The 72,089-nt window shown below is 35.8% G+C and overlaps 2 protein-coding genes and 1 pseudogene across 2 annotated transcripts; 1 reads left to right on the forward strand and 2 right to left on the reverse strand.

Moving 5' to 3' along the window:
• The first annotated feature begins 29,527 nt into the window (after positions 1-29,527).
• LOC131035411 (UDP-glycosyltransferase 74D1-like) lies at positions 29,528-32,506 on the forward strand (annotated as a pseudogene).
• Positions 32,507-34,612: 2,106 nt separating this feature from the next.
• On the reverse strand, positions 34,613-37,162 carry LOC131035421 (crocetin glucosyltransferase, chloroplastic-like). Its single transcript, XM_059207910.1, has 2 exons — positions 36,754-37,162; positions 34,613-35,547 (listed from the first exon to the last, which is right to left on the reverse strand). The coding sequence occupies exons 1-2, from the start codon at positions 37,160-37,162 to the stop codon at positions 34,613-34,615; spliced, it is 1,344 nt and encodes a 447-aa protein (XP_059063893.1).
• Positions 37,163-44,361: 7,199 nt separating this feature from the next.
• Positions 44,362-46,092, reverse strand: LOC131035415 (mogroside IE synthase-like). Its single transcript, XM_059207915.1, has 2 exons — positions 45,573-46,092; positions 44,362-45,323 (listed from the first exon to the last, which is right to left on the reverse strand). Exons 1-2 carry the CDS (start codon positions 46,051-46,053, stop codon positions 44,362-44,364), a joined length of 1,443 nt encoding a protein of 480 aa, XP_059063898.1. The 5' UTR covers positions 46,054-46,092.
• Between the last annotated feature and the right edge of the window lie 25,997 nt (positions 46,093-72,089).

Here is a 72,089-nt window from a genome sequence, read left to right on the forward strand (position 1 = left end):
CAAGGATATGAAGACCTTCACAATGGATGAGCTATTTGGAACTCTAACAGCCTATGAAATGAGAACAACCAGTGAAGCATCCTCAAGGAAAGATGCAGCGTTCAACTCCACCAAAAAGGGCAAGGAAGAGGTGGCTCATAAAGGATCTAGTGAAGACTCTGATGCAGAGGTAGCAAAATTTGTTAGAAAGCTCAAGATAGGATCCAACAAGTATAAAGGAAAGTTACCACTCAAATGATTCAACTATGGTAAAGTTGGACACTTTGTAGCAAAATGTCCTTATAATGAAACCGGTGGAGATGAGCAAAGAGGTTTTGGTAGATCTACCAGTAAAGACAAAGAAAGGAATATCTACTGGCAAGGAAGAAGAAGCTACCAGAAGAAGAATATCTTATATACTATTGTGGATGATGCCACATACGAAGAAAGTGCATCAGAAGATGACTGCCATGAAAATAAAAGAGAAATTAATCTCTTTATGGCTCTAGATGAACCGGTTGATGAAGATGGGGAAGAAGAAGACATTGAAGCCGAAGTGGATCTAGAAGGTGAGCTCATAACTTCTCTTGAGAAGTTAAGTAAAACAAGAAGAGAACTCAAGAAGTTCAAGCTTGTTGTAGTAGAAGAACAAGATCTCTTGAAACAATCCTTGGATGAGTCAAATCAAGTTATCTCTGATTTGAAACTCCAGTTGGAAGAAACCAAGAGGATATGTGAAGTTACATCCTCTGATCTGATAAAGAAGGAAAAGGAGCATCAAGATATGGAAGCGGAAATAATGAAGCTCAGAAAGGAGCCTGAAAAGAGTAAGGATGAATTGAAAGTGAGAAGCAAATATGAGGGTAGCACAAAAGCCTTGGACAAGATATTGAGCAAAGAGAAGCAATCTAAAGATATTGGTGGCTTAGGATTTGAAGAAGGACAAAGTTCAAACAACAAAGACACATCCGATAAGGAGATACGAGTCACCTCTTCAAGTGAAGGTGAAGAGAAGAAAACATTCACAGTAAAAAAGGATACCCGTAAGAACACTTATGCAGAAGCTGTTAGAAACCGTCACACAAACCGATATACACAATCAATGACCTGGAGACCACACTCAATGTACCAGAATGCAGATCTGAGGATAAATGCAAGGGTTGATTATGAATGATTCACTAGAGTTAGCAAAATGAAAGGTAGACCCCTGGTAAGGCAGATGTTTGTAGGACCAAGGCAACCTAACTGGTATGTTCCAAACTTTCATGGTTATTGTTACTGGTGTAACAAATTTGGACATAGGTTAGTTGATTGTAGATTAACCAATAAGCCCATTATGAGCTATGAAAGTAGAAATCTATTTAATGCACTCTAGGATATGAATGTTGTTTGTTATCAGTGCAATGGATTTGGTCATAAGAGTTTTGAATGTAGGAAGAGTAAGTCGATGTCCTACAATAGTTACAAAGATTCATCTTTCAATGTAAATGTGAAATGCTATAACTGTCAAGAATTTGGACATATAGCAAAGATGTGCAAGAACAGGAAAATCAAACAGAAGAGGACAAATCCTGATCAGGAACCAATAGCTAAATCGGAGCACAAAATTGCAGCTGATAAGAAGAAGGAAACTCAACCGGTTTGGGTTGAGAAAGAAAAGGACAAGGCAGAATCAAGTCTGATAGTGCAGACCGCCCTGCATGATGAAATAGGAAATTTATAGGTTGTAGATAGTGGCTTCTCAACCACATGACTAGTGATAAAAAGAAATTTATCAAGCTTGAAGATTGGAATGGTGGTTCAGTGAGATTTGGAGACAACTCATCCATCAAAATAAAAGGAAAAGGTACTCTAAACATTGATGGAAAACTGAAAGCACATGATGTGTATTATGTGGAAGGCCTGAAGCACAATTCATTGAGTGTAAGTTAGATATGTGACAAAGGTTATAAATTCACCTTTGATTCTACTGGCTACTAGATAAAGAAGGAGAGTACTGGTTAGATTGTAGCCAAAGGCAAGAGGACAGATGGTAATGTATACAATCTGGACAAATATTTTGAATCCCAATGCATGTTGGGACAAGTGGATGAAAGTTGGTTGTGGCACAGAAGTTTAGGCCACATAAATTTTGACAATATAGTTGCAGTAAGCAAAAAAGGGTATGTAAGAAATATACCACCAATTATCAAACCAGTAAGAACATTTTGTGATGAATGTGTGAAAGGGAAGTAGACTAAAGTGAGCTTCAAGACAAAAGAACACAACACCTCAAGACCACTTAAAATTATACATACAGATCTGTGTGGTCCAACTAGGACAAGAGCTCTTGCCGGTGAAAGATATTTTATGCTCTTCATTGATGACTATTCAAGAATGACATGGGTCACTTTCCTACAAGATAAACCACAAGCATTTGGCAAATTCAAGATCTTTCGGAAGATGGTAGAGAAGGAAAGTGGGTGCAAGCTGAAATGCCTAAGATCAGACCGAGGTGGAGAGTTCACATCAAATGAGTTTGAAGATTACTATGAAATACATGGAATGAGAAGGCAATACTTAGCCCCCAAGATACCACAACAAAAGGGTGTGGTAGAAAGGAAGAACAGGACAACCAAGGAGATGGCCAGAACCATGTTAAATGAGGCAAGTTTGTCAGACATGTATTGGAAGGAAGCGGTTCATACTGCTGCATATACCTTAAACCGGGTTCAACTAAGAACAAACAACATTATGACACCTTATGAGTTGTGGTATGCCCAGAAACCATCAGTCAAGTACTTCAAGATATTTGGAAGCAAGTTTTTTATCAAGAGGGATATGGATGGTTTAGGTAGTTTTGATTCCAGGAGTGATGAAGGGATCTTCCTTGGTTACTCAATTAACAACAAGGCCTATAAATACTACAACAAAAGGCCAAGAAGAGTCATTGAGAGTGTGCATGTAAGAGTTGATGAGGATATGCATAAAGGAAGACAAGCACAAGTGAATCGGTATGATGATTCCAGTGATGAAGGTGAAGAAGCTCAGTTAGATAGTGAACCGGAAGAAGCATCCAAAACGGTCTTTAACCGATATGTGCAGATAAATCACCTGGAAGAGAAAATTTAAGGTAAAGAATGATGGTGTGCATACTAGGAGAAGACTTTCCCGGAATGATGAACAAGTCAATTTTTGCCTTATGACTGAAGTAGAACCTAAAACATTCAATGAGGCCAACAAAAGTCAGAAATGGATGGATGTCATGGAAGAAGAGTTGCAGTAGATTGAGAAGAACAAGACTTGGGAATTAGTCCCTAGACCAGAAGACAAGAACATCATTGGCACCAAATGGGTCTACCGGAATAAGATGAATGAAGAAGGTAAAATTGTTAGGCATAAAACTAGACTTGTGTGCAAGGGCTACTCTCAAGTCGAGGGCATTGATTTTGAAGAAACATTTGCACCGGTAGCTAGATTAGAAGCAATTAGAATGTTTCTATCTTTTTCAGCCTATTAGGGTTATAAGGTATATCAGATGGATGTAAAATCTGCCTTCCTTAATAAAAATTTGGAAGAAGAAGTGTACATGGAGCAACCAGAAGGGTTTCTGTTACATGATGATGAAAATTTTGTGTGCCGGTTGAAGAAAGCCCTGTATAGTTTAAAGCAAGCTCCTAGAGCATGGTATTCAAGGCTAGATCAATATCTAAAGGAGCAAGGATTCAAAAAGGGGAGTGCTGATAGAAATCTATATACATTAAGGAAGATGGAAATCACATAATAATTGTGGTTGTGTATGTAGATGACACCATTTTTGGAGGCAATAAGGACACTCTTTGTAAAGACTTTGTCGATCAGATGCAGTCAGAATTTAAGATGTCAATGCTTGGAGAATTGACATACTTCCTTGGTTTGCAAATATCATAGCTAGATAAGGGAATCTTTATCTCACAAACCAAGTATGCAAAGGATATGTTAAAGAAGTTTCAAATGGAGGACTGCAAACCGATGAGTACCCCCATGGTGACCGGAAGCAAATTAAGAAAGAATGATGAATCACCGGTGGTGGATACATTGCATAGATCCATGATAGGTAGTTTATTGTATCTTACTGCTTCTAGACTGGATATAGTGCAGGTACTATGCATGGTGGCTATATTTCAAGTAGCACCTAAGCAGTCACATATGAATGTCGTAAGCAGAATTTTTAGGTACCCGCAAGAAGCACTCAATTATGGATTATGGTACCCCAAATAAGAGGAATTCATATTGGAAGCGTATATTGATGCTGATTGGGTAGGTTGCATTGATGATCGGAAGAGCACAAGTGGTGGTGCATTCTTCCTAGGTGACTGGTCGGTCTCATGACATAGCAAGAAGCAGGATCCAGTCTCCCTATCAACTGCTGAAGCAGAATACATTACTGCTGCCACTACATGCTTCTCTTAGGTGCTTTGGATAAAGCAAACCCTCAAGGACATATAGGTGGACATCTCTAATCCTATTCCCATCTGGGGTGATAATTCAAGTTCCATCAACATATCAAAGAACCCGATGATGCATTCAAGGACAAAGCATATAGCCATCAAGTATCATTTTCTCGGAGAGAAGGTTGAAGGATAGGAAGTAAAGATGGAATATGTCCCTACAGGAGAACAATTGGCAAACATCTTCACCAAACCTTTACCGATAAGAACTTTTGAGTACTTAAGACACAAGTTGGGAGTTGTGTCACCCGCCTCACGTACTTAAGTTTGTAAAGAGATATATGGTTCTGGGGGAGTTCGTAACAGCATCCATATCTCTTGAACCACATGCTGATCATAGGAATAGTTCAGGATTTTATGTCTTAGTACCAGTTGTAATCACTAAGAGAAGATTTGACTAAGGGGGAGATAAGTATGAATCAAAGGGGGAGAATGAAGTACCCTAACCCTTTGACATTGTGTCAAAGGGGTAGAAATCTACCAGTGTGAATACTTGCAGTGAGTTGACATCAATGCCAAAGGGGGAGATTGTTGGCATTATTGGAATTAGGTTGTCATTGATGTCAACTAGTTTGGCATGGTCACGGGTAAGTAAGTAGTAATGACCAGTATGGGTGAAGCAAGACATGATGATGTCAATCCATATGTGTGTAAGCATGCAGACAGATATGTTACATGTACATATGAAATGCATCATTGACCGGTAAAGCATAACCACCAACAAGGCAAAGCAAGCAAGCAAAAGAAGAATTGAAGGATGTGAACCAGTATAGACATAGAAGTTTAATGATGCCAGTAAATGGCCTTAGTAGAAGGACCAACATGTTTGATAGAAGGCCAAGTTAATCCATCGACAGAGAAGAAGTCAGTAGGTATGAAGGACCACTAGAGAAGTTAGGTTATACTGGTAAGGTGAGTTGAACCGATAGTCAATCTTGGTCAGCGGAGGATGTCGAACCGACAAAGCAAACCGAACAAGGTGGATGTCGACAAGGATGACAGGTGGAAACCAGGTGGCGATCATGCAGAGGTCAGTGAAGTATTCATTGATGTAACAGTCAACAAGCAGGTCAACTTTAATGAAGAACCCGCAAAGCATGGGAGGATGGCAGAATGTTGCGGCTCGAGGAAAACAAGGTGGCAAGATGATTGAACTGACCCTGCAAGAATATTTGATCTTTGTACCCACTTGTCTAAGGAAACAACCGAGCCATTAATGGCGTTTGACATAGAAATGTAGAAAAGCATGTCATAGACATCCTAAAATAGAAAACGCACATCAAAAAATGAGGTTATGGTGGTGCTATTTGGTGTGATGCAGATCACCATTCTAGAAAAGCAGATCAGATCAAATCTAATATGGATCGAGTTGGTGAAGGTTAAACCTAACACGATACCGTTTGAATGCTACTTTGGCGAGAACCCTAAAAGATAAAGATGTCAGTTCGAGACTGAAATGAGTGGATGCTTGATGCAAGGTTCGAGGGAGAAGAGAGCCAGAGCAAAAAAGATTATCTGCCTTAGAGTTTATTCTCAGAAAGTTACAATGTGTGTTAGCAGGCTGAACCGGTAGAGGTAGATTAACCATCAAACTATTGTAGTTCTAACAATCAAGCAAACTGATGAGGAGTGATTGGTTAAGAAGGCATCCAAAAGTGACACTGTGAAGTGTGAGGCTGAGAGAAAGAGAAGAAAAGTTGTACGTAATCGGTGAGTGATCAGAGAGAGTAATTTGATAACCGACAATGTGAGAACCAGTGAAGAAGAGGAAGTTGTTAACCGACATAAATCAATTGATTAGGTGTTGCAAAACTCATTTGCAACCAGATGCTACCACTGTATTAAAATTGCATTTCATCACATTACACCGAGTTAGTGCTTGGTGTAGGGGTTGGTGCCCTAAATAAACAGGGGTTGGTACTCCTTGGGTTGGTGCCCTAAATCATTGTAATTTGTTGTTTCATTGTGAGGTTGGATTGGAGCAGTAGACTCCAACAATATTTCTCACTGAGGTTTTTCCCATATTGAGTTTTCCTCGTACATCCGGTGTTGTGGGTTATGCATTTATGTGTTTGCCTATTTTGATATCCACTTTTATCTTATCGATTTGATTGTTTAGTATTTAGGTTGATATCTGGTATTGCAACCTTGGTTAAAAAGAGAAGATTTCAAGAACCACTGATTCATCCCCTCTCAGTGGTACATTGTGTTCAACATCCTCTTCCACCATATGCACAACACCATGAGAGGATGGGGGCTCGAATCCCCCCTCCTCTGTTTCAATGCCTCCCCTAATCCAATCTCCTGTGTCATCTACGATTCCTTTCTTCCCTGGGTCCCCAAAATTGCAGCCAAGCTCAGCGTTCCCCACACCTCCTTCTGGACGCAGTCGATCACAGTTTTCACGCTTTATTACCACTTCGAAACCAGTCAGAATCTCATTTGAACGAATTTCCCTTTGAAGATTTTTCCCGATTCATTAATTTCGTTTATTCGTGTTGTTTTTACAGTTGAGAGGTGGGATGGGGAAAGGAAGCTCCCGGAAACCATTGATGTTCCGTGTTTGGGCGAATTCAAAATTGGGGATTTACCTGGGCCTTTTCACCAGGACCAAGAACTCAAAGCCCGAAAAGTGCTCGATTACTTCAGAGATCTTGAATCGGTAATTGACGCTTCCTGGGTTCTCGTCAATTCCTTCGAGGAGCTCTAAACAGAGGCGATGGAGTACATGAAGAGATTAGTGAGAGCGCCTGTTATAACAGTTGGTCCCTCTATACCCTCATCTTTTCTGGACCAGCGTAATCCAGAGGACACTCGGGTTGCAGCGGGCTCAGACCCTTGGGAAGGATCGAAGGGAACAATCAGATGGCTCGATAGTAAACCACCTCTTTCGGTTCATTACGTTTCATTCGGGAGCATAACTTCTGTCAGTCCTGTTCAGATCCGGGACTTGGCAGCAGGGCTTGATAGAAGCCAGCAAAGCGTCTTGTGGGTCATTAGGCCTCCCCAGGGCCACCATGACATCAGTGCATTGATTCCTCCTGGATTTATAGAGAGGATCGAAGAAAGGGGTTTGGTGGTGGAGTGGTGAGATCAGCTTGAAGTGATGTCGCATCCGTCTGTGGGGGCTTTTATGAGCCACTGCGGTTGGAATTCTACCCTGGATGCTCTCTACTCGGGCGTTCCTATGCTCACCGCGGAGGTTTGGATGGATCAGTTCACAAATGCCAAATGCGTGGCGGACATTTGCAAAACAAACAGGGTGTAGAATGAAGAAGGGCGAAGATGTGGTTGTGCCAATGCAGGAGATTGAGAGATGCGTCAGATCGGCAATGGAGGACGGGGGGAATTTGCATAGGTGAGGAAGAATAGCCTGAAATGGAAAGAAAGCGCGAAGAGGGATATGATGCCAGATGGTTTCTCCGATGCAAGCCTTTCTCACTTTACTCAGGAGCTTGTGGCCATGCACATAAATTAGGGAGAGGATCTAATAGTTGCATATTTAGTTTCTAATTCTTAGGGTAGTTTATTTTGTGTCTTGTGGCTATAACTAAGTTTTCAGGGTCATATCATAAAATATAATGTCACCTCAACATGTCATGTTGAGGTATCTAATAAGACCCATCAATTAATTCAACAATTCATGTTTTATATATCATTAAGTATAATGTCTCATCAACATGTTTTTAGTTGAAGTGTCTAATAAGACCAACAAATAAAGTTAAATATGTGATTATGCACTAAGTCATGTTTTATTGATGTGATGACGTAACATCAGATGGTTTGTTGCTTTTCGATCTAAGAAATCTATTTCTTTCAATTATGAGTACTCATGATCAACACTAACAAATTTATAGTCACAACTAGGGGAAATGATCCAGTAGTTGAGCACGTTCCAATTCTTGTGATAGAAGTTGTTGATTTAATACCCCCATACTTGTTGATTTAATGTCCAACTTTTGTACAACATTGCACCAATAGTTGTATGATAAGTACCAATAATTGAATGAACTATACCATTTGTTGTGAAAAGTAATCAATCACGTGATGCCACATCAGTTGCACAAGTATTGGGGCCCTTTTGCACACCTATTGGTCTCACTTTTTTTGGGGCTATTTTGGACACCTTGGCAAAAAGCATGTTGATGTGGCATCATATTTGATGATGTGGCCTTGAAACCTTAGTTATAAGCGGGGGACTTGCCAAGTAAGCTACTGTAAAAAATTCAGTGATTTGGAATTTCCACGTAGGATTTTGAGAAGCGCGAAGTTAGGATGCACAACTACTGGGTCCTCTCCCCTGTTAGTTCTATATACATAAAGTACTAGTAGTCGAATCAACAAGTACTATGAGAATTGGAACATGTTCAACTATTAGAGTCTTTTTTTCCTATTTATCTCTCTTAAGAGCATTTTTTTACACAAGCTTTACAACCTAATGGAATCAATAACATAAGTATGTGTATATGCCCATGTCTATTTGTTGTGGAGAATAAATTTGCATAGCCCCAAAAGTCTTAAAAAAATTGGCAAATCAAAAGTATAGTATTTTTTTTAAATTGAAAAAAGAAAAAAAAAAGATTCTAAAAAATAGAAAAGGGACAAACCCCCCCCTCCCTCTTTTTTAATTGAAATTTAAAGGTTTTCAATAGCATAGAGATATAGGGAGCAAATAAAACTATGAATTTAGTTTATGAATTGCAGAATATAATTTTTTGTTGATTTCATTTTCGTCGCTGATTACATTGCATTGCACAATGTGTAGTTCATGATAAGTGTAATTGTTTCTTTTGGGTAAGCAATATTGATAACAATCCTATCACATAAGAAGAATACACATATGGAATTATTTTTTAAATATCTTTTGAAATTAATGTAGAATATGGATACTTTTACTACAAATATTCGATATCACTCCCAATCCAAGCTGATGTTGATCTAAATTGTGATGAATTGAATATATATTTAGAATATATCTTGAAATTGATCTCACTTACAGCTAATCTCTTATCTAATTCTTCACTATATGAACATAGAAAAAAAAGTTAAAATTTTAAAATGTATTAAAAAATAGAAAAAGAACACAAGACAATCCACTTTCAATACTCACTTGAATTGTAGATGTTTTCTTATAATTTAAAATTATCAATTTTTTTGAAAAATATAATAACTTACCCAATATATTATAATTTTTCTCCAAAATATTAAAAAAATATAATTAACACTCCAAATATAGTGAGCATGAAATCTCATTTATTGTGTTTCATTAAAAAAAATACATTCTTCTTTAAAGTTAAACTATTTGACTCATCTAAATCTCATCATATAGAAATAATTATGATTATTTGCTTGAAGAAATGATAATTTTTTCATTTTTAGAACATCTTCAATTTTCGACAATGAACATCTCAAATGACATGCTTAAGAAATTATTTCCCCCTAAAAAGGTGCTTAACTTCACATTTTTTTATTCCCTGTTATATGGGAAATGACAAAATAAGATTTCATTACACTAAGTTTTTTTTTCTTAAAAGAACCTTTTTCCCTTGGTTAATAATCATTATTGTTTCCACAATGTATCCATTACTTAAAAATTTAGCTTTAACACACACAACTCTTATGTAATAATTAACATGATGGATCTTCTATAGATACACAATTTGGACAAATAGATTCAATCTTGATAATTGATTGATAGAGATTTTTATAAATATTAAAAGCAGAACTTCATAAACAAAAATAGACAGGTACAAATTAGAAAGGTACAAATAATGTCAATATTTTATTTTGTGAATATTTTCAAGATAAAAAAATAGACAATTGTTTTACCTTATAATCATTGTGTTTGTATAAATTTTATTTGAATAGATGATTTGGTGGAGGCTTCTTTAATTGTTCATGCAGGATGGTATGAGATTGTTACTAACATTATTATCAATTATGTTCTAAATAACAATATTAATATGTATGGTCAAAATGAGATATAATAATAGATGTATCAATAATTTTCTCACATTTCATTTATCATATTATTTATTCATGTATTAAGATTCATTATTAAGAGCTTGTTTTATTTTACATTAGAAATATTTTATCAATTATTGATTTTTTAATGTCTCTAGCTTCTACATAATATTATCTAATAAGAATATGAAGAAAACTTTAATAGTAATAGTCAAACTAAACCGTCTTATATCCCTTATAGAATATGAAGAACTTAAACATATATTTTCTAATCATATTTTTTTAAAATAAAAATTGTATCATATCTTATTCATAGGGTGAGTGCACCAAGATGGGGGACCAAAAGGTGCCAATTTTTTTTGGCTCCCATCAAGCCCTTTGGCACACACCAAATAAGGTGTGTGCTGCATGCCAAATAGGCTTGGTGTGTTGAACCTAAGGTTTGGGCATGCCAAATCTATTTGGCATTCACCAAATAGGGCGCACGCCAAATAAGGAGAGTGACAAATAAGGTGAGCGCCAAATAAGGCGAGTGCCAAATTTGGCATGCACCAAATGCATTTTCAATTTGGAAATTGCAATTTATCCTTCTCTTCCAACTTCTTTCTCTCTAAATATATACATTAAACATAAAATGTAAGTATAAGTCACATTTCTATTTGTCTTTTTCAAGGTATATTCTATGTATATATTGTCAGGATGTTTGAGAGTGGTTCCAGATCTCTAGGAGTTATAATGAAGATTCTAGTTTTTAGAGCATTCATATAAATTCCAGACAGTCAAATTTCAGTAGTCAACATTCTCTCTCTCTTGTCTCTTCTTCTCTTTCCCTATATTCCTCCCTCTCTCTCTCTCTTAGGTATCTACCTCTCTTTCCCTCCCTCCCTCCCTCTCTCGCGATTGGGATTTCTCTCCCTCTAGTCTCTCCCTCAACCCCTACCTCCCTCCCTCCCTCTCTCTCTCTCTCACTATCTCCCTCCATCCCTCTCTTCACCTCTCTCTCTCTATCTCCCTCTCTGTGGTTGATGGAAATAAAGGAAAATACTAGGGAGAGAGAGAGAGAGAGTTTTAGGGGAGGGAGAGAATGGTAGAGAGAGACACATGAGAGAAGGGGAGAGAGAGATATATAGATAGAGGGTGAGAGGGAGAGATAATTGACACACAAAGAGAAAGTGAGTGGGAGGGAGAGAGGGAAAGAGAGAGAGAGAGAGATAGCTGAGAAAACAAGAAAGGGAGGGGCAAGGAGATAATGGAAGAGAGAGACACCTGAGAGAGAGAGAGAGAGAGAGAGAGAGAGAGAGAGAGAGGACTAAGAGAGAGAGGGAAAGAGAGGGAAAGAGAGAGAGACTTCAGAGAGAAAGAGAGTTAAAGGGAAAGAGGGAGAGACTTGAGAGAGAAAGAGAAAGGGAGGGGAGGGGAGGGAGAGAATGGACAGAATGGGAAAAAGACACTTGAGAGAGAGAGAGAGAGAGGAATAATGTGTGTGTGTGTGGTAGATATATAGATAGAGAGAGAGAGGGAGTGGGGGAGATATAGAGACACCCAAGAGGTGGATGGAGGGATTGTCTGAGAGAGAGAGACTTGAGAGAGAGAAAGGGAGAGGGAGGGAGAGAATGGATAGAATGGGACATAGACACCTGAGAGAGAGAGGGGGGAAGGGGATGGAGAGAGGGAAAGAGTGAAAGAGAGACATAGAGAGAGAGAGAAATGAGAGGGAAAGGGGGAAGGAGAGAGGGAGAGAGGGAAAGAGAGATACTTGAGAGAGAGAGAGTTAGAGGCAGAGAGAGAGAGAGAGAGAGAGAGAGAGAGAGAGAGAGAGAGGGAAAGAGAGATACTTGAGAGAGAGAGAGAGTTAGAGGCAGAGAGAGAGAGAGAGAGAGAGAGAGAGAGAGAGAGAGAGAGACCTAAGAGAGGGGGAGAGAAAAAGAGGGAGTGGGGGAGATATCTGAGAGACCTGAGAGGTGGATGGAGGAATTGTGTGTGAGAGAGAGAGAGGGAGAGGGAGAGGGGGAGGGAGAGAGAGAGAGAGAGAGAGAGAGGAGGGAGACAGAGAAAGAGATAAAGAGAGACATAGGGAGAGACTTGAGAGGGAACGAGAGAGGGAGAGAGGGAAGGAGAGAAATAATTTAGAGAGAAAGAGAGTTAGAGGCAAAGAGAGAGATAGAGATGTGAGAGAGAAGGAGAAAGGGAGGGGGAGGGAGAATGGACATAATGGGATAGAGACACTTAAGAGAGAGAGAGAGAGGCAAAGGGAGGGGGAGGGGGAGGGAGAGAGGGAAAGAGAGAAAGAGAGACATAGGGAGATACTTGAGAGGGAAAGAGAGAGGGAGAGAGGGGCAAAGGGAGGGGGAAGGGGAGGGAGAGAGCGAAAGAGAGAAAGAGAGATAGAGAGATGGTGAGAGGGAAAAAGGGAGAGAGAGGGAGAGAGAGATGTAGAGGGAAAGAGAGAGAGACTTGATAGATAAATAGAAAGGGATGGGGAGGGAGAGAGGGAAAGAATGGGATACAAATACTTGAGAGAGGGGGACAGTGGTGCAGGAGTACCTAGTTTTGAGTGCAATTTATTCATTTTGGTGTGTTTGTTCTTAGTTTGGTTTTGTATGATGAATACAAGACTTCTCATAGGTCCTCATGTGTTTTTGCTATGCATTGGTAGGATGCATGTCAATAGGATCATACATTTTCTAAGTTTTGGCTTATAAGCCCTTGTAAGCCTAAAATGGTATAATCATGCATTTTGGTGTAAAACATCTTGAAAAGCATTATTTGGAATTGAGACATGTCATGGTAGTGTTTTTTAGTCATCCTAGATGGTTTAGAAAAGGAAACAAAGCATGAAATGAAAAAATGCACTTTTTGGCAAAAGTTGTCAAAGTTGCTTGACAATATTTTGCAACGTTGAGCAACTTTTTGCAAACTTTGAGCAAAGGGTTGGTTAAGCAACTGATGGAAAGTTAGTTAGGCCCAAAATGGTATATAAATGTACTTAGTATGAATGTAATGAGGTTGGTGAATGCTTGGAGCAGATCTTAATACATCTTGAAAACCATTTTCGAAGTTTTGCTTTGTGTTTTCTCTAATTTGGAGTAGCAGTCCGTACTTAATGGATTGATTGCATTGATGTTCTCTAATAATTGCTTTGTATATTTTCTTTTATTTCTCAGGAAGCAATTAAGTTAGTCTTTGTTGCAGGTTTGAATTGAGTTTTTGATTTTGTAAGCTCTCGGCCCAAGCAAGGGTTTGAGAGGCCCAAACGTGGTTCCAGCTCGAAGTCCTTTGATTTATTCTCAATAACCCTTGGGAATCAAGCCATGGAACCTTTGTATAGTGTATATAGTCTTTTTTTTGGTTTGGAGGTCATTGAAAGGTCATTAGACATCATTTCCTAGGCGAGCTCAGTCATAGCCCAGTTAGGAAGTGATTGAAATTATGCAAGTGCTTGCAGGGATGAGAAGGTTTGGAGTTTCCAAGTGTTTCGCATGAGAAATTAGGGTGTGACAGAGCCTATGTGAGAGTTTGGAGGTGTGGCAGATCAGGGAAGTCATTAAACCCTTGAAGAAGACCAAAACCCTTCAAAACAAGCCATTTTTGGGTTTCGTACTTGTACGGTTAGACTGAGTTTTCTCACTTCATGAATCTTGAATCTCTTCCAAAAGGGTACTCAGATCACAAATGAGTTTGTCTGGGTCTTTGGGAAAATTTTGAATAAATCCACAAAAACTGGCTAGGCAGGGCTAATTGGGGCTCTAGGGCTACTAGGACTAGAAAATAGGAAAATGAAAGAGCGATGGAGAAATGGAGGAAACCCAAACACAAAACCAGTTGATTGGCCTTGTAAAACCTTATGACATCTACTATAACCCCTGCAAGCATATGTTAGGTGTTTGATAGTGTAAGGTTGGATTTACCCTTGTGAGTCTCAACCACGCCTAAGCAACCAATGAGCACATACTAATTGGGAGCACTCCTAGAGAGTTTCAAAGTTTAGCTTGGTTAATAAACCATAGAATAATGAAGGGATCCCACTAAGACATCACTTGTCTACCTTTTGAAAAAGGATTTGACTCTCTTTGAGTACCCCTCCCCATCAGACAAAGAGAGAGAGAGAGGGAGTGGGGGAGATATAGAGAGATCTGAGAGGTGGAGAGAGAGAGAGAGAGAATGGGAAAAATGGGATAGAGACACCTAAGACAGAGAGAGGTTGAGGGAGGGATGGTGAGAGAGAGATACCTAAGAGGTAGATGGAGGGATGGTGAGAGAGAGAGTGAGAGATAAAGAGAGCTTGAGTGAGAGGGAGGAAGGGATGGAAGGATAGTAAGAGACTAGAGAGAGAGGTGGAGAGAGGGAGAGAGGGAGAAAGAGAGATGATGATGAGAAAGGGAGAGAGGGAGGGGGAGGAGAGAGGGGGAAAATGGTAGAGAGATACACCTGAGAGAGGAGGAGAGTGAGATAGAGAGATAGAGGCTAAGAGGGAGAGATAAAGAATGGGAGATAAAGAGAGATGGAAATAGAGTTAGAGAGAGAATGTGAGAGAGAGAGGGAAATAGAGTTAGAAGGACAGGGAGAGACTTAGAGAAAAAGAGAAAGTTCTAGGGGGAGGGAGAGAGGGAGGGAGAGGGAGAGGGAGAGAATGGGAGAAAGGTACGCTTGAGAGAGGAGAGTGAGATAGAGAGATATAGGTTGAGAGGGAGGGAGACTTAAAAGAGAGAGAGAGAGAGAGAGAGAGAGAGAGAGAGAGAGAGAGAGAGAGAGAGAGAGAGAGAGGGAGAGAGATGAATACAGGGAATTTAAATTTAGAGGGAAAGAGATAAATAATGGAAGATAGAAACACTTGAGAGAGGAGAGAGAGATGGAGAGATAAAGGCTGAGGGAGAGAGACTTGAGAGAGAGGGAGATAGACTTGAGAAAAAGAGAGGGTGCGTGAGGGAGAAAAAGAAAGAGAGAAAGAAAGAGAGACTTGAGAGAGGAAGAGAAGGGGAGGCGGAGGAAGAGGGAGATAATGGGAGAGAAAGAGAGACCCAAGAGAGGGTGAGAGAGTCAGAGATATAGATACTTGAGAGAGGGAGAGAAAGAGAGATATCAAGTGAAAGAGGGAAAGAAAGGGATAGACCATAGAGAGAGACTGGGTGAGGGAGATGGGAAAGAGAGGGAGAGATACCTCAGAGGGAAGGAAGTAGAGAGGGAGAGACCTAAGAGATAGAGAGGCAAGGGTTAGGAAGAGAGAGAGGGAATGCAGGGAAGAGACCAAAGAGATAATGCTGATACGAGCATGAGCTGATTACTGAAATTTGACTAAGTCTGAAATTTATATGAATACTCTAAAAACTAGAATCTGCATTATAGCTCTTAGAGATCTGGAACCACTCTCAAACATCCTGACAACATATACATAAAATATAACTTAAAGTATAAGAAAGGAAAAAGACAAATAGAAATGCGACTTATACTTAAATGTTATATTTTATGTATATAGTCAGAGAGAGAAAACTTTGTGCTTTCAAAGATGAAAAAATTGCATGAAATACATTTGGTGCGCGCCAAATATGGCGCACGTCAAATAAGGCATGTGCCAAATATGGCACACACCAAATAAGGCGTGCGCCAAATGATTTTTTGAATTGTTTTTCATTTGAGGAATGCCAAATGTGTTGCCTTGGAAAACACCAAGCCAAAGGCTTGGACGCCCTTCTCAGGCCTGATACGTGTTTTCCAAGAAATATTGAAATTTTTTAAACTTTTTTCTTCGTGCTCTCCATCAAGTTTGCTTATTCTTCGTGCAACTAACACCACCAAATTCTTCCCGGGGCATTGCTTATTGTGCACGGTTGGATCATCGGTCTCGAAGCCGTTAGACCACAGAACATACTTGATAACCTTCTTATTCTCGATAAACCTCGTAGCAACAAATTCATCAGGATTCTCAAACACCTTGGGGTCCCTCGTAGCAATCGGCTGAAACCTCCGAGGAGTCGAGGTAGGGAGCACCCGGTACCCGCCGTTGAAACGGACGCTGGGCATGAATCTACCCGTGAAAACGTTTCTCTTCTCCACGGTCTTATTGTCGAAGAGCACGGCAAAGCTCTTGGCGTCCAGCAGCATTACGACCCGCGGGTCGTTGCAGAAACCTGGCGGACCCGGCGGCATGTTTGTCCGGAAGACCGTGCTCTTGTGCTCGTCCATCCGGGCCGTGAAGAATTTTGCTGGTCCCTGGAACCAGAAATAATTGAGCCTGTCAATCAACGGGCCAAGTATAGGAGGGCCGTAGGAGCCAGGTACGGGCCTCAGAGGCAATTTGGAACTGGTAACTCCGGCGCCACTCATCTTGCAAAAGGAATTATGTCTGATAATAATCTGGAGGGGAATTGAAATAAGTATGCTGGAGAGTAAATGCTTCTCTTATAGTATTAACATTTTATCTTAGATGATGGGTTTCGTTATCTTCCTTGTCAGCATGCATAGACGTTACGTCCGGATCTCTTGTTTGCATTTTGCTTTTAAGAATGAATTCTTCCATGCCGCTGTAGCAAAGCATTACATTACTCAAGAATCAGATCACAGTTTTACATTAGATAGTATTACAGAGTTTAATGTTCTGGAGTGGGTAGATCTGTGAGCCGCCCATTGACTTGAGAGATGTCGAAGAAGTCTCCTCCGCAGCAATCAAACTTGGTCAAGCTGATGCTTCCTACGTATTCTATTATGTCATTTAGTTTCACACTATGGATTTTAAATTTGATAAGAGCTTGGATGCATCTGGTCCCACTGCATTCACAGCTAATCTTTTTCAAAGTTTAATGCAGTCAAAGCAGATTAGGTATTTCGAAATTAGAATTACCCAGGCAGGATTCACCCATTGCCAAGTAAATTATGTTTATCCAAAAGCTAGTGGAAGAAAGCCGTATGTTAACGAACACAACTTACTCGTAGAAGAAAGCCAAAGGTATACAAACACGACTCATCTTCCTCGTTGTAAAAATGTTTACTACTTCTAGTTTAATGGGCCCATGCTTCTCTGCTGCAAGATCAAAATAGTTTGACCAAATTTTATAATATATATATATATTTATTTTTTAAAATATCAAAATTAATTTAATTATTATTTTATTAGATAAAAATTGTGAACAAGTCTAATTAGTGTGACATAAATTATGGGATCTAATATCATTCAATTTATTAGACACTAAAATTCATTGCAACCAAGAGATATTTTTATTTATGGATGTTAACAACATATATTATACTATTTAATAATATTTCTTACTAATATTTATTTCACCAAGTTCGTCTAGGGCATGATCCCAATCTCATCCCTTTTTGAAGTCAGAGCCTTGCACTTAGCAAGATTTAATCTTTGGTGGGTTCGTTAAGAACCTTTCAACTTCAACAGTGGACAAAAGGCCCATTGACTATTTAAATTTTAAACTTCCTATCATTATTCAAAAAAATCATTAAAAAAATATTAAATATATTTTTTAATTGAAATAATTATTCTCTACTAATAATTTAAAAAAATATTTGCTATACATTGTAATTATGAAACGTGGATTAATTTTTTAAAATAGTTTTTATTTTTATTTTATATTTATACATCTATCTAAAACTTATAATTTTGATGAGGACATATTATTTTGAAAATATTATGTTTATTTAATTAATATTAATACTTTGAGATGTGAATGGTTGTCAAATTTAATTAAAAGGTAAGAGTTTTTTTAACATTAACTCATTCATGTCATTACACTCCACCTCTTTCTGTAGAATTCCTATCATCATATTTATCAAACATATCAAAACGATTAATAATAACAATAACTATTGTTTGAAAATTATATAATAATAAAGAAAACTATTGATCTCCAAATGAATATTTTTAAGAGTAGACATAAGTAATATATTCAAGAAAACTTTACCATTTACAAATTGAAAGAAGAATGCTTATATTCACACAATAAACAACCAAAATGTTAGTAATGTATTTGTGCATGTAGGTTTTACTAATGTTTTAATATTATTTATGGCTATAATTTTATTTAATAAACATAATTTTAGAGGATATTTTTTGATGTACATGGATTTATTATGTTTCATTCATATAGATAAGAAAGTTTTTCTCATTACAAATTGAAACGTTCCAAACAATATTCACAATCACAAAAATTTCATGAATTACAAAATTAGAAGTTTTTCTCATTACAAATTGAAACGTTCCAAACAATATTCACAATCACAAAAATTTCCTGAATTACAAAATTAGAAGAATCTTGACCATGTGGATGGTAGGAATATAATAATTGTGGCCCATTTTAAGAAAACAATGTAGGATATATGCTTGAGATTCTAGATCATCATTTTGTAAGGTATGCATATAATTTACATTATAGAAAATTAATTTAGAAAAGTTGAGGATTTAATAGGGGTGGTGGCAAAGCATGGAGTTGTGTCACACTTTGGGTCAATTGAGGGCAGTCCGGTCGGACTAAGTCCGATTGGACTACCCTCGGGCCATGTGGTGCTGGGAGTCCGACCAGACTTAGTTCGGTCGAACTCAGTTCAACCGGACTCCCCTTCGTTCAAATGCTCCCATTAAAAAGAAAAAAACAATTAATTTTTTTTTTTTTATAACTAATGTTAGTCCGATCAAACTGAGTTCGATCGGACTAGCCTATATGTCATGTGATGTGGCACAAAAATGGTGAAAAAATCTGTATTTCTCAAACTTTTCACTTCTGCTCAATTTTTCTTCAAGCAGAATATTTTTTTACAAAAATCTAAAAATACCTTTTTGTAGAGCTCGAAGTCACAAATCCAGTCATATAATTTTTTTACTATTTTTATAATTTTTAATATTTTTTATTAATTAAACATTGTGAGTAGCTTTTTAATGTTAAAAAGAGGCTGATTAGAAAAAATAAATATTAAATGAAATTAAAAAAAATTAAAAAATATTTTACACTAGATGAGAGAATCTTCTCGAAAAGGGTATTTTTTTTTGGATAATGATAAATTTAGTTGTCAAAAGGTGACACCGAACGAAAACTGTCAAATTTAGCTATGTTGGACTTCAAAATATTATAATGAGAAAAATATACATCAAAATTTAATTTTTTTTTAACACTGCATATATATGTTCTCTATTTGGAAAAAAAATAAGTCCATTTTCAATTTTTTTGGTGGCCCCGACTAGAACCCTTGATTTTTTCAGGATTTTTCAGCAATGAAAAATTTGTCAAATTTTTTTTAAAAATATCAATTTTTTTCCTAAAAAATTTAAAAAATAACAGATATAAATTTCATTAATAATTCTAAATTTGATCAGTTTACATCATTTCAAAATTCAATTTAGAAATGTCACTTTATGTGATCAAAGTTAAAGGTTTGTGCTTTTACCCATACTTGTTATTTTATTTGTTCTCTAATTGCGATTCAAAAATTTCTTTTTACAAATTGTATAAGGAAAAATTCAATTCAATTGATAGATGCATTATGTTAGTATTTTGATGAAGTTTTATTGATTCATTTATAATCTTCAAATATTTAATCAAAATGAATAGATGGTAGAGATGAGATGGTAAAAAATGGTTGTGGCTAGGGTAGTTTAAGCATAGAAGTTGTTAAATGAAGTAGATGAAAATACATAGAAACTATGTCAAAGCTTAGGATTTAGTGCTTAAGACATGTTGTTATCAATTTTAACTATGGGCATGGGTTGTTATAGGACCCACATCTAAGCTATAAAAATAATCTAAATTTTCACTTCAAATGCCATAAACATAAGAAATTAAAAAATTAAACATCCCTAGAAATTACTTAATTTTTTTCTTGGTCATAATATCTTAGCTTGTCAATAAAATTTGCAAACAAATAATCAAATTTAGTTATCAATTATAATTTTCATAGAGAAATCTAATTTTCCCTTATCTAACATGAGATCAATAAAACTCATTCATAATTTCATGGTCCTTGGCCTTGTAGCACTAGCACAACACCCAACCTAATTTTAACTTGTTACTTTGTCAAAAAAAAAAGAAAAAAGAAAAAAACATTAACTATTTATTAACTCTATCACAAAGCTTAATAATTGAATCTAAGGAATTCTAGATCATAGTAATTTAATCTAAAAAAACTTGCTTTTAAGATGAATAATTTAATTTTTGTTTTCTTAAGATAGTGCATTTAATCCTCTACTTACCACTATAAGTTTCTTCTTTCACTTTAAGTTTTAAAACATATTTATTGAAAATGACATTTTGTATAATCTCTCGAAAAATTTGCATTACATTTTTTCCACCTCAAATCTTGAAGGGGCAAGTAGTCTAACATAATTTTTCCACCTTTATGAAAGATAAGGTAGTTTTTCTCACAATCTAGTCAAGTTTATTAGACACACCAAGTACCTAATATTTAATTTGTGTCATAATTTTTAATATTTCATCTCGACCAATGTATGGCATTTTTTGTAATAGACTAAGAAGCTAGATTCTTCCACTATGTATCAAACTAGCATCTCAATTGTTACGACTCTAGGAGATCCAAATATATAAGAAGTTATCTTGTGGTGGTTGTCCCCATTAATTTTACACCAAAATCACTAACCAATCTAGTATTTACAAAAAGAATATAAAAAGTTTCTATATTACATAGTTCTTAGAGTTATTGGCCTTCCTTATTGCAAAAAATAGTTCCCCCATTTTTAGCTCCAAATTCTAACTTGACATGTCCTTTAGTTAAAGAATTCTTTTTTGAGTTTTTATGGCATTCTTTCTCAAAATTGTATTTGATGAATTGATAAAATTGTTTGCATGAAATTGTGGTCAATATTTGAGTGATCTAGCTAGCTAAACCAAACAAAAACAAAATTCAAACAACCACTCAAGATAAGACAAAAGAGGTCAAACAAGTATATGAATTAAAAAAATTAAACTGCATTAAACCTCTCATTGAGTAGATTTGCCTATGATAACTTATTGGATGTGTGCTCACTCATAATTTAAGTAGTATAATAGAACTCCAATGGAAAATGGGTGAGATAGAGATAAAATTTATTGTATGGTTGAGATTAAGTGATGAGGATGGGTTGGTCCTTTCACCTCATTGGATGGAGCTAAGTGGCACTGTGAGGTGAGAGGAGAAGATGGAGGGTACTTTGAGGGGACACATGAGAATTACAAATTTTCATTTATGCAAAAGAGGAGGATTGGAAGGTGATAAAGGAATTAAAAATTCCTTTTGGGTACTTAAGGAAGAAAGACCCATTTGCCTAAGTACATGGGGTATTCTCCAAAAGGAGGTGAATTTAAGGTTGAGTGTGAAGGATGATATTGTGTGGGGATTCGAAGTGGGTCTACTCCACTTAATTAGGTTAAGGGGATATTCAATTTTAGATCTCTATATTTTTCCCATCTTTGAGATTGTGTTACAAAGTAACATCATTTTAGAGAAGAGTAAAACATGACGCTTGGAAGAAGATGGTTGAATTAGGGAGGATGACGTGCAAAAATTTGAAAAGGAGGGACTCTAGGAAGAAAGATTATGTGAGATGAGGATGAAGATGTCCTCTCAAAATAACATGAGTGTGCTCTTGAAATGGAAGAGATGATGCATGTATGATGTATGAATGATTATGATAGAGGTGTTGTGGATTTATCCAATGATTATGATGTTGATGCATATGCCTAATTATAGTGTAAGGATAAAAATGATAATGGTTTGACTAACGAATCTACAATATGCAAAGTGATACTAGGTGACAAGTAAAAGAATAGATTTATAATAATGGATAGACTAATAAGTCTATATTATGCAAGATGAAACTAGATGAAAATGCAATGATATGATAGATGAGATGTAAGAACAAAAGAAATGAAAAATAGAGATATGGAAGGATGAATGAGGGATCAATAAAATGGTGAGGAGATTAAATAAGCAAGATGGAAAATGACACATTTGCAGAGGAAATCCATGATTAAGTGGGAATGATGAAAATAGATGGGATAGGTGATGGCAGATAGAAATATAGGATGAAAGGATGAGAACATGTAGGATAATGGATGGGAGGAACATTGAACATCATGTGATAACTACCATATAGTGAGCACTTATTTTGATTTAACATGAGACACTATGCACCAGGGTATGAACCAAGATGACTACATATCAAATGAATAAGATAGACTCAACAAACAAAAAAGGTTAGTCCAACATCTCACAAAGTTGTAGGAAAGTTTTGTAGGTATGATGTTGTAAAACCATAAATAGAAGATATGCCCTAGCATAACATGAGATGACAAGGATCTATATGGGAACAATGCAAGGCAGATCAAGAAGACAAAGCACATGAAATTATGACCATGCCCCTAGTTTTACCATTCACAACACACCATAATATAATAGATCATGACGACCATGAATAGGTAAAAATTAGGAAGCTAAAGATAAATATAAACAAAATCGAAAATCACCAAAGAATAACAAGTATGTCAAGTACTTTTTTCCATATGGAAGATAATGGATGGGTTGATGTGGTTTGATATGAGGAAAGATACATTCCGCTAAGACCAAAGATGGATACTTAACTAGGATTCCCATGACAGGAGACAAGTGAGACACCTAAAACCTCAAAGGGACTAGTAGATTTTGTTGAAACACCAATTAGATAGGGACGTAGTATTGACAACACAAGGATAATTGACACCAAGGTGGGAGCAAAGGACATATATAGACAAATGAACCTAGTTATGTACATGGCTCGATTTACAAGATTTACAAGATACACATGGTTTTGAGATTGTGGATGATGTTGGTGCTATTACCTAGAGGATTAAAGACTCAAAGACAAATATGATGTTGCCTTGGTTAAGCTAAAATGCCTAGATGAATTGATGGTAGATGGGGTGTTTTTTATGTGGGAATGATATATCCTAGAAAAACTATCCCATATTTTCTCACATGTCCAAGTAAGTTTTATGAGTGACATGCAACCTAAAAAATCACATTTTGACATAAATTCATTAGGTGTAAAATTTAAAAAAGATTAAAATAAAACAACAAAATACACTTAGAAGACCTTAGATGATTAAATAGGACTAGATTAATATTATCTAGCGACTTCAACCCAAAAACACAATCAACTTACCGTAATCATTGTAAGACAGACCATAAAGGAAAAGGGCATGGATCCATTAAGTGAAGAGCTAAACATTTTTACAAAGAGAAGGAAGATAAGTCGTGTCTGTATACTTTTGGCTTTCTTCTACTACCCTTTGGATAAATGGAACATCCATGGGACACCATCATTTACTTGGTAATGAGCAAATCCTTCGTCGAGATTTCTAATTTCGGAATACGTAGTCTGTTTTAACTGCATTAAACTTCCAAAAATGTTAGTGTAAATGCAAACCGACCAGTGCATCCAAACCCTTATCAAATTAAAATCCATATTGTGAAACTGAATGACATAATCGAATGCCTAGGAAGCATCAGCCTGACCAAGTTTCATGGCTGAAGAGGAGACTTCATCAACTTATGTCAAAACAAAAATGCAGGTAAAAAATCCAACTTCTCTAAATACATTAAATTCTGTAATACAATCTAATGTAAAATTATCCTTGGATTGCTGGATAATCCAATGTTTTGGTACAGCAAAATACAAATTAGAGATCCGTACGTAACGCCTATCCAAGCTTACAAGGAAGATAAGGAAACCAATCACCTAAGATAACATGTTAACACTATAAGAAGCAGATACAGGAGCCACACTTCTTTCAATTCTTCCAAACTAATATCAAAGATACATTCTTTTGCAAGATGAGTGGTGATGCAGTTACTAGCTCCAAATTGTCTCTGAGTTCCATATCGGGCATTTGACTTAAATTACATTCATTAAGCTTTGATTTCTAGACTTAAAAATGTTAAACACTCAGAATTGACTGACATTTTCTAGACTTAATATGTTGCTTAATATGTAATTTAAGACTGACCCATACAAGACTCCTACGGCCCTCCTAGAGTCTCATGATGCTGCCTGTGAGATCAAGAAAGGGGATCTCCTTGGTGGGTTTCAGCCTTTTGCTACGAGGGACCCCAAGGTGTTTGAGAATCCCGATGACTTTGTTGCTACGACGTTTATGAAGAATCAGAAGGTTATCAAGTATGTAATGTGGTCTAATGGGTTCGAAACTGACGATCCAACCGTGCACAATAAGAAATGTCCCGGGAAGAATATGGTGGTGTTGGTTGCAAGGTTGTTTGTGGTGGAGTTGTTTCTAAGGTATGACACCATTGAAGTGGAAGTGAAAGGAAATGGATTTAGTGCTGAATTAAATTTTACTTCTTCGACCAAAGTGATCTATTGATTTTTTGGTCTTGATTTTTAAAAAACATTTCATTATATCATATTAATTCATTTTTCATATAGTGTGAGTAAATAAGCATGTAGCGATCTATTGATTCTTTAGCTGCATTTCTTGTAAAAAATTCTTGTAAAATTTTTTATTGTATCATATTAATGCTTTTTTTATCTGGTCGTGATTAAATAAGCTTGGCAACGATCTATTGATTCTTTGGTTGCATCCCTTGTAAAATTTTTCATTGTACCATATTAATCCTTTCTTCATATGGTACAAGTAAATAAGTATAGTAGCGATCTATTGATTTTCTGGTCGCATTCCTTGTAAAAAATTTCATTGTACCATGTATTAATCGTTTCTTCATATGGTGTAGGTAGATAATCATGGAAGCGGTGATCAATTGATTCTTTGGTTGTATTCCTTGTAAAAATTGTCATTTTACCATATTAATCCTTTCTTCATATGGTATGAGTAAATAAGCATGGTAGTGATCTATTAATTCTTTGGTCACATTCCTTGTAGAAAATTTCATTGTACCATATAATCCTTTTTTCATATGGTGTGATTAAATAAGCATGGTCGTGATATATTGATTTTTTGGTCACATTCCTTGTAAAAAATTTCATTGTACCATATTAATCCTTTTTCATATGGCGTGAGTAAATAAGCATGGTTTGTCTCTCTTTTCTTCTTGTGTTGAGAAATTTTTCATTTGAGTTAAAATTACGTGTTTTTTCTCCATTCCATGTAAAGTTTTTGTGCGAAAAATTAAAAATAAATAAATATTATGATTAGAAGCTGTATATTTTAAATTCTTCATATTTTTGAAGGGATATAAAGAGGTTTATTTTAACTGCTATTGTTATAAGTTTAATTTTTATTCTTTATAATAAAGTTATGTGGAAGCTTGGGGTATTATAAATATCAACTTATAAGACACGAGACCAAAGAAAATTAATAAAATAATCCTGATTTAAAATATAGAAAGCTCATAATAATGAGTTTTAATGCAAATGAATAAATAAGATGACATATGAAATGTGAGAAAATCATTGCCACCATTTTAATGCACATGAATAAATAAGATGATAAATGGAATGTGAGAAAACTATTGTCACCCATATTAATATTGTTATTCAGAACACAATTGTTAATAATATTAAAGTAACACTCTCATGCCACCCTTATGAACATGAACAGCTAAAGAAACCTCTAATTAGTTACCTATTCAAATAAAATTTACAAAAACATAATGATTATCACAACAAAAAGATATTAACATTACTTGCACCCTTCTAACTAAGAACTAGTCAACCATTATACCTTAAAGATTATGATATTACTCTTAATGATGCATATATACTTTTTTCCAGATAATTTGAATTATCTCCTAACACATCCATCTATTGATTCATCTTAAGAGTGAAATATAATCATTTTTTTATCTATTTAAGTGTTAGGTGGTTTAAAAAATACTAACCTAGAGCAATGATAAAATTTGTAGTGGTCATCTCCATATTCTAGAAGCAATACTAGATGTTGTTAAAAGACAAGGTCTTAGAGGGTATGCATTTAATATTAGTAAAATCATTGACAATGCATGCGGTTTTCATTTTCCTAGTAGTATGTGTTTGATTCCTGGTTCTTCTCGCAACATTAGAGTAGAAAGAGAAAGGAAACAAATGCAGGATAATTATATTGATCGACATTGACCGGTATCATGGTATGCTTGACCATCCGAAATCACCTCCGATAAAGATCTCCCACTTAAACATTACCTCCCCACCTATAGATAGTAGTGGGCCACCTTCACTAAAGGGCTTTATTAGCCAAACTTAACCCCCAAGCCGGGTCAAAGAAAATGCTTCCCTATTGAACCCTATGTGAAGACGCATGTGTGAAAGAGAGGTTAGTCATAAGACGCATGTGAGTAATTAGTTAGAAGTTGTATGTGGTTGGGGTGGGTTGTTGGTGGTTCTGCTGGTGATGTTGCTGTTACTGGTGGATAAAATATTGGACTACTGGATCAACAAGTACATGAAGCAAAAATAGGAACATATATAACAAAGATAGATTATGATGTTCGAGATAGAGATGAAGAGTCCTCAGTTTCAGATCAAGATTTTGATTTTAGAGATTGAAAGTAAGAGCTTGATCGAGAGCCATGCCCAGCATACCAATAGAAATCATGCCCAGTAGCATATCTAAAGGCATATACAGTAGCACACACAACAATAGCTACACTAGCAACACCCCCACTAACAACATTTGTTTATGTTGATGAAGTATTTCTAGAGTGAGATTTTGATTGTCAAGAGCGAGATCCTGTTCGTGATCAAAATGAAGATCCAGATCCTAAGCCAACCCTCTCACCGGACAAAGCCAGACATCCAAGCCCAGGAGCCAGCTACTACCACACTGACACCAAGCTCATCACCAATGAAGTTGGTAGCAACGACCGCTACAATTCCAGGTCCCATCATGCATCTAAGTATGCATGGTTGATAGAATTCGGTACATATTTTCTCATGAGCTCACATAGGGGTTGGTTCCCAAAGTATGAAGAGTTTGATGGTGGGAAGGTGTACTTGGATGATGACTCTCATTTGAGCATTATTAGATGTGGAAGATTTAAGATTTGATTCCCCAATGATAGAGTGAAGGGAATTGATGGTGTATTCCATATATTAGGTTTTGCATGGAACCTTCTTTCAATGAGCAAGTTGAATGATGTGGTTGTGTAGGTTGTTTTGTCAAATGAGGGATGCAAGATGACAAGAGGAGCTAAGATGCTTGCTAAGGGTGCTCAGATATAATTTTTTTTAAGTTGCATGCATGCATTATATATTGCAATAGTTCTTCTAACAAGGAAAAAAAAGAGATTTAGATTCATCATCCTCACCATTAGAAAAAAACATTGAATAAATTTGTTGCTTCTACTTTCAATGGTCATGCTTTTTGGGTACCTAATGGTGCTCATTCTTTGGAGATGAAACATTGTCCATATTTTCCACATCCACACCACTTTCAATCAGTTGTATCTCAATATTAACATCCACCTTAAATAGAGGTTTATTTGGAAGACTCTTCTGTACCTTAGGATTTTCCTTTCCTTCATTGCATATTTATCTAAGCATTATCTAAGCACTTGCATAAAGATTTACATGATCTTTGAGGATTGATAAATGCTCCACATGGAATTCTCCATATTAAGGAACCATGGAACTCTCCATATTAAGGAGCCATGGAACTCTCCATATCAGGGAGCTTCACTTCTGAGTCAAACTCATATTAGCTCTTGATGCCTCTTAAATTTTCTTTGCTCCACTTGTTAGTGTCAATGTATCCTTCAAGAGACAATATTTTATTTCTACTTAAATAGGTTATGGGCATAAGATTACATATTTACTTATAACATCAATACCAGAATCCCCATAAGGAATTTGAACATGATCTAATAATACCTGATCTATAAACTATGAAGGATATTCCTCTCATATAGCTATCAACTTAAGGAAATTAATGAGTTGTAATATGAGAAAATCTAAATGATTGAACTCTATAACAATAATTACATATGTACTAAAAAATAACAATTAAAGAAAATACAATTAAAATGGGGACAAAACATGTTAATGCATGAAGAAACCCCTTGCACACATAAAAATTCCACCAAAATGTGAGTTGCACTCTCTTAGTATTTCATATTGGTTATTACAACATGTATCTACTTCATAGACTTACTAAGAGCTTGTAAATGCTATTTCAAGAAGAATTACAACACTTTAATATTCTTCTTAGCTCTATGCTATAAAACAATCATAAAGATGAGCACTATTCACACCTAAATGTTCTAAAAAGTAGTGTTCCAAGACTCAAATGACTCATAGGCTAAAATGACTATTAAGTAGGAAAAAGAAGCCCAAAAATCAAACTATAGAATGTCAAAACACACAAATAATTCTATATAGTGGTTGGTTTTCTTTAATGACAATTTGTATATTGATGTCTCATTCCATCCTATACATAATTCAACATTAAAGAAAACTAGTCACTATATAGAATTATTCTAAATAGTACAAAAATTGGATCCATATTTGAATAAGCTTAATAAAGATTGGTAAAAGAAGGTTGTTTGGATTGTAATTCTCTTATTAAAGTTTACTCTTGCCCAATATTCTTCTTCCACTTTATAATGTGATAATTAAATACCATTCAAATTATGACAAATTTTATCTTTTATGTCAATAATTTATATAAAGAAATCTTATTCAAACCCAAATTATTGTTTGACAATATTATATATATGATAAATAAATAACTAATCTAGTAAAAAAACTTGAAAGCTAAATTTTCAAAATTATAAGAAATGCTTAAATTTACGGAAGTAGACAAACTATGGGGACAAACGTGAAGTCCATGACTTGTATAAGTGAGAAATATTCGTAGAATCTTTTGAAATAAGAGAGTCGAAATAGGAATTCTCTACTTTTTGTGATTGTGATCTGACAATAATTATTTCAAATTCAGGATTTTGCATCATTCATGTCGTCATACAATGCAAATGGTAACTGACGTATCTTATTTCGTCAAATATGATGGCTATTCATGGAAGACCGTTCAAATTCACTTGAGTGCACAAATTGGTGAGTGTAAGTACAAGGAGGTGTCAGAATCTGTTTTTTTGGATATAAAAGGACCTGGTGAGTGTAAGTACAAGGAGGTGTCAGAATCCTGTTTTTTTGGATATAAAAGGACCTGCGATTCGAGTTCTGGTTGTGATTTCCTAGTTTTGTAGCCATTGAAGTGAAGAGGAATCGAAGAAGAAGATATGGATATGAATGGAGGGAGGAAGAGGAATATGAAGGGTCACGTAGTGGTGATATCATACCCAGCAACAGGCCACACAAATCCCATGCTACAGTTTTCAAAGAATTTGGCTTCCAGAGGTGTGATCGTTACCTTCGTCAATTTTAACTTAAATCATCGCAAAGTAATACAGGCCAGAGAATCTCTGCAACGCCTGAAGCTGGATATACGTTTTGAATGCATTCCAGACGGTCTTCCTGAAGATGATTCCACTCTCGACTCAAACATCAATCCCGCAGTGTTTAAGCACATGCAGGATAATATGGACGGCTCGGGACTCGAACGCTTGATCCATCGACTCCACCAGTCTGCTGCATAATCTACAATTCGTTTCTTCCTTGGGTTCGAGATGTTGCAAATAAACTGAACATTCCTCAGGCTTTGTTCTGGACGCAGTCTGCTGCTGTTTTCTCAATTTATCAGCACTTTCAAAACGGTCCGATTCCGAACTCTGTACTACTTGTCTTTTTTTTTAGGGCTTTGGTTTTACCTATCTTTTGCTTATTTTATCATTAGGGTTAGGGTTTCTCAAAAATTTTAAATAAAAAATAGAGCAAGGAAAGGAAACTTTATTTCGTATTCATTTTTTTTTTGTGAGATTTGAATTTGTGACCTTTCTTTCAAGAACGCATATTCTCCACCACTAGGCCAATCTAAGTTGTAGAGGTGAATAAAAAATTAAGATGTTTTTTTAGATCACTAGTAAAGTAGAGGTGAATTTAGTGTAAATATCATCGAATTTTGTCTTCGTTTGGAATCTTATCAAGGGAGCTTTCAAATCCAAGCAACTGTGACTCATGAAAATTAAACTATCAAATAAAACTTTCTTTCTACCATGTTATTTATTTTTTATTGGAAGGTTTAATATAATAATTTAAGCATTTGATATGGGGATTTTTAGGCTGAAATCTTTTGGTTAAGAGTCAAGGATTGGGGGTTCTCTCTTTTGTCCAAGTCACTTAGTATAATCATTGAAGTATTTGATATGAGAATTTTTAGGCTGAAATCTTTTGGTTAAAAGTCAAGGATTGGGGTTATCTCTTGTGTCAAAGTCACTTAAGGGACAATCCCACCTCTTTGGTTAAGTGTCAAAGATTGAATGTTATCCAATCTGTCAAAGTCATCCAAGGCACAATCTCACCTCTTTGACTAAGAGCTAAGGATTGAGGGTTATCCATTTTGTCAATGTTACCTGAAATAAATCCCACCTCTTTAACTAAGAACCAAAGATTGAAGGTTATCCATTACATTAAAGTTATCCCAAACACAATGCCAGATTCTTGCCTTATCACGTTGAAACGTTGACTAACAAAACTTGATACTTGATAGATTCATTTAGAACCATTTCACTTCACCAATACACCAAAAATTGATTTCTAACATTTTTTTAGTTTGACAATTGCATATTCCATCTTTCAATGTTTACTAATCTCCTATACTTTACATGCTCTGATCAATGTTTCTTGGAACCTTAGCTGTACCGTTGCCAATCAAGACTAGACTTACCTTTATACACACAACCTACTACTTGTTTGCCTCCAAGAGAACTATATTATAACTAATTATCTTTATGCACTGTTACAGAATAGTTGATTGAACTGGAGCATGTAAATGCGTTTCTATTTTTCAATTTGTAAAAGAAATTATGAATTTGGAAGGAGAAATTTTGGGCAGACATGAGACTTACATGCACCTAGTCCTTAATCTCTACTTGTAAACCCCCTTGATTGCTGTAATATCTTTCAAATGATAGATTTGATTCTGAATTTGGTGATGGCTTTGTTTTCCAGGAGAGGGATTGGAATGTGGAAGAATGCCTCAAAACGTCATAATCCCTGGCCTTCCTGAGCTGAAATTGACGGATTTACCTTCGGCGTTCATGGAAACAAGCGGATCCATCAACTATTATCTACGGCAGTTGGAGGTTGTGAAAGATGCCTCGTGGGTGATTGCAAATACTGTGTATGAGCTAGAGCCCGAAACAATCAATTCCCTAAGATCGACCTCCCTTCCCTTCCTCCCAATCGGCCCTTCAATACCCACGTCTTTTCTGCAGGATCAAAATGCAGAGGACACGCAGGTGGGGGCGAATCCTTGGAAGGCGGCCGATTGCATGGGATGGCTGAACAAGAAACCTCCGCTGTCCGTTGTATACATTTCATTCGGCAGCATCCTGGTCATAAGCGATGAACAAATCCAAGAACTGGCTGTGGGCATCCAACAAAGTGGGCAAAACTTCTTGTGGGTGATTCGGGCACCTCCAGGACACGATCACATTGCGGAGGTTTTGCCTGCGGGATTCATGGAGGAAACTAAAGAAAGAGGTTTGGTGGTGGATTGGTGTGCTCAATTGGAGGTGCTCTCTCATCCGTCTGTGGGTGTTTTTATGAGCCACTGCGGTTGGAATTCTACTCTGGATGCTCTGAGCTTGGGAGTTCCCATGCTCACATTGGGAGTTTGGACCGATCAGCCCACTAATTCTAAGTTTGTGACGGATGTTTGGAAGACAGGGCTGAGAATGAGGAGGCGAGATGATGGGATTGTGGGGAGAGATGAGACGGAGAGATGTATCAGAATGGCCATGGAAAGCGAAGAGGGAAAACAGCTAAGAAACAATGGCTTGAAATGGAGGGAATTATTGAAATCTTCTGCTAGCGAAGGAGGTTCATCTCACAGTAACTTGAACGCGTTTGCACAGGAGATCATTTCCAAAGCCAAATAATTGCCCACATACTACATAGATGTGGAAATGCATAATTATTCTTCTTTAATAAATCGTAGGCATCGGATGTTTATGTAGGACCCGTCCTTAATGTGTAGAGAGCTGGCATGATATGGAAAGCCCACCCGAATAAGATCATTTTTTTATCCAGGATAAAAATGCACCCTTGACTTAATTTTATTATTTCTTAATTAAATTGAAAATTAGAAATAAATGGAAATCTTCTGTTTAATTAATAAATAAAAAAGTATGGTGCATATTGATAAACATTGTTATTAGAGATATTAGCTTTCCACAATCCATAATAGTTCTTGTTATTGCTCTTTCACAACCTAATCCAAAAGTGGTAACAAAAATATTGCTCTTTCTTGAACTATAAAATCATTCCATTCAATAAAAAGTTGCTCTTAAGAAATATAAGTACTTTGCATAAATAATTTAGGATACTAAATGGATGCAAGCAGTTAAATATGATTAATTTGAAATAATTTTTGTAAAAGTTGGTTAATAATAATTATTTAAAAATTAAATGAGGATAGACATAGACATTGAATTTTGAGAATACTAATATTTTTTTTAATATTAATATTATATTAGAAATATTTATTTTATTATTAAAAATTATATTTCTAATATTAAAATTATTTAGATTGGTGGGAGAGATTTATAAGATTCATGTTTTAATCTCATGTGCTACTTTTTTTGTCCCAACTATCAAGTAGATTTAAACCCTAATTCATTGATATAAACTCCCCACAAATGACTATTTAATCATGTTAATTGTGATCTTTGATTCTATATTACTTATAAAGATTCTAGCATTCATAGACACTATTTTGAAATTGGTCTAATCACTAGAACCAACTTCTCTTAGGTTAGTTGCTTAGATTGATTGACTCTATAACTATAAGGAGATATTTTAAAATAACATATGCAAGTATGTGGGTGGTCTATACATGTAGAGGCTCACATCATTGGATTTGGATTCCTAATTCTTCCAATTTATGGCAATGGCTTCTCTAATCACTAGGGGATTTGTTTCTTCCTAGGGGAGAAATGTTCTTTGAAAGTAGTGGATCATGTTTTATCTTCAAGCTTTCATCATTAGAAAATGAGCTAATTCTTCACATGGGATTCATATCCTCATTTCCTCTCATATGGGGGCACATCTATTATACTTGCAAGATAGAGGCAATTCTTGGGGGGTGACATTGAGTCCTTCTATCCTTCTTTCACTAGTGTATTTATTTATTTTCTCTCTTTTGTAGAGGAATTTTTTCCCATTTAGATTTCTCCATTTCTCCAGTTATGAGAGATTCCATTTGTTTGTACATGGGTACCTCATCAAGCCTTGTAGCCAAGATACATTCATTTATGAATTTGTGCATCCATTATTGCATTCATCATTAGGTTTTTAGCTTCTCCCTAAGTTGATCTTAAGAGTGTGTTGGAGTAATTAGATAATCACCTTAGTAATTAACTAATTAATCATTAATTTCTCTATATTCTTCCTTCTCCAAGGACTAGGAACATGTGGTATTTAGAGATACCTTATCAGTTTGCCATACAACAAAGCAACAAGGCAACTACTTCTTGTTCAACCACTTGAAATTTGAACATTATGTAAAAATGATATGAAAACGTGCTTAAGATGCATTTATTGGACATCAAATGAGATGATAGAATATGAGATATTAAACAATTTAAAGTAGGCTCTTCCAAAAGGCAAGAGGATGGGGAGCACATAAAGGGCCATGTGTCTAAGTAAGAATACTATGGATAACTACCTACACAGTTTTTGAATACTATGAATAATGAGCTTTTTGGGTGTACAAATGACTTATAGAATCTGAGACTACTCTCTACTCCATGAAATTGGCACCTAACTATGGTACAAATGAGACTTATAGAATATGAGACTACTCTCTACTCCATGTAGAGGCACCTAACTGTGCTACAAACGAGACTTTTAGAATATGAGACTACTCTCTACTTCATGCAAGAGGCACCTAATTGTGCTACAAACAAGACTTATAAAATATGAGACTACTCTCTACTCTATGCAAGGCACACTTAATTGTGCTACTTATGAGACTTTTAGAATATGAGAATACTCTCTACTTCATGCAAGAGGCACCTAACTATGCTACAAATGAGACTTATATAAAATATCTTTTGTAAGATTTGAATTTGTGACCTCTCTTTCAAAATACAAGTTTTCTATTATTATACTAACTGAAAAATACTTTAATAAAAAAACAAAACTACTGTATGTCTCTGGCAATGATCTCCTGGATAAATTTCCTGAGATTGATGTCAGAGGAGCCATCTTCACTGCAAGCACTTGTTGCTAATTCCTTCCACCGGAGAGCATTGGTTTTCAGTTGCTTTCCTTGTTCGCTTTCAAATGCAATTCTTAGGCATCTCTGAATCTCGTCCCTTGTCACAATCCCATCTTCTCTCTTTCTCATTCTCAAACCTGTTTTCCAAACATCCGCCAAACATTTAGCGTTGGTGGGCTGATCTGTCCAAATCTCCAAAGTGAGCACAGGAACTCCCAAGCTCAACCCATCAAGGGTAGAATTCCAACCGCAGTGGCTCATAAACACCCCCACAGAGGGATGAGAGAGAACTTCCACTTGACAACACCATTCCACCACTAAGCCCCTTTCCATGGTGTCCTCCAAGAACCCATCAGGCAGAACTTCCCGAATGTGACCGTGTCCTGGAGGGGCCCGGATGACCCACATGAAGTTTTGGCCACTTTGCTGGATACCCACAGCCAGTTCTTTGATTTGCTGTGGGCTTATGACAGCTATGCTGCCGAATGAAATGTATAAGATCGAAAGCGGGGGCTTCCTGTTCAGCCAGTCCATACAGTCGGTGGCTTTCCAAGGATTGGCGCCCACCTGCCTATCCTCTGGATTTCCCCACTCAAGAAAAGCCGAGGGTATGGAAGGGCCGATTGGGAGGAAAGGAAGAGAGGTTGATCTTAGGGAATTGATGGTCTCAAGCTCCAGCTCATAGAATGTATTGATAAGTACCCACGAGGCATCCTTCACGCTCTCCAACTGGCGAAGATAATGGTTTAGGAAGCCATTTGTATCCATGAATGCCGAAGGTAAATCAGACAATTTCAGCTCAGGTAGGCCAGGGATGATGACGTTTTGAGGCATTTTGCTGCTCTTACATTTCTCACCTGTAGAATATAACCATTAGAAATTCTGTAAGAAAAGCAAAATGTTTTGAATGAGAATGCTACAGAATCCCCCAAAAAAAGGGGATAAAAAGAGAGAGTGGAAAAACCAGAGGGCGAATCGAAAAAATAGATCTACTTATCAAAAATGTAAAATTTAAAAGGTAGGTACATTGAAAAGGATTTGGTGCTATAAGAATACCATAACTTGAAACCATTTCCATCCGCGTGCTTGGAATGGCAAGGTTGATTTGCTGTGATGTTTTGTGGGCTTAAATAGAGTACAAAATTGAAAAGAAATTTCGGTTTTGTTGACATTTTTAAGGATCTACCTATAACAATAAATTGGCCTCGTCTCTGCACTGACCTAAAAACAAACTTTTAGACTTTTATTCATCATTATAAAATCAAACATGAAATACCCACAGGAACAACCCTCAAAGAAATGGGCTATCATCAAATCGAGGAATGAAATGAAGATTAGTCAATAGACTTATTGATCTAATAGCGAAGTCGAAAGATTATTAACTAATTCATCAAGGATCAAGTCAAGATCAAAATATACTCTCCCCCCCAAAAATGGGTAAATTGTTGGGTTATATTTTGTATGACTATAAATTTGATAAAGATTTTATTATTCTTGCATAAATAAGATAAAAAATTAGGCTCTTCAATTTTAATGGGTTCTTTTCAATTTATTTTTAAATATTTTATTCTATTGAATCACTTTTTATGATGCCCATAAATTCCAAATTTCATACTAAGAATCATCATGAACAGCATATCTAGTTTCAAAGAATTTGGTAAAAAATAGATAATTATCTTTTCTAAATTATAAATTGGATATATTATCTAAATAATTTGATTTAGAATATCAAATGAATCAGAATAAGAAAGAATCTATCAAAACCCAAAAAACGATTATCACAAAAATTTTGATAATAAAGATCTTCCTTCTACTAAAACTACTGTAACTGTTTAATATTACTTAATTTATCTTAATTTTTAAAGTGCGTCTTTATACCTCAGTCATTCTGCTGCTTAAACTTTTAACATACACCATTATATTTTTAATTAAAAAATAAACAAAATAAAGAAAACAAAAAAACTATTGTATACTACAAAGGCTGCTACAAAATTCTATCTGCGGAAACAAAGGAATGGAAACAAAGACAACAAAATAGCAGGAGCAGAGATGGGAGCTCAAACTTTTTAGAAAGTCATAATAAATGGTGAAGACGGCAGCAGACTGAGTCCAGAAGAAAGCATGAGGAATGTTGAGTTTCTTTGCAACGGGTGGAACCCACGGAAGAAACGAGTTGTATATTATGCAGCCAACTGGAGGAGAGTCGGCACTCGCATTCAGCCGCCGGATCAGATCTTCCACTCCCGATCCATCCATGTTGTTCTGCATGTGGTTGAACACAGCCGGATTTATATTTGAGTCGATTATGTTCTTATTCTCCGGAAGACCATCAGGAATGAATTCAAAGCGTATGCCCAGCTTGAGCCTCTGAAAATACTCCTTAGCCTGTGTTACTTTCTCCTTATTGATGTTGAAGCTTACGAAGGTAACAAGCAAACCTTTCGAGGCTAACTTCTTTGAGAATTGCAGCATGGGATTGGTGTGCCCCGTAAGAAAAACGGCGAGCAGTGGCAAGATGGGTCAAAAGTTTTCATTATTGCCTTGAAATTTTGAAGAAAAACACGTTCAAGAACAATATTCATTTGAATAATATTTTTGAATCTTGAATTTTGAAAACTACACTACATGTGTCAATCATAAAATTTGGAGAGTTTGAAAAAATGTTTTCTCTATATTTTCTATGTATCAAATAGTTGGATCTAAAGATCCTTAAATAGGTACATTAGTGGAGAGTTGTGTCTCTTACAAACCATAACTTAAAATGATTAAATAAACTTTATTTCTAACACCTCCTCATAAACTTTATTTCATCACATAGTTCAACTAGATGATGGGGGCCTCCTATAAAAAATAGGATTGCTAGCAACTCATGTGCAATAAAGAATAATTTAACATCATTTCCTTGAAAAATGTATATAATTTTATCTTTGCTTGTCATTGGTATTCAACAATAAGATGACCTTCTTGATTTTTGCTAGAAAGAAGGCGAAGTGTTCCGAAGATCTTTGCGATCAAAACCTTCTCAAGTATCAGCACAAAAAAGTGAAGTGTTTTCAAAGATCTTTGCAATCAAAACATTCACAAGTATTAATAGAAGAAGATGAAGAATTTCATAAGACCTTTGCGATCAAAACCTTCATAGGTATCAATAAAGATAGTGATGCATTTCCAAAGATCTTTGCAATCTAAACCTTCACAAATACCAATAAAAAAAAAAATTCAATAAGATCCCTACGATCAAAAACTTTAACAATCTCTGCAATCTATTCTTGAAAAATGATCTTTACGATAAAAAAAACTTTAACGATCTCTACAATCAATTCCAATAATGATCTTTGCGATCAAATCTTTCTTTGATTTACATGCTGCCTTCATTTTCCCACAATTTTCTTTGTTATTGCTATGACTGATCCTCCAATAGCTATGACCATTTTGTGAAAATTTCAATCTACAACATAAAAACAAATTGACCTCCTTTTGACTTTGATGATTACGACTTCTTCTTTTCAATACGTAACAACTTCTTATCTTCATTGATCTTTTGATATCTTTAAACTATTTTTCAGTAGAAGTTCGAATCTTCCCCCTAATATCTTCTTTGATCAACCTTTTCTTGCAGAACAAATGTATGATGAACAATAGTAATTTTAAGCAAATAATATTATGACTTCAACCTACAGATTTATTCCATCTTACTAATTTTGTTGTTGCCCACCTTTCTAAATATGGTAGCATATTCACACAAATTCCTTTAACAATTATAATGTCATTTCAACATAGACTTTAATCAAGATTCTTAAATTTTACAATATAAACTCTTGCCATAATTGAGCTTGTCTTTCAAAATAAACTTGTTAATTGATAACTTTTGACAAATTTGGGACAAATCTGCACACCTTTCTTTTATGTTGGCTTGATCTCCTCAAGCAACGATTTTTCATACAAATGCTATGATTTCCTATTGTCACTTTAGTATCTTTTCAACAGGTACGATTTTAATGAAGTGGTGACAACCTTTCTTAGTATGGGTCGACTCCTTCCTTGGAACTACTTCTTTCTTTTGGTGACTTCACAAATGTAGTAGCAATATCTAATTCAAGTTGGCCACTGATGTAAAATGCAGCCTAAAGAAGATCTTTCTTTTTATTCCTTAATGACAACAATCTTTAAATACTTATAGCTTCTAAAATACTTGTAAGCTTATATAGTTTTCTAACCAGATTTGATCATCTTTGGTAGTTACTATTTCTCCTTGAATGGACTACATCTTCCATGTGATCATTTTCCTCAAACACTTTATCTTCTTTCAATAGTGATCTTCCAAGCAGTGACTCCTTTTCTTAAATTAATTTTTTTTACTCTCTATGTATAGCTAAATCTCCAACAACGAACTCATGTTTCCTCCTTAATTATTTGGTGGAAATCACTCCTATTGCTGCATTCACACTATTTGCCTCTTGGGATGACTTTGACTGCAAATGAGAGAAAATAGTGATATTCTTTTAGACCGACATCGTCCTTTTGACTGGAGATTTCTTTCTTTCATACTACTAACAACTCCTATATCTCAGCGACTTTTTATTCAAATTTTGTTACCATGTATGCTCTTTGAACCAGTGCTTAACTTCTGCAACCTACCTTTGTGGCTTTCTTAGATCTCTTCATAAAAACTATAAACACTTTCTCAATGGATGCTTGTTCTCTCTTTTTGACATAAACTTAATGTAAATCTTTCAATCTATGCTTGCATTCCAAATGTTGTCTCAAATCTCCCTAAATCAATTTGGATTTGATATCATGATAAAATTTGGAGAACTTGAAAAAATGTTCTCTCTATATTTTCTATGTATCAAATAGTCGAATCTAAAGATCCTTAAATAGGTACATTAGGTGAATTCAATAAGTGGTGTTGGTGCGGTTTCTAGAAGGTTATCAGGATGGTGATGATTATCATGTTCGTGTTCCAGATGGTGACCTATTTTGGGTCTTGTGGTTATTCTGTTAGGTTATGGACCGGTTTATATAACGTGTTGGTTGATGCTCCCGATGTTGTCACCGGTTGGATTTATTGTTTGGTTTATGTTGTTTTGGTCTTAGACCGACTTGGCTTATCATTGGTTTGCAGGATTATGTAATGGATCTATTGTATTATCTTTTAGGTGGTCGACCTAATTGTTTAGGTCCCGGGTTGGTATAAATATAATGTAAGATCTCTTTGTAGATCATATGTGGTAGGTCAAGGTTATGGAATTATCTGTGTGCGAATAAAGTTGTAATCGTATGCAGAGGTTTTGGTGGGTTTGTAAAAGAGGTTTAAGACCTCTAGTATTGAGCTTAACCGAAACTGTACCTAGGAATAGGAGATGCTATTCTTGCAGCTCATTCATCTTTCCAGACTGTAGTTTGGATTTATTTTGCAATTAGTGAGGCTCCTTTTGTGATGAGCAATGCACTCTAGCCTGTTGGAGATATACCTAAGATTGTGAAGCCCTATAATCCAGTATGTAAGGAATGTCAAATGGGAAAGCAAGTCAAAACTTCTTTTAAGAGTATACAAGACAAATATAATGATGTTCTCGATCTTATTCATACTAATTTGTGTGGTCCTACTAGAATAAAGAGTTTTCAGGGTGATAGATATTTCATGCTAATCATTGACGACTATTCTAGAATGGTGTGGGTTACTTTTCTAAGGGATAAATCCGAAGCTTTTGAAAAGTTTAAAATCTTTAAGGCTAAAGTTGAGACAGAGACAGGGTTGAAGATTAAATGCTTAATGTCAGATTGGGGTGGTGAATTCACATCCAATGAATATAATAGTTATTGTGAGAAGCATGGGATAAGGAGACAATTGTCTGCACCCCAGACACCTCAACATAATGATGTTGTGGAAAGAAAGAACATAACTATCTTGGATGCGGCTAGAACTATGATGATGGAAGATAATTTGCCTCATATCTATTGGAGAGAAGTTGTGAGCACAACGGTATACACGTTCAACAAAGTTCATATCAAAGGAGACATCAGTAAGACACCTTATGAGTTATGGCTTGGTCATACACCTATAGTTAAGTATTTCAAAATCTTTGGTAGTAAATGCTATATCAAAAGAGATGACTCCATTGGAAAGTTTGATCCTGGATGTGATGAAGAGATATTTGTTGGTTATTCTAATGAAAGCAAATCATATAGATGTTGTAACAAAAGATTGCAGAGAATTGTGGAGAGTGCTAATGTCAAGGTGGATGAGTTGTACAAAGGTCAAATCAGAACTTATGAGAGAACCGGAAGTGGAGATGATCATAATTGAACCGGTAGCACCTATACTGGAACATAATGATGAACCAGTTACCCCAACAGTATCAGAAAATTCAACAACAACCGAAGATCAGAGCAAAGAAACATAAAGGCAGAAGACTCCTAGGTATGTAAGGTTAAATCATTCAAAAGATCAGATCATTGGAGACAAGAACAAAGGAGTAATGACAAGAAGAAGGTTGGCAACTGATGAGGTATGTTTAATTTCTCAAGTTGAATCGACATCATTTATTGAAGCTTGTAAAGATGAATGTTGGATGAGAGCTATGGAAGAGGAATTAGATCAGATTGAAAAGAACAACACATGGACTTTAGTTCCCCGGCCTAAAAATAAGAATGTTATTGGAACTAAGTGGGGTTTTAGGAATAAATTGAATGAGGACGAACAAGTTGTGAGGAATAAGGCTAGATTGGTATGTAAAGGATATTCTCAGAAGGAAGGAATTGTTATGATGAGACCGTTGCTCCGGTAACTAGGATTGAAGCTGTGAGATTATTTCTTGCTTATGCTTCCCATAAGAAATACAAGGTTTATCAGATGGATGTTAAGTGTGCATTTCTAAATGGAGATCTTGAAGAGGAAGTTTACATTGAACAACCTAATGGATTTTCACTTTCAGATGACAAAAACATGGTTTGTAGGTTAAGGAAAGCTTTATATGGATTGAAATAAACCCCTAGAGCTTGGTATGCTAGATTGGACAAATATCTTTTGAAGCTTGGTTTCACTAAAGGTAATGGTGACAATAACTTATATTATAAGATTACTAATGATGACATATTGATTGTTCAAGTCTTTGTTGATGATATCATATTTGGATGTGAGGATAAGTTATGTATGGAATTCTCTAAAAATATGAAGAATGAATTTGAGATGTCTATGATTGGGGAGATGAAATCTTTCTTAGGTTTGCAAATTACTCAAAATTTTAAAGGTATTTTCATCTATCAAACTAAGTATGTTAGAGAATTGATGAAGAAATTTGGTATGAAAAATTCCAAACCGGTTGGTACTCCTATGGTTACAAGTGATAAATTGTCAAAGAATGATGCATCAACTTCGATAAATCCTACAAGGTATAAATCTATGATTGGAGGTTTGTTATATCTAACTCATACTAGACCAAATATAATAAATGCAATTTGTATTGTATCAAGATATCAGAGTGATCCTAGAGAGAATCATGAGAGTGCGGTGAAAAGGATTTTTCAGGTATTTGCAAGGAACAACTGAGTATGGTTTGTGGTATCCTAAAAATGATGACTTTACACTATGTGCATATACAAATGCTAACTGGGCTGGAGATGTTGATGACTAGAAGAGCACATCCGGTGGAGCTTTCTTTCTTGGAAAGAAACTTGTTTCACGGATCAATAGGAGACATACATGTACTTCTTTATCTACTGCTGAAGCTGAGTATGTTGCTGCTACTACTAACTATACACAAGTTCTATGGATGAAGCAAATGTTGAAGGATACAAGGGTAGATTGTAATGAACCGGTTACTCACTAAGATAACTTTGCTTCTATTGACATATCAAAGAATGCGATATTTCATTGTGAGGTGAGTCTTTGAAGGCCTCATCAAGCGTTGCAAAGATAGCCCCAAATACCTAATTATAATTGAATGGAAATCCATTCAAACCATACTTGATTGAAGATGCATTCACACTTGGACACATTTACAACTTACAGTATCAATGAGTTATTTGAATTGATTAAAAATAATTATAAACAACTTGGACACATAATAAGGTGGGAAAATGCTAAAAAAATATCATTGTATAATAATCTATTATGGGATGCTAATATGTTAAACTAATATCCACATGTTATGCTAGAGTCTATGTAGCTACAACTTATAAAAGTTTTAGAAACTAGGAAAAGAGGTTAATGCAAAAAAATAATATTTTTGCACAAATAGACCATAGAAGGCATAAACACAAGCACAACCTTGGCACCATGAGTGGAAAAGGCTAAGGAAAGGGCTAAATGAATCTAAAAACATACTAGGGACATGAATACCAAAACAAGTCCAATATGTAATGTGAAATTATAAGTGTATATAATTTTGTTCATTATGCTATCAAACAAAAATAGTGTTCTCTAGTTTAGTGTTACCAAGTAGAATTTTGTGTTGGATCTCTACCCTATTAGAGGACAAGTTTGTGGGTCAGTGAAAAATTCATGACTACAACTATATACTTGCATTGTAGATTCATATTAGTAATCTATGAGATTCTATTCTACAACTTCATCTTATTTGTAGTTCTCTATTCTTCCTTTTCCATATACTAGGGAAATGTGGTATTTAGAGATACCTTATTACTTTTTCATACAACAAAGCAACAAGGTGACTAATTCTTGTTCAACCCCTTGAAATTTGAACATTATGTAAAAATGATATGAAAACACTTAAGATGCATATTCTTCTCTTTTTGTTGCACTAATCAAAAAATGTCATTATTGAATATTCTAATGCTTTAGAATGATGCACTTTTGAATGTTTCTAAGAGATTATTAGAATGAATATATTGAAGGTCTTTAAATACAGGTAAATAACATCACATCATAGTAAAAGTATGTTTAGTTAGCTCAAAGTAGGTAAAAGGTGGTTAGTTGACTAAATTTGAAACAATATAAGGACAAGTTCATGACCCTAAGATTGCTCCTTCATCTACAAATTTTTTGTAGAATCGGATAGCAAGTAAATCTAGGTAGCAAATAGCTACATGAGAGTCACTGAAGAAGTATGTGTGATAGGTATATAAAGGAAGTGTATAAAATGTGTGTAAATAAATAGAGTATAATTAAATGTTTCAACATATACATATAAGTAAATAAATATTGAGGTTAAAGAATGATTCCAACTTCACAAAATACCATATCATTCAATAAAAAACATAACTGCCTACACATTTTTTTAAAAGCTATAAAAAATGACATTTCTAGGTGTAGAGATGACTTATAGAATATGAGACTGCTCCATGAAAGAGGCACCTAACTATGCTACAGACGAGACTTATAGAATATGAGACTACTCTCTACTCCATGTAGAGGTACCTAACTATGCTACAGATGATAGTTTTAGAAAATGAGATTACTCTCTACTCCATGCAAGAGGCACCTAACTGTGCTACAAATGAGACTTATAGAATATGAGACTACTCTCTACTTCACGCAAGAGGCACCTAACTGTGCTATAGACGAGACTTTCAGAATATGAGTCTAGACTCTGTATTCCATGCAAGAGGCATCTAACTATGCTACAAACGAAACATACCTACACTAACTTTTGTAAACTTTGAACTTGTCAACTTCTCTTTCAATATACAAGTTTTCCACTATTATGCTATCTGAAAAGTACTATGGTAGAAACATGAAAACTACTGTTTGTGTCTGGCAATTGGATAAACTGCTTGAGATTGATGCCAGAGGAGCCACCTTCACTGCAAGCACTTGTTGCTAATTCCTTCCACCGGAGACCATTGGTTTTCAGTTGCTTTCCTTGTTCGCTTTCAAATGTAATTCTTAGGCATCTCTGAATCTCGTCCCTTGTCACAATCCCATCTTCTCTCTTTCTCATTCTCAAACCTGTTTTCCAAACATCCGCCAAACATTTAGCGTTGGTGGGCTGATCTGTCCAAATCTCCAAAGTGAGCACAGGAACTCCCAAGCTCAACCCATCCAAGGTAGAATTCCAACCGCAGTGGCTCATAAACAGCCCCACAGAGGGATGAGAAAGAACTTCCACTTGACAACACCATTCCACCACTAAGCCTCTTTCCATGGTGTCCTCCAAGAACCCAGTGGGCAGAAGTTCACCAATGTGACCGTGTCCTGGAGGGGCCCGGACGACCCACAGGAAGTTTTGGCCACTTTGCTGGATACCCACAGCCAGTTCTTTGATTTGCTCTGGGCTTATGACAGCTATGCTGCCGAATGAAATGTATGAGACCGACAGCGGGGGCTTCCTGTTCAGCCATTCCATACAGTCGGTGGCTTTCCAAGGATTGGTGCCCACCTGCCTGTCCTCTGGATTTCCCCGCTCAAGAAAAGCCGAGGGCATGGAAGGGCCGATTGGGAGGAAAGGAAGAGAGTTTGATCTTAGGGAGTTGATTGTTTCAGGCTCTAGCTCATAGAATGTATTGGCAACTACCCACGAGGCATCCTTCACGCTCTCCAACTGGCGAAGATAATGGTTTAGGAAGCCATTTGTATCCATGAATGCCGAAGGTAAATCGGACAATTTCAGCTCAGGAAGGCCGGGGATGATGACGTTTTGAGGCATTTTGCTGCTCTTGCATCTCTCACCTGTAAAACCATTAGAAATTTTGTAAGGAAAGCGAAATGTTTTGAATTAGAACGCTACAGAATCCCCCAAATAAAAGGGAAAAAAGGAGTGTGGAAAAACCAGAGAACTATATTTTTAGTTAAAAAAGACAAAATAAAGAAAAGAAAACTATTGTATACTACAAAGGCTGCTACAAATTTCTATCTGCGGAAACAAAGGAATGGAAACAAAGACAACAAAATAGCAGGAACAGAGATGGGAGCTCAAACTTTTTAGAGAGTCATAATAAATGGAGAAGACAGCAGCAGACTGCGTCCAGAAGAAAGCATGAGGAATGTTGAGTTTGTTTGCAACGGGTGGAACCCACGGAAGAAACGAGTTGTATATAATGCAGCCCACTGGAGGAGAGTCAGCACTCGCATTCAGCCGTCGGATCAGATCTTCCACTCCAGATCCATCCATGTTGTTCTGCATGTGGTTGACCACTGCCGGATTTATATTTGAGTCGATTATGTTCTTATTCTCTGGAAGACCATCAGTAATGCATTCGAATCGTATGTCCAACTTAAGCCTCTGCACATACTCCTTAGCCTCTGTTACTTTCTCCTTATTGATGTTGAAGCTTGCGAAGGTAACGAGCAAACCTTTTGAGGCTAACTTCTTTGAGAATTGCAGCATGGGATTAGTGTGCCCCGTTGCAGGATATGATATCACTACAACGTGAGACTTTTTCCCTCCATTACACTCCATGTCTTCCTTGAGTTACAGTGTGTGCCTACAAATCAGAGAAAATCGAAAAGATTGTTACTACAAATCAGATTGCCTGGCAAGTTTATGTACCTCTCATGCACCGACCTCTCCACAACATTATTTGATGTCTGCTTCACATGTTTTACTGAGACAAGAAGTATCCCAGCAACATACAATTTTTTGTGTCATCAGCATCGATCGTTCCGAATCTCTTCGACAACACAGAAACACCTTTTATTGTATGGCTTCAAGCATGAAACTGAACCATATATTTTGCTTTTAAAAAGTAGATTCTTTAAGGAAGATTGGCAAGCAATTAGCAAGATGGGTCAAAAGCTTTCATTGTTGCCTTGAAATTTGGGGAAAAAAATGGAAAACACGTTTAAGAACACTTTTCATTTGATTACCTAGTATTTTTGAATCTTGAATTTTGAAACTAGGGAGAACTAGGGAATACCAATATGTGTGAAAGGAGTATAATGTTGTATAACTTATGATGTCACATAGAAAATGATTATTAAGAAGAGCATCAGCTTTCCATATTCTTATCATCATTACTCTTTACTCACCTAACCTTTCAATTATTAATTTGAAAGAAACCAAAAAAAAAAGATAACTATAAGTTCATTGATAGATTTTACATGTATCATTAGCCTCCCACTTTATTCTATCATAATTGAACTTTATTAGAGTTGTGCAACTTTATTGGACTTTAATTTTTTAACTATTGGAACATTTGTGAATAAGTAGTTACCTTTTTTGAGGTGGTTGTAATGCATGGTTATAGGGGCATCTCAAAGTAGGTATCAAGCGACATTTCAAAATGACCACTTTTTAACCCTTGCATGCATAATTGATCCCATAGTGTGTGTTGTTACTACCTAGAAACCAAAACAATAGCTATAAGCAGTTAAGTCACATATAGAGACATCAAAAAAATAAAATCATTGAAATCTAATGAATTGTTTAGGATCTTTGTGTGTACAAAGTTAGCTATAACGACTATCGGTACGCTTCCCCTAAGATGTATAAATAAATAAATTGTATTCATCGGCTAACAACCTTTTGAATAAAATAATGCCATTTATCAAATAAGACAATAAATAAAATAAAAAACAGATATGAAAATACGTTTGTACTACTAATTTTTTATAATTAAAATGAAAAAAGTTAAAGATTACATAGCTTACATCAAATTAATAATATTGTTCATAACTTTCATTTGATAGAATGGTAGATTAATTAATTTTGATGTTAAAAAAAGTGGAAAAATATACATTATAAAAACTGGTCAAACTATTTTGATTCTAGCATCTCATTGGTTCATTTGTTACCAACTAATAAAACTAGAGAATGCATTACAATTATGTACCTATAATAAACTAATAACTTTTATTTCAATATTGTTGATTCTAAAATTTTACTTCCATATAACAGCCTTACGAAAAGTTCAATGATTGGGGAACCAAATGTGCTTTACTGAACAACCTCCAAGATTTTAGAAGTCGACTATTCAAAAAAAAAAAGATTATATAAATTACCATGTCACATAGAAAATTATTATTAAGAAGAGAATCAGTTTTCCATGTTATAATTACGGTTCATGTTCTTATTATCATTATTCTTTACTCACCTAACCTTTCAATTATTAATTTGAAAGAAACAAAAAAAAATGATAACTATAAGTTCATTAATAGATTTTACATGTATCATTAGCCACCCACTTTATTCTATCATAATTGAACTTTATTGGAGTTGTGCAAGTTTATTGGACTTTAATTTTTTAACTACTGGGATATTTGTGCATAAGTATTGACCTTTTTTTGAGGTGGTTGTAATGCATGGTTACAGGGGCATCTCTAAGTAGGTATCGAGCGACATTTCAAAATGACCACTTTTTGACCCTTGCATGCATAATTGATCCCACAATGTGTGTTGTTACTACCTAGAAACAAAAACAATAGCTATAAGCAGTTAAGTCGCATACAAAGACAACAAAAAATAAAATCATTGAAATCCAATGAATTGTTAAGGATTTGTGTGTGCACGAAGTTAGCTATAACGACTATTGGTACACTTCCCCTAAGATGTATAAATAAATAAATTGTATTCATTGGCTAACAACCTTTTGAATAAAAATAATGTCGTTTATCAAATAAGACAATAAATAAAATTAAAAACAGACATGAAAATAAGTTTGTAGTACTATTTTTTTATAATCAAAATAAAAAAGTTAAAGATTACATAGCTTATATCAAATTAATAAGATTGTTCACAAATTTCATTTGATAGAATGGTAGATAAATTAATTTTGATGTTAAAAAAAGTAGAAAAATATAGATTATAAAAATTGGTCAAACTATTTTGATTCTAGAATCCCATTGGTTCATTTGTTACTAACTAACAAAACTAGAGATTGCATTACTCTTGCGTACCTAGTAGAAACTAATAACTTTTATTTTAGTATCAAGTTGAGTCTAAAATTTTACTTCCAGATAACAGCCTTACATGAAGTTCAATGATTTGGGGAACCAAATGTGCTATACTGAACAACCTCCAGAATTTTAGAAATTGTCTCTTCGAAAAAAAAGGAGGGGGTAGAAAAGGGAAGGATTAAATCTTCAAACAACAATCTAAACCTAAAGCGATACACCAAAATTTATAATCATTTGAAGTATTAGTTGGAATCCAGAAACGTATCATCCCATAATAGAGGCACATACCAACATACTCCTTTCTTAGTTAGACAAATAGAACATAGCATGTAAGGTCACTCAAACACATCATGCAATTTCATATCCTTTTGTGAGATATGCTTATCAAGGCCAAAGAGAGTAACACATATCTTACTAACTCAATATTTCCTACTGATTTCCCAAACAAGCATGATAAACCATCCATTTATTCAATATAAGCAAATGAAGAGTAAAAAACAATGATTCAATCACATACAGTCAAACGGACACTATAAGAGCTATGCAATATTTTAGCAATTCATCAAACTCATTTGCACATAGAATTTTAAACATTCACTTAGATTGAAACTCACAACAAAGGCAACTAATGGCACAGTCTAATATGATTCTTTCTTTCATGAAATGAAATAAAACTATAGTCTGAGTAATAACTACTATTTCTATTTTTGCTAAGGAAATCAACCCTTTTTTCCAACTCAAGAAGTTTTTAAATTTGAAGCCCATAGGGCTATTAAAAATGGATTCTCTTATGGAATCGATCAAAACCTTAACACAAAAGATTCTAGCATCTTTAGCGCATGACGAATCATCATGATGACCAGAGGAACTGATTTTGCAAAATGATCTAAATCTCACCATCGGCCCATTACTTCTCAATAGAAAACCTTATGGCACATCCCTCAACTTTTAGCTTCAACAGAAAAGATGCAGGGTGAGAAAACATGGGCTCATATCCTTTCAATAGGTGGCATAGTCAATCTTTCATGAAAAAAACCTCCCTAGCTTGCTTGCAAAGAGTAAAATGTTTACGAGTTGATAGAGCCTAGGACATAACTTGGATACTTGGTAGGACGATGAGCTTCAATCATTTCCTTTCCTTGAAAACCTCTAAAAACCATGCAAAAGAGACATGTGGCAACATCTCGAAACACCCCTTAAAAATGAAGATAATTGATGCTATGAACATGCATGCAACTCTTGCTTTAATTTTAGAACTCCAGTTTGTTTCCATGCACAACAAGAAAACTATTTGTAGTTTTCTTTTGGACAATTAGTTCAGTTTTATTTTTAGTGGAATAAAGCATGTGCACTCATGTGTTGTTTTATTTTTAGGAAACTATTTATAGTTTTATTTAGTTTATTATTTTTAGAGACTCAATTAATTATTTATTTGAATAATGCATAATGAATGCATGAAATGTAATCAAGAGTGAACTATTTGTTGGAAGAGGCTACAACCTCTATAAAAACTGTTGAATTGCAATTTTAGTATTGTCTGCAACAATGTAATTGGGTTTTCCAAATTTGAATAAAAGATTTGTGTTCTTGTCAAAATATTTCTTGTTTCTTTATCCTCTGTTTTAGATTCTACAAATGGTATCAGAGCAGGACAATTGGACATACAGTGTTGAATAAAATCATGGGTATGCAATTGAAAAAGATTACAGTTCATGAAGGAGTGTTTCAGTCAGTCTCTACTGCCAAAGAAATTTATTTTGGTATAAATTAGGAAACCCAGATTATGAAAGGTGTAGAATATTGCAGCCATAAAATAAAAGAGAGAGAAAAAATAAGATCGCTGGTGAAATTATTGATTTCCATTATTGAAGAAGTAAAAGAAGTGTTCAGAACTCTTGAAGTAGCTGACAGGGGAAGAAGAATACAAGTCCGTTTGAAGAGGACTGTAGATTTGTCTCATAGTCAAGAAAGCCAACTACTGGAAGGGAAATAAATAAAAAAGGTGAATTTAAATCTTTTTGCTTCAATGGGGAAGATTGACAAAAAGGTGAAAAAAGAAAATGTAAATCTAATTTGTGAAAAGGATATTTTGCAAGATGAATTGGTGAAAGTCAAGAATTCTAATTCAGATTTGATAGAAAACATAAGGCAATTAGAAAAAGATATTTATGAAAGATCATGTGACAATGATATTCTTCAAAAGGAATTGGAGAAAGTTAAACAGGAAAATGGACAATTAAAAGAAAAGGTAAAGTTGTTTGATGAAGTCAAGAAGGAGAATGAAGATTTTGAGAAACAGTTAGTAGTGTTGAAAAAAGAAAATGAGTGTTTGAAAGCAAAGCCATTAGTTTGTGATGTATTGTGTGGCATGGAAGATTTGTTTCATCCCCTTGATCAATTGACTGATATGCATGATTTACTGAAAGTTTCTTCAGGTGAATATGGTGAAGTTGAAAGTAAGGATATGTTTGCATGTACAGAGCAAGTTGTGATGTTAAAGACAAAGGTTGTTATAAAAATAATATTGGTATGAAGATCATGCAAAAGATGGGTTATAATGGAAAAGGTTTGGGAAAACATGGGCAAGGAATAAGAGAGCCCATTAAGCCAACTATGAGGCCCAAGTATGAAGGCTTGGGATATGATAAGAAAGAGAGATTTGATGTTGCTAGTGTTACATGCTCATGTAAATCAGCTGAATGAATTCAGTGTTCACATTTCCATAGAGAAGGACATAAAAAAGATAAGTGTTGGGATCTTCACCCTTGTTCAATTTGTGGGTTGAAGAATCATTGTGAAAAGTCATGTTGGAACAAAGGGATGAATGATAAATCTAAGGAAGGTTGTATGCAAATTGATTATGGTTGGATTGATGGATCCTGTTGGCAAAAATTAACGACTATGTTTAGAAGGTTGTACAAGCCTAAATGTTCACATGTGAATGGGAGAAGTGATTGAACACAGTTTGGATGTTCGAGTCAAGTAACAGATGACTGCTTGCTATGATGGCACATTGAAGTGCCATGAGTCTTCTTTAGAAAAAGTAAAGGAAGGCTTTGTGATCTCTCATGAAGTGAGTTGCAAAGGTTTGGATATTGTCACATTGAGTTCCCTTGTAGAACAAGGTCACATCAAGTTGCAAAGATCCAGTTTGTCCAAGCTTTGAGATTATTTTGTGAGTCTCGGCATCAAGGGGGAGTATGAATATAATTGATGCTATGAACATGCATGCAACCCTTTCTTTTATTTTAGAAATCTAGTTTGTTTCCATGCACAACAAGAAAATTATTTGTAGTTTTCTTTTGGACAATTAGTTCAGTTTTATTTTTAGTGGAATAAAGCATGTGCACTCACATGTGTTGTTTTATTTTTAGGAGACTATTTATAGTTTTATTTAGTTTATTATTTTTAGAGACTTAATTAATTATTTATTTGAATAATGCATAATGAATGCATGAAATGTAATCAAGAGTGAACTATTTATTGGAAGAGGTTGCAACCTCTATAAAAATTGCTGAATTGCAATTTTAGTATTGTCTGCAATAATGTAATTGGGTTTTCAAAATTTGAATAAAAGATTTGTGTTTGTGTCAAAAGATTTATTGTTTCTTTATCCTTTTTTAAAGATTATACAAAAAACTCATTTTTTCGAATAAGTTTGCATGCTGCTCGAACACACAATAGTTGCGCATGCCACCAAAGAATATTTGGGTTGAAACCTTCCACTACACTCTGCCCAACCAACACATGGCGACATTGTGTTCTGCAACAACACAAGGAAAGGAAAGTGGAAAGTAGAAAGAAGAAGATAAGAGGAAAATCCTGCGAACCTTTGTAGATTAATCTACAAATTTTGACAACTATATGGGGTTCCTCCTCTACAAGGAAAAGTAACCCAAAAATCTGATTTGTATCAAAATCGCAAGCTGGAGACAAGAGAGGTTGAGTCATAACTTTGATAATATAGACTACAAAGGTTGTCAGTCAGCATCAGATGGTAGAGCATAAAGTTGTAAAGAGCCATAAGTTCTATCCAACTCGATCATTTTTTTAGAAGGACAAATTATGTGATAGAAAGAGAGTGGCTGTAATGTGAAAACTTAGCCACCCTAAAGGGCATATAATTTTCTCTATCTCAGTCACATCAAGGTCAGGGCCAATGGTCTATGCAAAAGATTTATCTTATTGTTTCTTCTCCAGTAGTTGCCTCATCTATCCCACATCAAGAATTGATCCACCTGATTGAAAGGGAGAAGGGAGGTCTATTGGATTAACTGATCTATCTTTACTTTCACTTTTAATGTCACATTTTTCAGGGCTTGAAGGCATTCTTTACTTTGCAATGCAGTCAAGTAGCATTCAATAATTCCACCAATTTTATTGGCATCTTGCCTTTTATTATTAACATTGGTAGCTAATAAGGCATTATCATCCTTTATGTATAACTTTTCAATCAAAAGCTTTAACTCTGTTGCTTTCGAGGAGATGCTTTGTAATATCTGATCAACCATGGATCCTACATCCATTTTTAATTTCTGAGCATCAACAATAAACTGCAAGGTAGGCCACAAGGACTCAACAATGATCTTGATCTTCTCCTAGCATAAGGTGTACAATTGTTGGAGCATTGACAAATTTTTTATCTCTGAGCATAAGTCGCTAGTTTGGTTTGCAGGTTTTGAATCTACAAGTCCCTATCTTTGATATTTTCCTTTGGCTTGATTGCTTCTGCACAGAGGGAGGTCTTTTCTTGAGTTGTTTTAGTTAATTATTTGTTTCTTGTCTCCAAGGTAGTTTCCACATTCTGTCTACTCCACTCTAACTCGTCAACCTTAAAGTGTCTGGCTAGCAATTCTTGTTTTCAATATTGCAATTGTTGGCTTAGTTCCTCCTTTTCCTTGGCATAAGCATCACAAAAAAATTTCATGTCTGTTAGCTCAACTCTCAATCCATCTCTTTTTGTTTCCACTTCTTAAATGAAAGCTATTCTTTTCCTCATCTCATTGGTTTCCAACTCTTTAGCCTTAAGTCCAACTTATTTAACCTTCACAATTCGCTCCATATTCTTTAATCTTTCTTCTAACTTGGCTTTATCACAACTCATTTTGAGATAGTTAGAAGTTACTACCTTTTGGTTCTTCTTCATGAATTCAAATCTATCTTGTGGGTGAGTTGTATGCATACCTCGATCCCAACTACTTGGACTATGTAATCCTAAGTTGGATGCATCTATGTTTTGTCTTTGACCATTATAGGTGGCTTAGATGCGATCAAGACTACACATTGGTCTTCATCAAACATTGTCTCCATTCTTATTGTGGCGATCTTATCATCCTCTTGTATCCTTCTAATTGCTACTCTTGCTAGTCATGCACTTTTGGTTGCGTGGAAGTGGTTATCCAAGTCAGCTAGTGAACTTAATAGTTGCCCTACAAAAGGAGATCCATAGGGAAAAGTGAATGGGGCTTGAATTGTTAGTGCTTGGGATTGGATTCTGGAGAACATTAGACTTGACAAGCTTAAGGTTACCAGAGAGAAGGTTGAGATATGTGGTGAGGTAGGTACTACCAAGGAAGGGCTCATCATGACTGGTACAGTGGGTGACGAGCTTGTCATAATTTAGGGAGAGTTGACATTATCGGTGGTATAACAATCATGACCATTGTGGGAGAAGAAGGGTTAGAGGTAGAGGACATTTTGAGAGTTTGAGCTTGAAACTTGATCTCGACATCATTACTAGACTAACATTGAGTATTAAGGTAGTCAGTATTTTTGGTTTTGTTATTAAAAATAGTCTTGTTCTTTGCGTTGGTAGGGAAAGTAATAGTGCTTGACACTTGGATCCATCCTGGGGAAATTGGGAAAGAAGTGGGTGCTTGAGGCACTGAAGAGGAGACCAGAGAATGAGACGAAGATAGAAGAGGGGGAAAGAAACATGCATCAGAGAAGATATGGGAATATGTAAGGTTCCTACTACCTACTTTTGACTCTTAGGAAGTCCAGAAGTCCCGCTTGTCTTTCTCTTCCTTACTTCAGGGAGTAACTCTGCCAAAGGATGCTCGAATCTGGGGCTTCTTTTTTTATCCTTTGAAGGATTATAAATTGAAACTCGAGAGCTTCCTTCTAGAACCGCTGGATGCACTTCTGTTTGTTGAACTTGCTACTCTATAGCCCCTTGCCTTGTCACAACCATCTTTTCTTTAATTCTTTATTGATATTTAGGGAAATTTCTTCTACCTCTTTCTCATTAGATGATTTATAGTGCTCTTCGTCCCACTTTTTGTCAAACACATCATCCTCATCAAGACCATCAACTTAGGAAATTGTGCCAAAGGAGTCTTTGTTGATCACTTAAAAAGGATAAGTCTGCTAGTGTTCATTCATTCAATACCATGGGTTTCTTCTTTCTTCCCAATGTTTGCTTGAGTGATGACACAAACCAGATTGCCTATCTCCCAAATAGTCATCTAGATCATATTCCCATGTATCACAAATGACATCTAATCCAAGAAAAGTTAACTTAGCAGCTAGCAGAGATTTTGCCTCCCTTTTGTCTAAATTAACTCCCCTGAAGGTGATTGGGTATTGGTAGAGCATAGAATTTCCTCTACTCACTCCAACTTGAGTACGTACTATGGAAAGTTGTTTGAGAAATTCGAGGGCAAGGATTCTATCTGATATATGTGAAGACACCTAAAAATTTCTCATTAATCACAACTAATTATTCATCCTAATTAAGTAAGCAATTCTTTAATTATTTCATTAAGTTAATTTTATTCTTCTAAACTAACTCAATCATCACATTCAACATTTCTAATTATCGAATTTCTATTCTTTAATTAATTAATCAATTAACCCTATCTCAAATATTAATTAAATATTATTTATTTAATTAATCACGATTTATTCCTTAGTTAAATAATCTTTATTATTTAATTAATTCTATTTCTAATGTTTAAATAATTTCATTTAAATTATTTAAATTAATTAACTTATTCCTCCAATTCCCCAAATTCGAATTTCAAATAATTCCATCTAATTTAATTTCTCTTAAATTCACATTTCCCCAAATGTGGATTTCAATCAATTTCATCTAATTCCATATCATCAAATTCACATTTCACCAAATCTGAATTTCAATGAATTTCAATAAATCTCATGTGCATTTCAACATTCAAAAATCAAATTTCAAATTCAAATCAAAATGAAATTGAATTTCATTTCAATCTCCTACAACACATGTTGAAAATCATATTTGGCTGATCAAATCAGTTAACACAATTAACTCAACAATCACCCCTTTTCACTCCAAAACACCTAGTCTGACTGATCAATCAATCCACTTATCTCTCCAATCCATTCAGTTCACTATCCAATCAATCTAGTTGACTACTCAATCAAATGAGTTAACAAGTCAATCAATCTTAGTTAACAAATCAATCAACTCTGTTAACTAAGCAATCTAAATCGATTATCTATCAATCAGAACTTGAGTTCAAAATCCCTCCCCATCTCTCTTGAAAATATAAATTCAACCTCTTTTCATCAAATCAATCTAGAATTACTAATCACATTTTTCAAAACAATTGCCATCTTGTACAAAAATTTCAGTGCAATACTTGAGAGCCACCTTCACCAGCAATTTGGAGAAGAACAATGGAAGCACAAATCTGGAATAGGGAGTTTGAATTTGTTTAAATCTTTCAATTCTAGCATTTATTCTATTGTTTTGTGTTTTAAATCATGCTAGATTAGTTAAGGATTTGTGATCGTCCTTTTTTCCTAATTAGCATATTAGATTAATGATTTCGAGCATGAAAACATTTGGTGAACCCGACATGAATCGCTGAATTTCTGTTGACTTTTTCTCATTTTTTGCAGGTCTTGTACGGAACAGAATAATTTGATGCACAATTGCAATTACAAAAATTTTCAAATGTTCATTTTAGTGCACAAATGTTATCATAATAATTCACAATCGTAGTTACAAAAATTTGCAATTGTTAATTCAAATTTGCAATTGCAAAGATATGTCAAAATTCCATTTTTGTTTGTTGTTTCTTCTTTTTTGCCATTTGCGCTACTAACCCAAAAAAATATTTCAATTCTAAAAAAAATAATTATTTTGGCATGAAATACCTCTAACCTCATGACAAGAAGGGCGACATTCAAAATTTTAGGTACCAGAAGAAGGAAAGAGAATCGAAGATAGAAAAAATCCTATCAGAGACTTGTGAAGATAGAAAGGAAGATCCAAGAAATCGAAGAAGAAGAAGCCATAGCTTAATATCACAAGACTACACACCTATTTCTTGCCAAATTTCACACCCATGATGACATTGAAGTCATCTGGAATGATTTGATCCAAAATTGACTTCTATCTTTTGTCTTTTTATTGTCTATTAAGTAATTCGCATTTGCAAATAACAGTTCACATTTGCTCACACATTAGTTCACATTTGCTCACACATTAGTTCACATTTGCATATGCAGAAACTCGCATTTGCATTAACAATAATTCACATTTGAATAGATGTTAGTTCACATTTTCTAAGAGGGTGATTCACATTTGCCAGAAGCCTGCAGAGTATTTTTGTTATGTCTTTTCTTAATCTTATGTCATCAAAATGTTCTATTCCCGTAGACTGTAAGGTCAAATATGTAACCAACTTAATTCAACTTTGAAAAGTCACAACTTTTCACTCCAAACTCAAAATTGCAAAACGCTTACACCGTTGGAAAGATCTTCAAGATCTAGATAGCTCCAATCCTCTTTGGACTTCCCTACAACAACAACCATAAAGGACCATTCAAATTTTTGAGGTCTAAAAATGCTTCGAAGACCTCCAAAAATGTCATTTACTAGCATGTAGTTTTTGAAATTTCTTTCTGGGCAATTAATGTTCTGGTTTTTATTCATTCTCTTCCATTAAAGAGTTTTTTATCCACTTAAAGAGAATCCAAATCTGTAACCAAAGCAAAGGATTAGGCTGGAAAGCCCGCCATGTGCTAACAATTCTTGTGTTTTCTTGCATGATGGCTGGACTTAGATTAGCTAAAATTTTCTTTTCGTGCTCATAAAAAGAACAACACAAATTCCATCACTTCTATATCAGTTGAAATGAACACCATGTCTTTTGGAGAAATATTTACAATAGTTTAGAAAATATTGCAATGAAGATTTAAAAAGTATCCTTGTTCTTGGTGTCTTTAAGGTGATAGGTATATGCTCTCCCCTTCACCCAGTGATAAAAAATCTAGACCAACCTTTTTCATGCTTTCTGTCAATTCAACAATAGGATAAAACCTTTAGCAAGCATGTCCTCCTGAGAAGCCCATAAGGTCAGTGAGAGGGGAATGACCTAAGTGGGAATGGCTAACACCAATTAATCCAAGCCACTCTAAATAAATGCCTATGTGATGAAAATCATATGCGATGAGTGTTACATGTTGTCACAACGACGTTATGCCTCTCTCAGTGCCTATACGGTACGTTAAAATTTGTAGAGCATAACCTCTATAGACTGGGAGACCTCCCTTAATGGAGTGTAAAATGCTGCTAATTGTGACCACTCAAACGAAACCCTTTCTAAATACATTAGAAATTAGAAGCCCAACTGAGTTAGTAGCCAAACACTTTTATTATCACAATGAAAGGGTGGGGAAGAATCTGCCCCTAAGACACTCACCATATATCTCCCAAGATAATGAGCCAATTGAGGAGCAATCCTCTTTGGTTTAATTTCCAGACAAAGGAAAAAAAAATGAGTGCACTTTAGGGTGTGACAAGGTTGTTTGAGATGACGGAGTATCAAGATGTGGGTTGTGGTAATATTCATGACCTTTTGACCATAGGAGAGTTTACTTGATGTGCTATCGAATGACCAAAATTTTACTGAAAACAAAAATGAGGTTTTGAAAAAGATCTCAACATCCACAAGGGTTTGAAAAAATCCTTTAAACAGTGCTCTCTTTTGGTTATGTCAAGTTGTTTTCCATTGTTTTGCTACTGTGTCTTTGCAACTTCAACATCAAGATCAAACACAGACAGCAAGATCAAGTGTCAACATCAACATCAAAACCAAAAAATCAAACAAAATTGCCAATTTCAGAGAAATGGAGAAAACATCTTACATGTTGTGATCCTAGGTCCAAACCAATCAAGAAAACATCATGGATTGGCATTATGAATTTCGTAGGGAAGGTCAAGAATTCATCCCTTCCATTCCTATTCCATCTCCATCCATAGAAATCTTAGCTCAACAAATTAATACTTTGCAACAACAAATGATAGACATGACTAGTCCTAACAACCATAGGGATTGGTTAGAAAAAATGATGAGGGAAGTGATAACCACAAGGGAATCATTATCAGGCCAACCCTCTTTTTATTGTGAGACCATTCAAACATGCCAAGCTTCATTCTTCAATAAAATTGCTCCTACTTCAGTTCAACCAACATTAGAGTCATGTCAACCTTCTTTTTATTTCAACCCAACATATCAATCATACCAATCACATCAACCCAACATTCAAACTCCTTTCAACCAAAATCAAATCCCATTCAACCAAATTCCAACTCAACCATATCTATATCCACCATTTCATCATCCCTTGAAGTCACACAAGACCAATAAATGCCATCTCTATCCAATAACACAATCTCCCTATCCATCGTAAAAATCCAATCTAATCTAAGTCATGATTTAGAGAGTCTCATTCAAAAACCTTTCTCATCAGGCCAAAGTGTTGAAACCTTCCAAAAATCTCCCATACATATCCAAACTCCTTCCTCATGTCAAGAGGATAATCCAAAATTAGAAGAAACGAGCCATGGAATAAATCAAGATCAAGAAAAAACCCTTCCATCCTACCCAATTTTTTATCAAGATCACACCTATCAAGAATCCTATGATGATCCTCTCATTCTTTTCTATTCCATTCATAATAATACCCTTTTATCTCAAGAGCAAGATGTTCTTTCAAATCCCATCCAACATCCACCTCCTAAGCAAGATCAGGATGCCCCTTCCATTCTTCCTAATAATCCCTTCCCAAGTCAAGATCAAAGTATTCCTTCACCTTCATATCCTAAACAAGATCCCATTATTTCTCCAGATCCTTATCAAGACCCCTCCATCCCTTCATCTCAATGTCACAATCCTTCATGTCCCTCACAAGGCTTCCTGTCACCAAATGAACCTACCATTTTGTTGGCAATATGCTGGATTTGGTTAAGTGTTGTCATTGATGTCAACACTGTATCCTGGTTGGATCTATCCCAATTTGTGATCATTTTGGTTCTGGCTGTGATTCTGATCCGGTATGATCAAATCTCTGGAATCGGTTTTGGATGCTTATTCTGGTGGTTTCATGATTTGGTTATTGCTTTTGGTATTTCCACTTACCGGTTTGTTTATGCCTTTACCGGCTGGCTTTTGGCTTTACCGGCTTCTGGCGTTCCCTATTAGCTTTACCGGTATGCTGATTTGGTGACTTGGTCATTGGATTTTGGGTCTAGCTTATGGAAGGTTTCTATCATGTTGTTGGTGCTTCTTGATCATATCCAGAGCATTTGGTGACTTTGCATTGGATGGTGTGCTGTTATGGTGGTCCTATTTGGATCTGGTTAAACTTTCACTAAGGGTTTCTACCGACAAGTAAAGCGTGTTGGATATTGGTCTTAGAGGAATCCCCGATGGATATAATTGTTTGGTTACTTGGTTTAGGTCCATGATATGTAATGTAAATCATAATATTGGTCTGGTGGTATTGTGTGATGTAATTGCTATAATTATGGGTTTATCGGTTTAGTGTTTAGCCGACCTTGCCAATAAGGTTGATGGTCTGTATTTATAGGTGACTTATTCATGTAATTTGGTATGCGATGGTTATGGCTGGTTAAGTCCACATTATCAGAGAAGGATTATGTGCGAATAAAGTCATATCATTCAGGTGAAGTTTGGAAAGGATTTGTATTGCAGAGCAAAGATCAATGCTTAACCAGAATTGTATCAGGCATTAGTAGATGCTACTCTCACAGTTCATTTCTTTCTGGATTGTAGTCCGATGTTTATGTACGTCAGTGATACTTCCCTTTGTGATGAGCAGTGCACTCTAGGCTGTTGGCCTTTCTACATGTGCAGACCCCATTGTAATTATTCATAATACTACTATAGAGTATTCATCTGATTGTGGGTAGGGTTTCCCACCGTGGTTTTTCCCTTTCTAGGTTTTCCACGTCAAAATATTGGTGTTATGCTTTCATGATATATCTTTCATTGAGTTGTGATGCGGTATAAGGTTTATAATTGAATTGATTGTTGTTATTGTTAGTAATTTGATTCACCCTGCCCCCTCTCAGTTTACTACTGGTATCAGTGCATTCCAACAATTGGTATCAAAGCAAGGTCCTCTCTGTAGAAGCTTAACCACTTGAGGAGATCTGATGGCAACTACATCTTGTTCTACATTCAATCCTTACCAAAAGGAGAGTCCCATATTTGATGGTACAAATTACAAGATATGGAAGGATTGAATGAAGATTCATCTCAGATGTCTTAGAGTTGAAGTTTGGGAGATAGTGGAGAAAGGGTATATACCTCACGATCCTAATTCTAGAACACCAACACCTGCCGATGAACAAAAGAGAGTTGAAAATGACGTGAGAGAAAATGAAGCATTGTTAAGCGCTCTATCTGACAAGAAGCTATTAAATGTCATAGAGTTGGAGAATGCTAAGCTGATCTAGACAAAGCTTAAAACTCTTTATGAAGGTGACCAGGCTATGAAAATTACAAAACTTGAGGGTTTTCGAGAAAGATATGAAACTTTAAAGATGGAAGAAGATAAGAAGATAAGTTCTTTCATGGATAGAGTAAATGAGATTGTCAAGGGTATCAAATGTTGTGGAAAATCTATTAGTGAGGATAAGATAGTGTCAAAATTTCTAAGAGTTCTACCTCTGACTTACAAGATGAAGGCTATTGCTATCAATGAACTCCTGGCAATGTTAAGTACCCCTGTGACCAGAGATACATTAATTAGGAAATTGATTGTTTTTGAACTTGAAGAACTTGGAAATCAGAGTGTTGCTGAAATTGAGACTGCATTTAAAGCATCTACCTCTGGTAAATAGAAGATAGATTGGAAAGAGATGTATGCTGAGGATATGGAGGAAATTGAGAAAGAAGAAAGAGAGCTTGAAGAGTTGGAAGCCCTAATTGCTAGAAGAATTCTTAAAGGACCAGCTGGAAGTAAGTATGAAGGAAAAGTCCCTTTTAAATGTTTTTCATGCAATAAGATTGGTCATTTTGCATCTAGATGTCCTAAAAGAGATGCTAGGAATCATGAAAGATTTGTGAGGAATTATAAGCCTAATCTTGAATATCAGAGCAGACCTAGATTCAAAAGGAATAAGGATAAATCATGCTATTATGTTGGTGATGATGATTTTGGTATTTCTGATGATGATGATGATGAAACTTTGAGTGGATCTGGTAATGGTGCCTTATCTGACAAAGATTGGGTCTTTATTGCTATTAAGAATGATTCTTTTGAATCTGTCATTGAAGCAACACATACTGAGAAAAAGGCCTTGGTTGCTAAAATTGAAGAAAAGGATGAATGGGTTATAGACAGTGGTTGCTCACATCACATGACTAGTGATAGAAGAAATTTCTTATCATTACAAGAATTTGATGGTGGATTGGTCAGATTTGGAGACAACAAGGCATGTAGGATCAAAGGCAAAGGAACAATATCATTGGATAGTAAGACTAATACTAATAATGTTTATTATGTTGAAGGCTTAAATCATAATATTTTAAGTGTAAGTCAGATGGTGGATAGAGGATTTCATTTGCAATTCAAGGATGGAAAATGCAAGATCATTAATAAATCTGGATTGGAGATTACTTCTAGAACTCAGACCAATGGTAATATCTTTCATTTGAACTCTGGTGAGAAGGCTTGCTTGATTGCTCAGATTGATGAAAGTTGGTTATGGCATAAGAGGATGTGTCATGTAAATTTTGATTGCTTAGTCAAGATCAGTTCAATACCGACTGTCAGAGATTTGCCCAAGATTGTTAAACCTCACAATCTGGTATGTAGAGAATGTCAAATGGGTAAGCAAGTTAGAACTTCTTTCAGAAGTGTACATGATAAATCTAATGAAATTATTGATCTTATTCATGCTGATTTGTGTGGACCGGCAAGGACTAAAATTTTTCAAGGTGATAGATATTTTATGTTACTTATTGATGACTATTCTAGAATGATGTGGGTAGCATTTTTGAAAGAGAAATCTGAAGCTTTTGAGAAATTCAAAATCTTTAAGGCTATGGTTGAGATTGAGACATGAATAAAGATAAAGTGCTTAAGATTAGATCATGGCGATGAGTTTACATCTAGTGAGTTCAACAACTTTTGTGAAAGGAATGCTATTAGGAGATAACTTTCTGCACCTAGAACTCCACAACAGAATGGGTTGGTGGAAAGGAAGAAAAAAACAATTTTGGATGTTGCAAGGACTATGATGACTGAAGCTAAATTACCTGATATCTATTGGAGAGAGATTGTCAATACCGTTGTATAGACTTTCAACAAAGTACACATAAAAGGCGATACTATTAAGACACCTTATGAACTATGGTTTGGTCATACTCCTACCGTCAGATGTTTTAGAATTTTTGGAAGAAAATGTTACATTAGAAGAGATGTTGCATTAGGAAAGTTTGATCCTAGAAGTGATGAAGGAATATTTTGGGGTTATTCTACTAAGAGAAAAGCATATAGATGTTATAACAAAAGATTGAATAGGATAATGGAAAGCAAAAATGTCAAGGTGGATGAGCATGGCAGTAATTAGATCAGAGCTTGTGATTATAGACCAGAAGATGAATTTATCATACCTGAATTGGTAATGCAAGAATTAGTTCAGAATAGTAAACCAATGACACCGATAGCATCCGAAAATTCAATAGTGAGAGAGGAACAACAAAATGAGTCAGCAAATCAAGAAAATTCAAAGTCTCCCAGGTATGTAAAGATAAATCATTCTGAAGATCAAATCATTGGAGATAAAAGGAAACGTGTGATGACTAGAAGAAGGTTAGTTGTTGAAGAGGTATGTTTAATTTCTCAAATTGAATCGAAATCATTTATTGAAGCAAGTAAGGATGAAAATTGGATAAAAGCAATGGAAGAGGAATTAGATTAGATTGAAAATAATAAGACATGGGAATTAGTACCTAAACCTAAAGACAAGAATGTTATTGAAACTAAATGGGTTTTCAGGAACAAATTGAATGAGGAAGGTCAAGTGGTAAGGAACAAGGTTATATTGGTTTGCAAAGGTTATGGGGAAACTTATGCCCCGATTGCTAGAATTGAAGCGATAAGACTTTTTATTGCTTATGTTGCACACAAGAACTACAAAGTATATCAGATGGATGTTAAATGTGCATTTCTGAATGTATATCTTGAAGAGGAAGTTTACATTGAACAACCTGATGGATTTTACTTATAGAAGACAAGGACATGGTTTGCAGATTGAAGAAAACTTTATTATGGACTAAAACGGCCCCCTAGAGCATGGTATGCTAGATTGGATAAGTATCTTTCAAAGCTTGGTTTTAGTAAAGGTAATGTTGATAGTAACTTATATTACAAAATTGAGCATGATGACATATTTATTATTGAAGCCTGTGTGGATGATATCATTTTTGGAGGAGAAGAAGGTTTATGCATGAAATTTGCTAATGATATGAAGAATGAATTTGAAATGTCTATGATTGATGAGATGGATTTTTTCTTAGGTTTTCATATTACTCAGACTGATAAAGGTATTTTAATTTGTCAAACTAAGTATGTGAAGGAGTTATTTAAGAAATTTGGACTTGAGAATTCTAAACATGTTGGTACTCCTATGATAATCGATTGCAAATTGTCAAAGGATGATGAATCGCCTAAAGTGAGCCCCAGCAGATTCAAATCAATGATTGGTGGTTTGTTGTACCTAACTCAAACAAGACCTGATATAATGAATGTTGTTTGTATTGCTTCTAGATTTCATGCAGATCCTAGAGAAACTCATGATATTGTTGTCAAGAGGATATTCAGATATTTAGCAGGTACAACAGACTTTGAGTTATGGTATCTAAAGAATGATGACTTCACATTATGTGCATATACAGATTCTAATTGGGTAGGAGATGTGGATGAATAGAAGAGCACTACTGGCGGTGCATTCTTTCTTGGGAAGAAGTTGGTTTCATGGCTTAGTAGAAACAATCATGCACTTCATTGTCTATGACTGAAGCAGAATATGTTGTAGCTGCTACCAATCGTACTCAAATTTTATGGATGAAACAAATGTTAAAGGATATAAGGGTAATTTATGATGAGCCTCTTGTTATTCACTATGATAATACTTATGGTATTGATATGTCAAAGAATCTGGTATTTCATTCCAAATCAAAACACATTTATATAAGGTATAATTTCCTGAAAGAAAAGGTTGAAGCAAAGGAAGTTAGATTGGTTTATGTGCCTAATAAGGAATAGATTGCAAATATTCTAACTAAACCATATCCTAAAGAAAATTTTGAATATCTCAGAGATCAGTTGGGGGTTACTAGCCCTTTGGAAGAGACTTGGAGATGTAGAGATGCATGAATCTAGTGAGCTTATCAGACATACTTTTCTGATCTAGGTTGATGAAGATGATGCTACTACTTAGGGGGAGTAGTCAGCTATTTTGTTTAGTAATCTTGGTTTGGTATCCATCTTTTGTCATTGATGTCAAAGGGGGAGAAGGTATTCCTGTGAAAACTGCTAGATCTTTTGATGGTGTTTTGGAGATTGTTGGCATTCCTTGGCACTTAAATATTTTTCACATTCAGTGTTGCCATCAATGCTAAAGGGGGAGATTGTTGGCAATATGATGGATTTGGTTAAGTGTTGTCATTGATGTTAACACTGTATCCCAGTTCGAGACTATCTCGGTTAGTCTTGGTGATCATTTTGGTTCTAGCTGTGATTTTGATCCGGTATGATCAGATCTTTGGAATCAGTTTTGGATGCTTATTCTAATGGTTATATGCTTTCTATATTCTAGTGGTTTCATGATTTGGTTATCAATTTAGGTATTTCCAGTTACTGGTTGGTTTATGTGTTTACCGACTAGCTTTTGGCTTTATCGGCTTCTGGTGTTCCCAGTTAGCTTTAGTGGTATGTTGATTTGGTGACTTGGTCAATGGATTTTGGGTTCGGCTTATTGAATCGGTTTCTATCATGTTGTTAGTGCTTCTTGATCATATCTCGAGCATTTGGTGACTTTGCATTGGATGGTGTGCTATTATGGTGGTCCTATTTGGATCCGGTTAAACTTTCATTGAGGTTTCTACCGGCAAGTAAAGCATGTTGGATCTTGGTCTTAGCAGAATCCACGGTGGATATAATTGTTTAGTTACTTGATTTAGGTCCATGCTGTGTAATGTAAATCATAATATTGGTCTGGTGGTATTGTGTGATGTAATTGTTATAATTATGGGTTTATGGGTTTAGGGTTTAGCCGACCTTGTCAATAAGGTTGATGATCTGTATTTATAGGTGATTTATTCATGTAATTTGGTATGCGATGGTTATGGTTGGTTTTCTACATTATCAGAGAAGGATTATGTGAGAATAAAGTCATATAATTTAGGTGAAGGTTGGAAAGGATTTGTATTGCAGAGCAGACATTAGTGCTTAACTGAAACTATATCAGGAATTAGTAGATGCTACTTTCATAGTTCATTAGTTTCTGGATTGTAGTTCGATGTTTATGTATGTCAGTGAGACTTCCCTTTGTGATGAGCAGTGCGCTCTAGGTTGTTGGCCTTTTTGCATGTGCAGACCCCGTTGTAATTATTCATAATACTACTACAGAGTATTCATCTAATTGTGGGTAGGGTTTCCCACTATGGTTTTTCCCTTTCTGGGTTTTCCATGTCAAAATATTGGTGTTATGTGTGTTGTGCTTCCATGATATATCTTTCATTGAGTTGTGATCTGGTATAAGGTTTATAATTGAATTGGTTGTTGTTATTGTTAGTAAATTGATTCCCCCCTCTCAGTTTAATACCAATATCAGTGCATTCCAAATCATTTCTCCTAGTCCTACTCATAATCCCAATTCATTTACACAAGTTGTTCATGAACCCCTTATGAATGAAATCACCAATCTAAACCACACTATAGAGATAAACTTAGCAATGATTGTATGTGTACCATCATCAAATACCAATGTGGAGATAGAAACAAGCATAGCACAAAACAAAAATTCCAATATGGAACCATCACTATTAGCATAGGATGATTGATGAATAATGATGAACACTAAATACTCAACAGATACTAAGAGGGGGGGGTGATCAGTATAGACAAAAACATTTCCTCAATAACCACTTGAACTGCAAATACTGTACTAACTGGTAAATAGTATCATCGATCTAAAATGGGGCACTACCGGTAAAACATAGTATGACTATGAAAGACATAAACCGGTAACACTAAGATCTTCACCACACCTAACATCTCATTTCCATTTCAACCATATGCATAAACAAGTAATGCTTCATTTGAAATATAATGAACACTAGATCAACATGCATTACCACTAAATAGAAAACACTAATCATCACTTGAAAAAGCATCACACATGAGACACTGATTTTTCACGTGGAAACCCAACTGGGAAAAACCAGGGTGGGGATGAATACCCACAAGTTGTTCTTCAACTCTTCTGAAATCTGCTTTGTTAGGAGCCAGATCCGGTTAAGGACTTTACAATAGGTTCTACTAGGAACAAATCCTGCTAGGGATCACCCTGTTAAGGGATGGCTAAATACCCAGTTAAAGGTTAGAACCCTGTTAAAGGTTACCTCACAAGAGGATTTGAAGAACTCATTGATTTGAGTCACCCTATTAAAGGATTTACACAAATCTTGTTAAAGCTACCCGGTTAAGGGATTTTCCAATTGCTGAAATGGTTAGAAGTCAACAGGTAATGCACTGATCTGATAACAGCACTAAATGCGATCCTCTTTAGTTCCTTTACTTCTGCAATCACACTCTGCAGGTATCAACACACTTCTCCGGTCTGGCAAGAATCAAGTATCTCTTCACTTGGATACACACATAACATTTGCCAACAAATGCACAATGCAAATCATCATCGACCTTATAGGAAACAAATAGGTCAGTAGCATGAACCCTAAAGCCTAAACATTTAGGTTATCAATACAGTCGGTCCAATCCTGACCATTCAAACACATTGCATTGAGTAAAATAGTCTTGAACAAATCTCAAGATGTTCTCCATCGCTCGTTCTTTGTCGCTTCTGAAAGTTGATAACCCATCACGCATTTTCAACCATTTACTGAGACTTCGCACATTCCTGAGGTAGATAGGATCAATCTTCTTCATGCAAGATCCTCAAAGAAATTCTTCACATGCACAAGGCTGACATGGAAAAATGATCTGATCTTCATTTCAATGCTAACCCATCACAAGATGTCATCGGTTGAATCACACAGACTTTAAATGCATCAATCGGAAACCTTGAAGCTGAGACTACCAACCGATAGTCATAACAAATGAAACCCTGATACCGGTTCACATTCCAACATACCGGTTCACCATTCTACATAAACTGGTTCTCATCATCATACCAGTTCACTTCATACCATCATACTGGTTCTCTTGCCAGTTTGCTTTCTTCAATATACCAGTTGAAACTTCAGCATATTGACATCAATGACAACATACAATATCATCATGTCATCAAACTCTGCACATATGACAACAATCTCCCCCTTTTGGCATTGATGGCAATATACAAAGATATCTCTCTGCTTCACATCTTCTCCCCAATCGCTTCCATATTATGTCTTCAAAACTACAGACCATATTATGTCTTCAAAATTGTAGATATCTTCTCTACTTCACATCTTCTCCCCCATTGACAACAATGCCAAAGTGGAGGCATAGACATCCATGTTCCACTATGCTGCTCCCCCTGAGGAGTAGCATCCTTCAACACATTAATCCTAAAAAGATTTGTCAATGCAATACCTAACTGATGTGGAGCACATATCTTTAGTTCACCTCTTGAAGGGGTAGCACCCCTAATTCTCCTCTTAAATAGGTAAATGTAGCCTTCGGTAGAGGCTTGGTGAATATATCTACTAACTGCTCCTTACTGGAAACATGTTCCAACACAATTTCTTTGTTCTGAACCTTCTCCCTCAAGAAATGATACTTGAGCTCGAAGTGCTTGGTTCTAGCATGCAAAACCAGATTCTTGGAAATATTAATTGCACTTCTGTTATCACAAAAGATACTTGCCAGTTCAGATACAGGGAATTTGAAACCACTTAATACATGCTTCATCCAAAGTGTTTGAGTACAGTTCATAAATGCTACAACATATTCATCTTCTGTTGTAGACTGATAGATACAACTCTACTTCTTACTCATCCATGAGACTAGTCTACCACCGAGAAAGAATGCATCACCGGTTGTGCTCTTCCGGTCATCCACATTACCAACCCAATCGACATCTGTAAACACTTTGAGATTGAAATCATTACTGTATGGATACCACAATCCATAGTCAATAGTTCTCTTCAGATATCTAAGAATCCACTTGACTGCTACCAAGTGGGATTCTCTTGGAGTTTTCTGGAAACATGCAGTAATACCCACTGCATGTGCAATGTCTGGTCTGTTGTGTACTGCATAGTGCAACTTACCAATCATTGATTGGTATTCCTTCTCATTCACCAATGCCGAGTCATCTTCTTTTGACAATTTACAACCAGTTTGCTGTCTTCCATGCCAAAGGTCTTCAACACCTCTTTGACATACTTGGACCGAGTGATAAAGATACCATCTTTCATTTGTTGAACCTGTAGTCCAATGAAGAACTTAATCTCTCTGATTAGTGACATCTCAAATTCCTTCTTCATTTCATCTGCAAATGCATGGCTCATCTTGTCATCTCCACCAAAAATTATGTCATCAATAAATACTTCACAGATCAGAATCTGATCTCCTTCTAACTTCAGATAGATATTGCTATCTTCACTTGTTCTGTCAAATCCAATCTTCACAAGATGGAAGTGTAAATGTTCATACCATGCTCTGGGTGCTTTCTTTAATCCATACAAGGCTTTATGTAGCCTACACACCATATCACTGTCTTCTGATAGGGTAAACCCATCTGGTTGCTCTATATACACTTCCTCTTCAAGTATTCCATTCAGGAATGCAAATTTTACATCCATCTGATACACTTTGAATCCCTTGAAGGCTGGATATGCAAGAAGCATTCGAACTCCTTCCAATCTAGCTACTGGAGGAAAGGTTTCTCCATAGTCTTCTCCTTCTTCTTGAGCATATCCCTTTGTAAAGCGGAAAAATCGAACCCTAGTTGTTCTCTCCTTCCCAATCTCCAAGGAGAGAGAAGGGAGGTCACTAGGGTTGATGGTTTTCACTTAGGGGAGACTTTACATTCAAAAGAGGGGTTGAAACCCACAAGATCCAATCCCACGCAATGCAAGATTGGATTCTAGATGAGTTTCAAGGGTTAAGATATCAAGGATACCCTCTTTTGTAAAGAATGTAGATAGAAAGATTAAGCTAGGAATGCATGAAAAGTGACAAAGATTCACTTATAAACAGAGATAGGAATATAGGATGAAGCTGCGGACCTGGAATTAGCAGTAAAATGTCGAGACGGTGTTGTTCTGCAAATTTGAGCGAAAGTTGACGGGACGATGGCACCCGGCGTGCACACGGTCCTCCGAAAAATCCGCGAAACGAAGGTGGATCTGTTCGTCTCTGCACAAGGATTCCAGATCTTCAATTATAGCCGCGTACCTGCAACCTACACACAGAAAAGAGAGGACGATTGGGGGGTTAGGGATGAGGGGTTTGCCTTTAGGTCAAACCCCGGTTTTGGAATTAACCAAGAAATGAGAATGGTGTAAATGTAAATGTTTGTAATGTAAACAAGTACTGATACCTTGTTGTAAAAATGTTTGTATTCTTACATGCGAAGGTGTAATGTATGTAGTATGTAATGTGTTGTAAGTGATCTCCTCTCCAATGGTTGAATCCTTGTCTTGAATGCAACACTTAGCCTTGAATGGAGACTTAGAATGCTCAATTGCTTGAAGGAATGCTTGAATGCTTGAATGCTTGAATGCTTGAATATCGTTTCCACGTCTTGTACACATATGTCCTTCCTCCTCCAAATGGGAGAGGAAATGTAGTTTATATACTCGTCAATTAGGGTTAAAAGACTAATTTTCCCGACCTTAGGCTGACCAGGAAATGTTATTTTCCAATTTGCAAACAAAAAGACCTGAAGTCCCATAGGAGACCGGGCCCAAAATAGGGCCAGGGACCAGGGCACTGGGCGCCATGGTCCTGGGGGACCAGGGCACTGGGCACCCTAGTCCTGAAGGACCAGGGCGCTGGGCGCCATGGTCCCACCTCCAGGGACAGCGGGGTGCAAGGAGGATCAGGCCAGGGTGCTGAGAAATGCAGTTTTTGGTGTCATGAGAAAGTTTCGGGGTCTCCATTCAGGTTCAGTGTTGCATCGCCATCGTGAAGACCCAAATGCAGTCGAAATTGCAAGTGTCGCAATTTTAGGACGCTACACCCTTACATACCAGTTTGGCTTTGTTTCTTACCACTGTGCCATCTTCATTCAGCTTGTTTCTGAAAACCCATTTGGTGCCAATAACATTTTTATGCTCAGGTCTGGGTACCAAAGACCATGTGCCATTCTTTTCTATCTGGTCAAGTTCCTCTTCCATAGCCTTGATCCAGTCTTCATCTTTATGTGCCTCTTTAAATGTTTTAGGCTCAAATTTAGAGATCATGCAAGAGTTTTCTCTAACCTTTCTTCTTGTAAGAATTCTTGCATCCTTATCTCCTATGATCTGCTTTGGATCATGATTCAGCTTTACATACCTAGGAATGATTTTAACAGATTCCTCTTTCTTTTCTTCTTCATCCTCATCTTCATTAGCATCAGCATTTGCCAATGTAGGAGCATTGTTACTGGTACTTGGTTGTTTTGCAACCGGTTCATCTACCACTTTCTCACTGCCGATTTCCTCAGGTTTCTCAGAGGTTTCATCAACTCTAACATTGATGCTTTCAACAATTCTCTGAGTCCTATTGTTAAAACACTTGAGAGCTTTGCTCTTGGTGGAATACCCTAGGAATATTCCCTCATCACATTTTGCATCAAACTTGCTCTGATGTTCACTCCTCTTGATATAACACTTGCTACCAAACACTCTAAAGTAGCTTACTATAGGAATCTTACTAGTCCAATACTCATAAGGTGTTTTATCCTTACCTTTCTTGATGAGTACTCGGTTCATTGTGTAAACTACAGTGCTCACTGCTTCTCTCCAAAAAGTGTGAGCAACCTTTCCTTGAATCAACATCGTTCTAGCTACTTCAACTATAGTCTGGTTGTTCCTTTCTGCTAGGCCATTCTACTATGGAGTCCGGGGGGCAGACAATTGCCTC

The sequence above is a fragment of the Cryptomeria japonica genome, chromosome 1 (assembly GCF_030272615.1).
Source record: "Cryptomeria japonica chromosome 1, Sugi_1.0, whole genome shotgun sequence".
NCBI classification, from domain to species: domain Eukaryota; kingdom Viridiplantae; phylum Streptophyta; class Pinopsida; order Cupressales; family Cupressaceae; genus Cryptomeria; species Cryptomeria japonica.

Excerpts from the sequence above, each read along its gene's own strand:
- LOC131035421 (XM_059207910.1), bottom strand. The coding sequence starts at position 37,162 with ATGCTGCAATTCTCAAAGAAGTTAGCCTCGAAAGGTTTGCTTGTTACC. Across the intron at positions 35,548-36,753 it reads TTATTATGACTTTCTAAAAA|GTGAGAAATGTAAGAGCAGC; the intron begins GTTTGAGCTCCC and ends TATATTCTACAG.
- LOC131035415 (XM_059207915.1), bottom strand. The coding sequence starts at position 46,053 with ATGGAGTGTAATGGAGGGAAAAAGTCTCACGTTGTAGTGATATCATAT. Across the intron at positions 45,324-45,572 it reads TTATTATGACTCTCTAAAAA|GTGAGAGATGCAAGAGCAGC; the intron begins GTTTGAGCTCCC and ends ATGGTTTTACAG.